Source organism: Bufo gargarizans, chromosome 1, assembly GCF_014858855.1.
Source record: "Bufo gargarizans isolate SCDJY-AF-19 chromosome 1, ASM1485885v1, whole genome shotgun sequence".
In the NCBI taxonomy this organism is placed as follows: domain Eukaryota; kingdom Metazoa; phylum Chordata; class Amphibia; order Anura; family Bufonidae; genus Bufo; species Bufo gargarizans.
Window position 1 is genome coordinate 754,641,824 of NC_058080.1, and position 72,089 is coordinate 754,713,912.

At 47.5% G+C, this 72,089-nt stretch overlaps 1 protein-coding gene and 1 long non-coding RNA gene across 2 annotated transcripts in view; both read left to right on the forward strand.

Moving 5' to 3' along the window:
- Nucleotides 1-26,715: 26,715 nt before the first annotated feature.
- Nucleotides 26,716-37,938, forward strand: LOC122938509. The gene is made up of 3 exons (XR_006390029.1): nt 26,716-26,777; nt 31,002-31,070; nt 37,895-37,938. It is a non-coding gene; the product is annotated as an uncharacterized LOC122938509 (long non-coding RNA).
- Nucleotides 37,939-64,444: 26,506 nt separating this feature from the next.
- The window catches only part of DDX4 (DEAD-box helicase 4), a 13,375-nt gene continuing 5,730 nt past the window's right edge, over nt 64,445-72,089 (forward strand). The window contains exons 1-8 of the mRNA XM_044293529.1: nt 64,445-64,457; nt 64,879-65,021; nt 65,745-65,897; nt 68,220-68,374; nt 68,622-68,751; nt 70,604-70,770; nt 71,087-71,232; nt 71,968-72,067. Of these exons, the coding sequence (XP_044149464.1) occupies nt 65,847-65,897; nt 68,220-68,374; nt 68,622-68,751; nt 70,604-70,770; nt 71,087-71,232; nt 71,968-72,067 (749 nt within the window). The 5' untranslated portion in view covers nt 64,445-64,457; nt 64,879-65,021; nt 65,745-65,846. The remainder of the gene's footprint in view (nt 64,458-64,878; nt 65,022-65,744; nt 65,898-68,219; nt 68,375-68,621; nt 68,752-70,603; nt 70,771-71,086; nt 71,233-71,967; nt 72,068-72,089) is intronic.

Sequence of the window (72,089 nt, forward strand, 5' to 3'; positions counted from 1 at the left end):
ACGCTGTTATGTGGGGGGATCTGTGGAGGACGCTGTTATGGGGGAATCTGTGGAGGACGCTGTTATGGGGAATCTGTGGAGAACGCTGTTATGGGGGAATCTGTGGAGGACGCTGTTATGGGGGAATCTGTGGAGGACGCTGTTATGGGGGAATCTGTGGAGGACGCTGTTATGGGGGAATCTGTGGAGGACGCTGTTATGGGGGAATCTGTGGAGGACGCTGTTATGGGGGAATCTGTGGAGGACGCTGTTATGGGGGAATCTGTGGAGGACGCTGTTATGGGGGAATCTGTGGAGGACGCTGTTATGGGGGAATCTGTGGAGGACGCTGTTATGGGGGAATCTGTGGAGGACGCTGTTATGGGGGAATCTGTGGAGGACGCTGTTATGGGGGAATCTGTGGAGGACGCTGTTATGGGGGAATCTGTGGAGGACGCTGTTATGGGGGAATCTGTGGAGGACGCTGTTATGGGGGAATCTGTGGAGGACGCTGTTATGGGGGAATCTGTGGAGGACGCTGTTATGGGGGAATCTGTGGAGGACGCTGTTATGGGGAATCTGTGGAGGACGCTGTTATGGGGAATCTGTGGAGGACGCTGTTATGGGGGAATCTGTGGAGGACGCTGTTATGGGGGAATCTGTGGAGGACGCTGTTATGGGGGAATCTGTGGAGGACGCTGTTATGGGGGAATCTGTGGAGGACGCTGTTATGGGGGAATCTGTGGAGGACGCTGTTATGGGGGAATCTGTGGAGGACGCTGTTATGGGGGAATCTGTGGAGGACGCTGTTATGGGGGAATCTGTGGAGGACACTTATGGGGGACTTGTGGATGGCACTGTTATAGGGGATGTGTGCTATGACACATAGGGCCATGAGGGGGGCCAGCATAAGACACACATATAGCATCTTATGCTGGTCCCCCTCATTGCCCTGTGTGTCCTAAACTGCAATAAACATAACTGGCTTTGTGTGTGAAGTATTTTACTACTGTGTGAAACAAGCTCTCTCCTATTGATAAAATGGCGAGCCTCTGTAGTCTGTATCTGTACTCACTGTCACAGTACTATGAATGCACTGCAGCGAGCGGCAGCGAGGTGGCCGGCGCGTGGCTGACGTCACTTAGTAACGCTCCTCCTACTTCAGGAAGCAGGAGCGTTACTAAGTGACGTCAGTCACGTGCCGGCCGGCCACCTCGCTGCCGTTCGCTGCAGTGCATTCATCGTAATAGTGAGTACAGAGGCTGGCTATTTTATCAGTAGGAGTCAGAGAGCTTGTTTCACACAGTAGTAAAATACTTTACACAAAAAGCCAGTTATGTGCGCGGGGCCCCTTCATATATAATCGCGGCATTTTCAGGTTGGCCAAATCGCCATATCGCATTTGGCGATTATCGCGATTCGATTATTTTTTCGATATATCGTGCAGCCCTACTTCACAGTAATAATTCCCAGACTTGTGCCCCCTTCACAGTAATAATTCCCAGACTTGTGCCTCCTTCACAGTAATAATTCCCAGACTTGTGCCCCCTTCACAGTAATAATTCCCAGACTTGTGCCCCCTTCACAGTAATAATTCCCAGACTTGTGCCCCCTTCACAGTAATAATTCCCAGACTTGTGCCCCCTTCACAGTAATAATTCCCAGACTTGTGCCCCTTCACAGTAATAATTCCCAGACTTGTGCCCCCTTCACAGTAATAATTCCCAGACTTGTGCCTCCTTCACAGTAATAATTCCCAGACTTGTGCCCCCTTCACAGTAATAATTCCCAGACTTGTGCCCCCTTCACAGTAATAATTCCCAGACTTGTGCCCCCTTCACAGTAATAATTCCCAGACTTGTGCCCCCTTCACAGTAATAATTCCCAGACTTGTGCCCCTTCACAGTAATAATTCCCAGACTTGTGCCTCCTTCACAGTAATAATTCCCAGACTTGTGCCTCCTTCACAGTAATAATTCCCAGACTTGTGCCCCTTCACAGTAATAATTCCCAGACTTGTGCCCCTTCACAGTAATAATTCCCAGACTTGTGCCCCTTCACAGTAATAATTCCCAGACTTGTGCCCCTTCACAGTAATAATTCCCAGACTTGTGCCCCTTCACAGTAATAATTCCCAGACTTGTGCCCCTTCACAGTAATAATTCCCAGACTTGTGCCCCTTCACAGTAATAATTCCCAGACTTGTGCCCCCTTCACAGTAATAATTCCCAGACTTGTGCCCCCTTCACAGTAATAATTCCCAGACTTGTGCCCCCTTCACAGTAATAATTCCCAGACTTGTGCCCCCTTCACAGTAATAATTCCCAGACTTGTGCCCCCTTCACAGTAATAATTCCCAGACTTGTGCCCCCTTCACAGTAATAATTCCCAGACTTGTGCCTCCTTCACAGTAATAATTCCCAGACTTGTGCCTCCTTCACAGTAATAATTCCCAGACTTGTGCCTCCTTCACAGTAATAATTCCCAGACTTGTGCCTCCTTCACAGTCTTAATGCCCAGACTTGTGCCTCCTTCACAGTCTTAATGCCCAGACTTGTGCCTCCTTCACAGTCTTAATGCCCAGACTTGTGCCTCCTTCACAGTCTTAATGCCCAGATATGTGGGAAGTGATTGGACCTGAGCCTCTTTGTTTTACTAAGTGTGGGCTGTCTGGGTTGCTCCTCAGGAACCGCTCCTCACCAGCTGAGCACTATTAATAAGGGAGCGAGAACTCATAATGCTGTACCCAAAGGAATTTGTGGAGAGTTTCCTGCATTCCACTCCTTAGTCTTGCTATGTGCAGACATGCGCCCCCTTTGCGGTAGTGATTGCCCACCCGCGCCCCCTTTGCGGTAGTGATTGCCCACCCGCGCCCCCTCAGTGTTTGCATTTCTTTTTGGCAAAGCTACCTGGTTCTGGCTGGCGAAATTTATACCATGTCTAGTGCGGCCCTAAGAAAAAAAATGGTTGGGCACCACTGGTATAGTGCAAATGAACACAATGGGCAATCTAATTGCCAGTTATTGTCACCTAAGGAGATTTAAAAAAAGTTAATCACCCCCCTTTCCTAAAAATAAAAATACTTAACCAATTATAAATAAACCTCATGGGCATTGCCGCGTGCGGGGGGGGGGGGGGGGGGCGGGCGGGCCTGCTAATTTGCCATTTTTTGTCACTTCTACTACTACCCATTTGTTTTTTTATAAAAAGTGATCAAAAAGTCACACACTTAAAATTGGTATTACTGAAAAGAACAGATCGTCCTGCAAAAAATGAGCCCTCACACAGCCCCGTACATATAACTACAAAAGTTATAGGGGTCAGAATATGGTTATAAAAACTTTTTCCAGTATACAAACGCAAGAAAAATTGTACAAGTGTGGTATCGTTGTAACTGTACTGACATGGAGAATGAAGATAACAGGTCAATTTTACTGCATAGTGTATAGTGTAAATTTTTTTTATAAAAACCTTTATCAGAATTGCGTTTTTCCCCAATTCTACCCAGTTTGGAATTTTTCCCGCTTCCTACTACATGGAATGCAACCGTAAATGGTGCCATTAGAAAGTACAACTTGTCCCGCAAAAAATAAGCACTCATAAGTTAGAACTATGGGAAGGTGGGGAGTAAAAAGCAAAAAACGCAAAAATTGAAAATCTGTGTCCTGAAGGGGTTAACATACAAATTAGGCCTTTGGTGCAACAATGGGATCACCGTTCCTCTTGTTGCAACCAAGCACCTCTCCTTTCTGTGGCCAGCCCTACTCTTGCTGTTTCGATTGACAGGATGTGGCAGTGGGGGAGGAGCTGACCATGGAAAGGAGCTTAGGTGCAACAAAAGCAATGATGGCACCCTCATTGCACCAAAGGCCTAATGCACACGGCTGTATGTATTTTGCGGTCCGCCAAAAATACTGATGAGATGTCCGTGTGCATTCTGTATTTTGCGGAACCGAACAGCTGGCCCCTAATAGTACAGTTCTATCCTTGTCCGTTATGCCGACAATAATAGGACATGTTCTATTTTTTTTTTTGCGGAACGGAAATGGAATGCGCACGGAGTGACTTCCATTTTGTTTTGCATTTGCGGACCCGTTGAAATGAATGGTTCTGTATACGGTTTTGCAGATCCATGACTGATCCGCCAAAAAACGCTAATGTGACAGTAGTCTCACATTTTATTGTTACATTTCAAGGTGTGCATAATACGACTTTCCAGTATTTCTGTATATTTAAAGGCTATTTACACCTTTTGGAGTACATTTTTTTTATGATTGCATTTAACTTTTTGGGCTAAAAATCATGCTTTCAATTGGCCTTTATTAAAAATATTGAATTGTTCAGTCACAAAGGGTTAGCAGTTTTTCTAACTGACTGGTACTGGTCCTACTGAGAGGTCATAAACACTTTAAGCCACATTCTTATCAGTAAGAGAAGGATTGAGCTTTGAGTGTTTGATGTGAGAGCAGAGATGAGAAGTAGCCACCTGGGTCTGCTCCTCAGGTGACTGAAAGGACAGAAAATCCACAGGCAGCTAGTAGAGCTTCTCAGCTCTGTGCAGAAAAAGGGATCCATATTAATAGACCAATGGAAAAAATAATTTTTAGCTCAAAATAAGTATAATGCAATTATAAAGAATTGCCCCCAAAGGTGTACATAGCCTTTAAGGGTTCTCCAAGGTAATCGGTTATTAGATAGAAGGTTGGAGGTGATGGTGGACAGTCCTGGAACGAGCAGGGCACATGTAGAACCAGAGGCAGATTGTTGTATCGATGTAAAGGAGTGCCGCCCAGTTTGAAACTGCAGGGTTTCAGGCCATCCAGAGCATTTTTTAAAGGTTTTCTGACATTTTAATACTGATGATCTAACCTCAGGATAACAGAAAAAAGGAGGTTACAGCAGCATCTCCGGTGTATCCTTTATTGAAGCCTTGAGTGCGTACAAAAAGCAGAAATACGACGTTTCGGCTACATAGTAGCCTTTATCAAGCATTGCTTCAATAAAGGATACACCAGAGATGCTGCTGTAACCTCCTTTTTTTCTGCTGTTCTGTGGATCTGCGGTCCTGTTGCGGCTGATGCATTCCAGTATTGGTCGGTGAGGTCTTTTGGTGGTGCTCTACATCTCTATCTGTGCTCTATCCCCAGGATAGGTCATCAGTATCTGATGGGTGGGGGTTCGATACCCAGGACCCTGCCGATCAGCTTTTTGAGAAGGCATTAGTGCTTCGGCTTACCATGCACAGCATTGTACATTGTACAGCGACTGCTTGGTATCAGCCTTAGCCCCATTCAGTTCTATGGAGCTGAGCTACAGCTAGGCCACATGACCAATGAACCTATCGTCACTGGCCTAGGTAAAGGTAAGGTAAAGCTGCGGCGCTTACAGGAGAAACTAGTACCTTCTCAAACAGCTGATCGGCAGGGGTCCCGGGTGTCAGACCCCCACAGATCAGATGACAGACCCATCCAAAGGATAGGTAATCACTATAAAAATCTTGGAAAACCCCTTTAACTGATCGAAATGTTTTTCCCTATAGGGTTTGGTGATGATCAGAGCAATGACCAATCTCGTTCTACAAGAGGAGGTAAGAAAATGTGTTCTTTACAGCATATTAATGTTTTTAAATGCATTAACGATTATGCAAATTGGGCTGATTGCCATGTTTTAAGTTGTGTTCAAGTTGACCGGCTCTTCAGTCACTCCTGGACATTTTATACTTAAAGGATTTCTACCACCAGAAATACTGTTATGTAGCTGACATTAGCGATGCGATTAGCTGACAGTATGTTTCTAACATTTGTCCCTGCAGCCGTTTTTGTAAAATAAGCACTTTTATAATATGCTAATGAGCCTCTAGGTGCTATGTGGGTGTAAAATCAGCTCCTAGAGGCTCTGTCCACTCATGCTTATATCCCGCGCAGGTCCCCTGTTCTGCCCGCCCAGCTTCTCTTGATTGACGCCACAGTCCACCGCATCGTTGGCTAAAACCTGTGCCGAAGACAGAAGTGAAGGCCGCTCTCCTGATGCCGGCTGCCTCACTGTGACGTAGTCGGCGCAGTGAGGAATCCGGCACCAGGAGCGCATCATTCACTCACTGCGCCGAAGACAGAAGTGAACGGCGCAGGCGCCTGATTTCGTCAACGATGCGGTGGACCGTGGCATCAATCAAGAGGAGCTGGGCGGGCAGAACAGGGGACCTGGGCGTGATAAAGCATGAGTGGACGGAGCCTCTAGGTGCTGATTTTACACCCACATAGCACCTAGAGGCTCATTAGCATATTATAAAAGTGCTTATTTTACAAAAACTGCTGCAGGGACAAATGTTAAAAACAGTTATGTAGAGCTGACATTAGCGCATCGCTAATCTCAGTCAGCTACATAACAGTATTTCTGGTGGCAGAAGCCCTTTAAAAATGTTAACTAATACAAGGGAACATTAAAGGATTTGCATCATAAATTCAGCTTATCCCCCATCATAGGACAGTGTGTAAGCAATGTGATGAGTGGGGGTCAAGTGAATGGTGATCCTGTGCACTGGTATGAACGGAGTGTCGGGGTGCGCATGCACCGCTCCATCTCCTCCGATATCTGTGGGACTGTCTGATATAGCAGAGTACAGCGGCTGCTCCAGCATTCAGTCAATCTGGTTTTACTAATTCTTCAATAACTTGTCTCTTGAACAGTTTCAGAATTAGTACAGTGTATATACATATATTTTCACTTTCTGCAGGGTTTAGCAATGAAAATTTTAGGTCAAGAGGAAGAAGAGGCGGTGGCAGTGGAGGGTCTTTTCAGTCAGGTAAGTTCTTAGTCTTTCATTTAGTAAAGCTATAGCAGTGAGTTGCCAGTCTTCCAGCAACATCTCCATTCTAGAGAATTTGCAGTAATTTAGTGACCTTTCTTCCCACCCAATTGCCATAGATGTTACTATGAAGGTAATGTCCCGTTACGGTAGTAACTAGTGCTTTGGGTCTAGTTCTGAGGATCTGTTGGAGCCTCAGGTTCCTGTAAATAAACAATTACATACTGCTGTGAGCACCAATATTTATCAGCAGTGTCTGGCACATTCTGCAATTCTGGTCTTTTGTTCTTATGCAGGAACAGAATACCTAAATATAAGTTTCAATCTGAATCCAGCTTTAGGCTAAAAGATGGGAGGAAGGATTCTCTGTTCATGGATGGATCAGGACCTGTACCCGTAACGGGGAATAGTCATGTTCTGAGCATAACGCACAGAGCTCGATAGTCCTTTGTTGCTGGCACGGTCTACCTAGTTGTCACTGGAATGATTTTACTTAGAAAGTGTCTGCACCTTTAGACAATTTGACATTTTATCTTTTTAAACTTTGTAGCTGACAGTGATGACATGAACAGGTAATTTTTGTCTCTAACCCCCAACCACCCAAAAAACTAATCCAGTCCATAACTACTTATTATGCTAATCTCCCCCCCCCCCCCCCCCCCACCATACGCTATTGTAACCAAGATAAATTCTTTGTATTTTTGTCTTTGTAATGATCATTATGCAATCCAGTGATGAAGTAGCTTGAATCCCACCTGCTCCTGACACCATTTTGCCACCATTTTTCATTTTCCATCTATGAGCTATTGTTTTTTGTGGGGCAAGCTTTAGTTTTTATTGATAACATTTTGGGGGGTGTACAACTTTGATCGTTTTAATTTTTTTGGGGAGAGATGACGAAAAACAATGTAATATTTCACTCATTTTTGTCACGGGGATGCTAATGTTTAATTATTATTTTTTGTATGATAAATTAAGTGTGCTGTTCGCATCTTTTGCGGCCTCATTGAAAATAAATGGGTCCGCACCCGTTCCTTAGAATTGCAGAACGGATGCGGACCCATTTTGCGGACATGTAAGTGAACCCTAATTCTGGATTTAGCAGCTGATGGGTAAATCCTGTCTCATCTGACTGATGAATCTGGTCATTTATTTCAAAAAGAATATTACTGTGAGGATTCCTGTCTGGGGCAATCGTTCTTCAGAAGTGGCAGCTTCCTCGGCCTCCTCCAACAGTGGTACACTAACCTGCGCCGCTCGGTTCTCCTACCCTTCCGGGGGCCGCAACTCTACTTAACCCCCGCTACGCAGTTTTTGGCGCCAGAGCGCCTTTTTTCATACTTCCAGAGCGGGTTTCGCGCAATCCTTGACGTGATTAGTGGGCGGAGCCCTATTCAGCTCCAGCGCTTCCATTCCGTCTCAGCGCTCTCCACCTGCTGCTGCTTCCAACTGCTCCTTACGGGTCGCGGTAGGATAGTTTGTTTAGCCCTCAGCTTGCTGCAGGAATGGTAAGAGACCATGACCTTTTTTCTTTGCTGGGATTGTCGCCATCATGCCGAAACCTGGGGCCCCCCAAAAATCCAAGGCTGCTCCTTAGGCCCCACTGGTAGCCACTGTCGGTCACTGGATCCTGTGAACCTTGCCTCTGGACAGGATAATCTTCCTCCTCTCACTCAGCCCAGTCCTCCCTCCGCCCCGTCAGAGCCTGCGGAACCCACATTGGCCTTTGCCATATCTGGGGCGGCTGCTGATTTAGCCCAAGTCTCTCGGGCCGCCATGGCCTTCATAGAACGCATGGTGACCACGGATCCTGTGGCTAACACCACTTCACCTCCCAGTGGTTCCCATAGAGGCCGCTTGGCCGCTAAGAGGCAGCGTACGCAGCAGCATCCCTCCTCGGATGACTCTGCTTCCCCTCCTCGCCTGGAGGCGTGTTCAGACACTTCCCCTCCTCACAGGGACCATAGATCAGAAGGGGAACGATCAAGCTTGGACGAGGACACAGAGCTGGAACCCTCGCCCAAGCTGTCCACCATGGTGGCTAACTTGGTGGCGGCGGTCCGGGACACTTTTCATATCCAGGGGGAATCTCCTTCCACTAGTAGCCAGGAATTCCCTCTTTTCCATTCTAGGAAACCATAAACGGTTGTATTCCCCATCCATGGGGAATTCGACAAGGTCCTCGCTAATGCCTGGAACTGCCCTAATCACTGATTTTCTGCCACGAAAAGCATGGATACTCTATCTATTTCCGGCAGAAAATGTGCAGCAGTGGTCTTCCCCTCCTAAGGTCGACCCGCCGGTGGCCAGATTGTCCAAGAATACGGCCATACCTGTCTTGGACAGTTCCTCTCTACGGGACTCGGTTGACAGGTGTTTGTATTCTCTTTCCAAAGCCATCTTCACTCTGGCAGGCACAGGCCTGCGGCCCGCTTTCGCATCGGCCTGGGTATCCAGAGCGCTTTTGGTATGGTTGCAGCGCCACCATCAGGACCTCGCGGAGCAAGATGCCTCTGCGGACACCTTGAACTTTGTCCTCCAGATGTCTCAGGCGACGAAGTTCCTCTGTGAAGCTTCCTTTGATGTTAGCATTCACTTTGCGTGGGTTTCGGCCCTTTCGGTCACTCAGCGCAGAGAAGTCTGGTTGAAGGTTTGGGACGCTGACGCTTCCTCCAAGCGTTCCCTCACTAACCTGCTCTTTGCGGGTTCCAGGCTTTTTGGTGCTAAGCTTGACGAGATCATCTCGGATGCGACGGGAGGCAAGAGCACCAACCTGCCTCAATCTAGATCCAAGCGCACCTTCGGAGCTCAGTCCTCCGGTTCTAGGAACCAGTCCTTTTGTTGCTTCTCCTCTTCCAGTTCTGCGGCGGCCTTCTTCCCGGGTGGCTCTCAGGACTCCCGCAAGAAGCCTGCCTTTAGGCCCCAACCTTTCTGGCGTCCGCGGCCACAATCTGCCTGCTCTGCCAAGCAGTCCTCGTCCTGAAGGGGCGACCCCACCTCTTGCTGTGGGGGGCCGACTGCTCTCCTTTCAACAGGTTTGGAGAGCTCACATCCAGGACGCCTGGGCCCTGGAAATTGTAACCTCCGGTCACAAAATAGAATTCGCTTTCAGGCCTCCGGAGCTTTTCTTCCCTTCTCGGGTTCCGGGGGATCCGGTCCGGACCTCGGCCCTTTTGCAAGCGGTCTCTTCCCTCTTGGACAGGGGGGTGTCCCAGTCTCCCTAGAGGAACAATGCGCAGGTTTCTTTTTTTGAATCAATTCGTTTTTATTAAACCATTATTTGCAGAATACCATAAAACAATACAGTACATTTTCCTCAGTACATCCACCAAGTGGAAACAGTATACAGCATTGCCGGCAGAAATACCAATACACATTAATAACAGGCGTCAGTACGTAGCTGGCACACATGTAGATTCAAGTATTGAGACAAATATTTTATGAGACCTAACAGACCCTAAACACCTCCCAACCTCCCATCCCCCCTCCACCCCACCCTTCCCTAACCCCTCCCCCCCAACAGACCAGTCCTGAACCCACAAGGGCCTATATAACCACGTGAGTATGCGATAACCAGTCACTCCATAGTTTATCAAACTTCTGAGGACACCCTCTCTTCACATACACCCCTTTTTCCAATATCAGCATGTCATGCACCTTCCTCTCAAACTCAATCCAATGTAGGCGGACTTCCCTGGATCCACCTCATCGCCACCAACTTCCTGGCCACATACAACAATCTTCCCACTGCTACCTTAACCGATTCAGTCCCTCCAAGCTCCGACACATACCCCAATACACACACCTTGGGATCATTTTGAATTTGTAAAGTCATTTTACTGTTAATCATATTCCTTACAGCATCCCAATAATTCCCAATTACTGGACAAGCCCACAGCATATGCAACAGATCTGCACCATCATCCATACACTTTGGACACTTGTCATCCATTCTTACTCCAACCTTTTTTAGGAACACCGGTGTTTTGTATACTCTGTGTATGATAAACAGTTGGGACAATTTACCTTGTTCACTCAAGGACACCCTGGGGACTCCTTCCAGTATATCCACCCACTCATCCTTAGATATACCTCCCAAGTCAGCCTCCCATTTCTTCATTCTCAAGAGCGGAAACCCCTCTAAGAATTTATCAAGTAAAAGAGCGTACACCTGAGATATCAGCCCTCTTTCCCCCCCCCCCCTGTCGGGAGAACAAGCTTATGAACCGTCTCCATTGGGGCTATCACACAACCTTTTCGCTGCGTGACTTCCAGGGCATGCCTCAATTGAAGATACTTATAAAACCATCCCCTAGGGAAATTAAATTCTTGCTGCAGGTTCTGAAACGACTTACATACCTTACCCTCCATCAATTGGCCAATTCTCATCACTCCATGAGATTCCCAGTTCCGAAGTCCTGACATGGCAAAAAATTCAGGCAACAGGTGATTGTTCCTAATAGGGGAAAGCTCACTGACTCCACCTACACCTCTCAGTTGTTTCACCCTTGCCCAAACTTTTTTCATAAGTTCAATAAGAGGGAGTTTTCCCCTCCCAGCATGCATACCTGCCCCCTCCAGAATACCCATGAGGTCTCGACTACCCAACCAATGCTGCAATATCTGCCCTGTCATATCCGACACTTGGAAGCTAATCCAACCCTTGAAGTGCTGACATTGGGAAGCTAAAAAGTAAATCCATGCATTAGGAACAGCCAGACCCCCTTCAGACTTAGGGTACTGCAATGTCTCTAGTTTAATCCTAGCCTGGCCATACTTCCAAATAAGGTCCCTAAATATAGAGTGAATTTTCTTAAATCTGTCCAGGGTTATCCACACGGGAGCATTGTTCAGCACATAGAGCAACTGAGGCATCATAACCATTTTCAAAAGGTTCACTCTACCCACCACTGAAAGAAAGAGCCTACACCATGACCTCACCTTTAGCCTAAAAGCAGCCAGCATCGGAGACAAATTAAGGTCCTCAAAATCCGACACTCTAGGTGTTATATACAGTCCCAAGTATTTAAATTTATCCACCCAAGGAACCAAACTATCTACCTGTCTACCCGACAGGGCCTGCCCATCAATTGGCATCAGAGAGGACTTTTGCCAATTTATCCGAAGCCCAGAGAAGCCCCCAAATCTGTCAATCAAAGCCATGGCCGCATCCAGGGATGTCCCAGTATCGCCCAAAAAAAGCAGAGTATCATCCGCGTACATAGCCACTTTATTGTGCACCCCACCATATCTAAACCCCTCTATCGTTGTTGATAAGCGGATATAAGCCGCAAGCGGCTCTATTGCAAGAGCAAACAACAAGGGCGACAATGGGCATCCCTGTCTGGTGCCCCTAGCCAGAGCGAAACAGTCCGTCAACCCTCCATTAGCTCCGATTCTCGCCTTGGGGTTAGAATACAGGACCTTCACCCACTGAATAAACCGCGGCCCAAATCCCATGATTCTCAAGACCCCCCACAAGTAGCTCCACTCCACACTATCGAACGCCTTGGCGGCGTCAAGAGCGAGCAAGGCCCTGTCCCCACAATTATCCGCCGGAATACTCAAGCTAGCAGTATAGCCTACGAAGATTAATAGCCGTCGACTTCCCAGGCATAAAACCCGTTTGATCCGGGTGCACAATGGTCAGAATCACCCTAGACAGCCTGTTCGCCAACACCTTCGCCAGGAGCTTAACATCAGCTGTGAGAAGCGATATTGGCCTGTAAGAATCCGGCATTTTAGGATCCTTCCCAGGTTTAGGTAGAACCACAATTATAGCTTCCTGCATTGAACGTGGTAGCGAACCCGCCTCCAAAGAGTGCTCAAGCACCTTGAGTAATTCCGGAAGCAATATCCCCTGCAGCTTTTTATACACCTCTACAGGTAGGCCATCCGCTCCAGGCGCCTTACCATTTGCCATACCCCCAAGCGCAGCTTCCAGCTCCTCAAGAGCAATCGGCTCCTCCAGCCTTTCTCTATCCTCCTCCGACAGCCCCGACAACTGTGCCCCCACCAGGAAGTCATTCAGCGCCTCCTCCGAACTAGAGCCGGTGGAAGCGTATAGAGAGGTATAAAAGCTTTTTAAAATTCCCAGTATTCCTTTTGTGTCCTGCCTACTATTCCCCATGTCATCTCTCAATTCCTGAATAAAAGAGGATCCTCTCTGGGCCCGAGAAACCACCGACAGCAGATGCCCCACCTTTTCACCCTCTTCAAAGGATCTCTGCCGATAGAAACTGCTCTTTCTTTCTGCGGCCTGCACTAAATGACACCTCAGCTGCTCCTGAGCTACCGCCAGCGCTTCACTATCAACTAGGGTGGGGAGTCTACCAAACTCTCTCTCAGCCTCAGCCACTAATACATGCGCCTTAACATCCGCTTCCCTAGATCTAGATTTATGCTTGCTAATTTCTTTCATCAAGACTCCCCTCAAGAATGCTTTCATGGCATCCCAGACCCCCGGTATCGAAGCCGTCCCAGTATTGATAGCAAAGAATTCCCTAAGCTCCAGAGAAACCCCAGGATAAGTCTCCCAACACATTCAGCCAATGCGAGTTACACTTCCACAGCCTAGGTCCCTGTCTGAGCACCCCCAGGCACAAGTCAATCTGCACCAGAGAGTGGTCAGACAACGACCGAGGATGATAGATAACATCCCTCACCAGTGGCAGCATAATATCATTAACAAGGGCCAGATCAATACGCGATAGCGAGTGATGCGCGGCTGACCTGCACGAGAATTCACGCTTATCCGGGTTACGCAATCTCCATACATCATGTACTCCTACTTCACCCATAATATTCCTGAGGGCCACACTCCCCGGTGATCCACCCGCTCCTTCCACCCTACATCTATCCAGGGAGTCATTCAGCGTGCAATTGAAGTCCCCAACCAGTAGCCACGGCAACCCAGGGAAGTCCGCCACAAAGTCCATAATCTCTCTCATCAATGGGGATGCAAATGGCGGGGGCACATACACAGACACCAGCACCACCTGTATTCCATCCACCTTACACACTACACAAACATACCTACCATCCGCATCCACACAGTCTCGCACATGCTCATACCTAATGCTACTGTGCACAATCATGCTCACACCTCTAGAGTGAGAGGAATGAGTGGAATGTAGCGCATAGGACACCCAATTTTTACTCATCCAATGTAGATTATCACCAATCAGATGCGTTTCCTGGAGACAACATATAGCCGGCTGAAACCGTCCTAAGTACTGAAAAACGCACTGCCTCTTTCTTGCATCCGCCATTCCTCTCACATTCCAACTCAAAACTCTAATCCCCTGTGACATGATAGAATTTCAAACCATACTTGAATCTCACATCCCACTCATACTCCTTCTGCTCATAATTCAGGACTGTAACCCTTCCCCCCAACTGTCCCCCTGCCCTCCCACCCCCCTCCCTCCCTCCCACAATCAGATCGCTGTAACCAGGGATCACTATCCCTTTTACCTCAACCTCACACTTTAAAACAGGGCAATCCGAGAGCGCCTTGTCCCCCATCATATAGTAGTCATAAATTATAACACAACTCCTCACGTAGAGAATCCTCCCCACATCTGAGAAAAACATTTTCTCCCTTCTCAGCCTCCTACTCCCTCCGCAGGATCAACCTATTGGTAGCATTGCAGAATACACTCCCTAACTGGTGCAACATTAAAACAACCCCAGAGTGCAAATGCATATATCAAGTAAACATAAAAGCCATATCTACGCCTCCTTCAAGTGTCCAAGGCCCCACTTCTCAATTGTCGCTCGTGGACGTCCAGCCACTGCGCGGCCTCCTCCGGATCTTCAAAAAATCTGGTGGATCCTAGGGCCACCACACGCAGCTTAGCAGGGAACAACATGGCGTACTGGACTTGTAATCCTCTCAGCCGTTTCGTTAACGTCCAGGAACCTACTTCTCCTCCGCTGCACTTCATTGGAATAATCCGGGAATATAGACACTTTAACCCCATTCAGGACCATCTCCTCATTGTCCCTTGATTGCCGCAGGATAGTATCCCGGTCTTTAAAATGCAGGATCTTCACCAGTATAGGACGGGGAGGCCTGCCAGGCGGAAGCGGCCGCATGGGGACTCTGTGCGCCCGCTCCACCGCATACAGGGAAGATAAACCTTTATCTTTAAATAGCTGACGCAACCAGTTTTCCACAAACTCAGTGGCATTATCCCCCTCCGTTTTCTCAGGCATTCCCACGATCCGCAGGTTATTCCTTCTGGACCTGTTCTCCAAATCATCCGTTTTGGCATATAGAGCAGCTATGTCTTTAGCAGTCGTTTTCGCCGCCATTTGCAAAGGCTGAATGTCATCCTCTATGGTGGACACCCTCTTCTCCAAATCAGAGGTGCGCTCAGAAATCTTGTGCAGGTCGTGCCTAATGATAGACACATCCGACCTCAGGCTGCCAACTTGCACTGTCAGCACCTTCAATGTGCTGTTACAGCTGGCCACAGCAGCCATGATATCTTTTAATGTAGGTTCCTCAGTGGCCGCAGCTTTAGGGCCTGCCGCGCTTTTAGCTGGACGTGCAGGGGTCAATGGCGGCCAGTCCACCGCATCCAGGGCCTCTCCATCAACTGATCCGTCCTCCTGTTCAGAGGAGGTATGCGTGTCTGCCTCCTTTCCCTCGGCTCCCTCGCCCACACCGCAGTCTGTGCGAGCGAACCTGCTCAGCTTTGCGGCCGCACTCTGGCTCAATTTCGTCTGTAAGGCCGGCCCCTCTTCTTCCTCGGCGCCATGCTGGCTCACCTCGGGCACGTCGGATCGCGGCCCCTTGCTGGACTTCCTCGGCATGTCTCTGCACACAGGATCGGCACCAGCACCCTCCGGTCACCTCTCACCCACCAGGTAGAGCAAAACGGCAATGCAGGGGCTGCTACCACGTTATTTATCAGGATGCTTGCAGGAGCTAGGAGCGGTGCGACTTACTCCATGCGCTCCGAAGCCACACCCATGCGCAGGTTTCTACTCCAACCTATTCGTTGTGCCAAAGTAGGAGGGATCGGTACGTCCGGTCCTAGACCTGAAGCTGTTAAACAGGTCCCTGTGGGTGCGGAGGTTCCGGATGGAATCCCTCCGCTCCGTTATTGCTTCTCTTCTTCCAGGGGAGTTCCTTGCGTCTGTGGACATCCAAGGCTCCTGTCTGCATGTCCCTATCGCAGAATCTCACCACAGGTTCCTGCGCTTTGCTATCGGCGGACAGCATTACCAGTTTGTCGCCATTCCCTTTGGGCTGGCGACAGCCCCTCGAGTATTCACGAAGATCTTGGCGCTTCTCCGTACCAGGGGCATATCTCTGTTGCCCTACCTGGACGACATACTGATAAGGGCTCCCTCCCTTCCCTAGTCCAAGGACAGTGTCCGAATCACTGTTCAGACTCTGGAACAGTTCGGCTGGCTGATCAATTTCCAGAAGTCCTCTCTTCACCTCTGAGTGACCTTCCTAGGGATGATTATGGACACCGCGGCAGCTGATATTCCTTCCGGATCCCAAGTCCTCTCGGAGTCTCGCCTCCTGCACTCCTGACGTCTCTCCATCCGGGAGTGCATGAAGGTTCTGGGGCTTATGGTGGCCTCCGTTGCCGTCCCCTTTGCCCAGTTTCACACTCTGCCTCTGCAGCAGGCGATCCTGTCCTTTTAGGACAGGACATTGCGCAGTCTGGACTCTCTCTGGTCCGCCTGCCTCCTTGGCTTTGTGTAGAACTCCATTGGTGGCTGTCCCCTCAGAACCTGACTTCAGGGAAGTCCTTTCTTCCGATCTCCTGGACGGTCCTCCCCCCCGTCGCCAGTCCCCGGACGGTTCAGGGGGTTTGGTCGATCAACGTGCTGGAGCTCAGAGCAATTTTACTCTCCCTTTCTCATTGGACTCCTCTCCTAGCAGGTCACCCGGTAAGGGTCCAGTCGGACAATGCCACAGCCATGGCTTACGTCAACCATCAGGGCGGGACCCGCAGCCGGACGGTGATGCAGGAGGCGGAAAGGATCCTCCAGTGGGCGGAGACTCATGTTCCAATATGGTCTGCAGTCTACATGCCAGGGGTCGACAATTGGAAGGCAGAATTTCTCAGTCGCAACACAGTGGACCTGGGAGAGTGGTCTTTAATCTGGAGTTATTCGAGGACGTCTGTTGCTGTTGGGTCCGCCCGGACGTGGACCTGATGGCGTCCAGGCTCAACAAGGTTCCCACGTTCCTGGCCCGTGCTCGGGATCCGGAGGTGTACGGGGTGGACGCGCTGGTGTCTCCGTGGCAAGACTTTCCCCTCCTCTCTTTCCACCACTGCCTCTACTCCCAAAGGTCCTTCGCAAGATCACAACGGAAGGGATTCCGACCATTCTCATCGCCCCCGATTGGCTTCACCGCGCCTGGTTCTCGGATGTTGGCAGACGTTCTGTGGCCTCTTCCTCTCAGGGAGGACCTACTGTCTCGAGTACTGCTCTTCCACCAGAATCTACGGTCACTTCGTTTAACGGCGTTGCTGTTAAGACCGCCATCCTAAAGAGGGGCTTCTCGGACTCAGTCGTGAAGACCATGATTAAGGCCAGAAAACCAGTTTCCTCTCAGATATACTATCGTACCTGAAAGGCCTTTCTTGCCTTTTGTGAGAAGCTAGGTGTCTTTCCTCTTCGTTTCTCCAGTCGGGCCTTGAGATGGGAATGTCCCTGAGCTCCCTGAAAGGCCCGGTCTCAGCTCTAGCCATTTTCTTCCAGCGATCCCTGGCTCTGCTCGGTTCTGTTAGGACCTTCCTACAGGGGGTGGCGCATTCAGTTCCTCCGTATGTTCCTCCCCTGCCCCCCTGGGATCTCAATTTGGTTCTGTCTTCCCTCCAGGCTGCTCCCTTTGAGCCTCTGAGGAAGGTTTCCTTGAGTTTTCTCACCTGGAAGGTGGTCTTTTTGGTGGCTGTCACCTCAATCAGGAGGGTGTCTGAGCTGGCCGCCCTTTCCTCCAAGGAACCCTTTATGGTTTTCCACAAGGATAAGGTGGTACTGCGCCCAGTCCCTTCTTTTTTGCCCAAGGTGGTCTCCGCCTTCCACCTTAACCACCTCATCTCCCCTAATTAAACCCCCTTAATGACCAGACCACTTTTTACAATTCTGCACTACACTACTTTCACGGTTTATTGCTCAGTCATACAACTTACCACCCAAATGAATTTTACCTCCTTTTCTTCTCACTAATAGAGCTTTAATTTGGTGGTATTTCATTGCTGCTGACATTTTAACTTTTTTTGATATTAATCGAAATGTAACTAAATTTTTGCAAAAAAATGACATTTTTCACTTTCGGTTGTTTTTTTTTTAAACTACATTTCTATATAAATTTTTCTCTAAATTTATTCTACATGTCTTTGATAAAAAAATGCAATAAGTGTATATTTATTAGTTTGGGTAAAAGTTATAGCGTTTACAAACTATGGTACAAAAATGAATTTCCGCATTTTAAAGCAACTCTGACTTTCTGCGCATGTTTCCTGAGTTTCTACAATGCCCAGACAGTAGAAACACCCCAAAAATAACCCCATTTCGGAAAGTAGACACCCTAAGATATTCGCTGATGGGCATAGTGAATTCATGGAAGTTTTTATTTTTTGTCACAAGTTAGCGGAAAATTATTTATTTATATATTTTTTTTCTTACAAACTTGTGAAAAAAAATTAAATTTAACATGAACTCACCATACCCCTCATGGAATACCTTGGGGTGTCTTCTTTCCAAAATGGGGTCACTTGTGGGGTAGTTATACTGCCCTGGCATGTTAGGGGACCTAAAGCGTGAGAAGTAGTTTGGAATCCAAATGCGTAAAAAATGCCCTGTGAAATCATAAAGATACTCTTTAGAATTTGGGCCCCTTTGTGCACCTAGGCTGCAAAAAAGTGTCACACATGTGGTATCGCCGTACTCAGAAGAAGTAGGGCAATGTGTTTTGAGGTGTATTTTTACATATACCCATGCTGGGTGAGAGAAATATCTGTCAAATGACAACTTTGAATAAAAAAAAAAGGGAAAAGTTGTCTTTTAAAAAGATTTCTCTCACCCAGCATGGGTATATGTAAAAATACACCCCAAAACACATTACCACATGTGTGACATTTTTTTTTGCAGCCTAGTTGCGCAAAGAAGCCCAAATTCCAATGAGTACCTTTTAGGAGGGCATTTTTAGGCATTTGGATTCCAGACTTCTCACGCTTTAGGGCCTCTAAAATGCCAGGGAAGTATAAATACCCCACATGTAACCCCCTTTTGGAAAGAAGACACCCCAAGGTATTCCGTGAGGGGCATGGCTAGTTCCTAGAATTTTTTATTTTTTGTCACAAGTTAGCGGAAAATAATTTTGTAAGAGAAAAAAATAATAATCATAGTCCGCTAACTTGTGCCCAAAAAATATATTTTAGGAACTCTCCATGCCCCTCACGGAATACCTTGGGGTGTCTTCTTTCCAAAATGGGGTCATTTGTGGGGTATTTATACTGCCCTGGCATTTTAGGGGCCCTAAAGCGTGAGAAGTCTGGAATATAAATGTCTAAAAAATTTTACGCATTTGGATTCCGTAAGGGGTATGGTGAGTTCATGTGAGATTTTATTTTTTGTCACAAGTTAGTGGAATGAGACTTTGTAAGAAAAAAATATAAATAAATTTTTTTTCGTTAACTTGTGCCAAGAAATAAAAAAAATACTTCTATGAACTCACCATGCCCCTCAAGTGATGTTTTTATAGCGCTGCAGCGATTTTACTGTGTTTTTGCAGTGATCAGAAAAAAATAATTCTGTCACTGCGGTGGGGCGGACTGAATGCAAGTGTGCGCACAAATCAGGCCTGATCGGGCGAACACTGCGTTTTTTGTAGAGCCTATAGAACAGAATATAGCCTATAGAAATTGCGGACAAGAAAAGGCATTTTCTATATAATTCTGGCAATGTGCGGATCCGCAAAATGCAGAAAGCACATTGCCGGTGTCCGTGTTTTGTGGATCTGCAAAACACATACGGACGTCTGAATGGAGCCTTACAGGGGGGTGATCAGGGGTTAATAAGTGACTGGGGGGTGTAGTCTAGTGGTGTTTGGTGCTACTTACAGAGCTGCCTGTGTCCTCTGGTGGTCAATCCAAGCAAAAGGGACCACCAGAGGACCAGGTATCTCAGACGCTGTTAACAAAACAGTGTCTGATATACCTTTAGAGGGTTAAAAAAAAATCGCATCTACAGCCAGCCAGCGAATGATCGCCGCTGGCAGGCTGTAGATGCACTCGTTTACCTCCCGATCCTGTGAACATGCGCTCCTGTGTGCGCGCGTTCACAGAAAAACCTTGCGTCTCGCGAGATGACGCGCTGGCTCGTCAAGGAGGAACAAATCGACCGCCTCCGGAATGCAATCCTGCGTTAGGCGGTCCGGAGGCGGTTAATGAGGACATAACCCTGTCCTTTTTCCCTGCTCCGGCAAACCCCAAGGAGCGCGCTCTCCATTTTCTGGATGTTGTCAGTGTTTTGCGGGTGTACCTGTTGGTTACTGCCCCATTTCGCCTCTCGGACCCCCTTTTTGTGGTTCCCGAGCGACCTCGTGAGGGTCTGGCGGCCTCCAAGGTCACTGTGGCTCAGTGGATTCGGTCGACTATTGCCATGACCTATCGGTCCCGGGGTAGGGTTCCCCCCAGCGGGGGCCTCCTGGGCTAAGCGTAATCGAGCCTCTACATTACAACTTTGTAAGGCGGCCACCTGGTCGTCCTTACATACCTTTACCAAGTTCTACCAGCTGCACTTTCTGGCGTCGGCTGATGCTGCCCTAGGGCGCAAGGTATTGCAGGCTGTGGTTCCCGTTTACCCGTTGGACGTTTTCCCTCTGGAGGTGTTGGTCTCCCACCCCATGGACTGCTCTAGGACGTCCCATGGTCTGTGTCCCCCCAATGGAATGGGCGAGAAAAGGAGATTTTTTTTGTGAAACTCACCTGTAAAATCTTTCTAGTCTTTTTCCATTCAGCTCCCACCCATTATTGTCTGTTGCAGGAGGGGTTGGTTCTATCTATTGGGACCTTATGGTTAACGGCCTGATGGTGGTATTCCTCGGTTCTGTTTTCTTTATTAATAGTTGGTCTTTGGTCTCCTTCTCCTACTGCTTTTGCATGCACTGAGGTCCTCCTGTTGGAGCATGGGGGTATAGCCAGTGGAGGAGGAGCTGTTTTTTCTTATTTGCATAGTGTTTCCTCCTAGTGGTAGCCTAAGCTATACCCATGGTCTGTGTCCCCCAATGGAAAAGACGAGAAAAAGATTTTACAGGTGAGTTTCACAAAAAAATCTTCTTTCTCGCCCATATTCCTTGGGGGACACAAGACCTTGGGTATAGCTCATCTCCCTAGGAGGCGTGACACTAAGTGAAAACTCCACAGCTATACCCTCAGCCTGGAGAGAGAGACTGCCAGTTTTTGCTTAGTGTCCAAGGAGGCAAGACACTGTTTTCTCCTTGTTTAATTTTTGATTTTTACTTTTTTCTTTTTCTTCCAGACCATCAGGGACAACAGACGCAATAGACCTCTGTTTCTCCCGGGGTTGAGCTGCGCCAGTGCTCTAACAGGCCCCGGCCGACAGTCGTTGCATTCCGGTCGGAATCAAATTTGACCCCGGCTTCGCGCCCTGCTGGGCCGCAATTCCGGCGCTCCATCCGGGCCCTTGACTCTTCCGGCCTGCGGGGTGGGCACCCGCGGCCGGTATGTACATGCGCCACTCTGGCTCAGGTCCCGGCTGGTAAATCGAATACTGTGTGGCCTCGGTCGGGCACCGCAAAAATTTAGCCCCCGGCTTCACGGCCTACTAGGCCGCAAAATTCCGGCCTCTATTGGAGGGGGCGGGATCTTCTCCAGGCACAAATTCTTCCCGCCTGGAGGTTCCACTGCCCCCAGGGGATCGCAACGCGCCCCCCCAGGCCGTATCCCTGTTAACCCTTTGGCTACTGGCCGGCTCCCAATGGGCCTGTATGGCTGGCCCTCTTTTCCCGCCCCTCAGAGAGGCTGTGCCCCTGTATGGTGTCCCCCTGCCTCAGAGAGGCTGTGTTATCATTAAAAGATTAAATATATTAATGGATAAATAACGGATTTCTTGTGGGCTGCGCAGGACGCGGCAGCCTCATCTCAGTAGTGCTGCCTGTATGCATACCCCCCCTTGCTGCGGCTCTGGCTAGGTGCATGTTCTCCTTATAGGCAGAATTTGTCACCCTCTCCAGTTATGGTGCCTGCCATGTGCATGACCCTCCTTCCTAGGCAGGATACGGCACTCTCCCTGGCTGCGGGCTGGCCTTGTGCATGACCCCCTTCTATAGGCGGAATACTGCACCCTCACCGGATACGGTGCAAGCCATGTGCACGACCCCCTTCCATAGGCGGAACGCTGCACTCTTACTGGATGGATTCGCTGCCGGGCATGTGCATGACCCCCTTCGATAGGCGGAATACTGCACTCTCACCGTATGTGGCGCTGGCCAGGTACACGACCACCTTTCATAGGCGGAACACTGCACTATCAATGGATTCGCTGCTGGCCATAGGCATGGAATTCTACCCTCACTGGATTCACTGCCGGCCATGTGCATGACTCCCTTCCATTGGCGGTATGCTGCACTCATTGGATTCACTCACTGGATCCGCTGCCAGCCTTGTGACTGACCCCCCCCCCCCCCTTCCATGGGCGGTGTTCTGCGCACTCACTGGATTCGCTGCCGACCATGGGCATGCTGGCAGCATGCATACTCTCACTGACTGTGGTTGTTCTCTCGCCAGTACATTGCTGGCCTTGTGCATGACCCCCATCCATGGCGGTGTGCTCGCACTCTCCCTGGATGCGATGCTGACCATGTGCATGTCCCCCTTTTCTGGGCGGCATCCTGCACTCTCACCGGATACGTTGCTGGCCATGAGCATGGCCTCTAACAGGGGTGGAATGCTTGCACTCCCATTGGATACGGTGCTGGCCTTGTGCATGACCACCCCTCATTCCATGGGCGGAATTTTGCACGCTCATGAGATTCACGGCTGTCCTTGTATGTGCTGTGCTGGACTGGTACATGTCCCCATTCATTGACTGAGTAGTTGCACTCTCACGAAATTTGGTTTTGGGTGGATTATTGCACAATCACTTAATGCTAGGATAACCCTGTGCATGTCCCCCTTTTCACTAGGTGGACCTCCTGCGTTCCTGTTGGATACTGTGCGGCCATGTGCATGGCCCCCTTCTGGGTGGAATATGGTATGTCCTGCTTCTCTGAAGTAGGTACTGGCCTTGGGCATCACCCCCTTTTGGGGCGGGCCTTTGCACTCTTACCGACTGCAGTGTTTGCCAGGTACATTTTCCCCCTTTCTGGGCGGACTGCTTGCGTTCTATCGCATGCCGTACTAGTCTTGTGCGTAACTCCCTTTTAGGTTGCACTTTGCTCTTCCGTAGATACTGGGACTCTGTGGCTGGCCCTCTTCGCTGAGTGACTATTTTTGCAGTGAGCGGACGTTCTGTGCGTTGTTTGGGCCGTGTATGCCTTCTCCTCCCGTAGGTGGTTGGCCTTCTCACTGCTTACGGTGCTGCTCGAAGGTGTGCCTCTCTTCCTTGCCGTAAGCCTTGCACTCTTCTCTGAAGAGATCATTCTGTCCACCTGTCCCGGATGGGCTCTACTTGCCCTCTACTGCACTGAGCTGGGTGGTACTCTTTCTCTAGTTTGGATTGTATATTGCAGTCCCGTTGTGACGGTATCCACCATGTTCGTTGGCCCTTCCACCTGGGGAGTGTTCGTGGTTCCTAGATGCGTACCCATTTTTCCTCCCGCGGCATTGCTTCCCTGCGCAAGCGGTCACATGGTCGAGAGTGCTGTCTGCAGCGCCCCTCCAATTCTACGTTTGCTCTGGCAGGACTACGGTTCCCTCGCCTACTACCATTTCCTCCTCTTCGGATGCAGTGTGGTATGAGTCCTTCCTATTGGCGCCCTCTGCGCTTCAGTCTGATCTGCTACCAGGTTCGGGACGCTCTTCTGAGGAAGGTCACCCAGCTTGTCTTGGGTGCTCGATGATCCGGAGGACCCCTCCACTTTGGGTTCTTCAGGGTGTTTGCCTTCTGCGAGGCGGTGAGTCGGGCGTTTCACAGAGTAGCGGGGGTTCTGCTCTTGAGCTGTCCTATGGCTTCCCTGTTGCCCACTCCTCCTCCTTTCGGTTGGATGGTGTTTTGCCAGCCTCTGTCTCGATTGCTTTTTCTCGCCGGCTCTGTTTTGTCTCCCGCTCAGGGCATATCACTCCGATGTGGCTTCTTCCTCTTGGGAGAGCATGGTTGTTCACTTGGATGGTTCCGGTGTTCCTTGTGGTCTTGTACAGTCTCCCTCGTTCTTACTGGCAGTACTAGCTGTGTGCATGTTTACCGGGTCTACCGCGTTCTGTCCTCCCGCTAGGTGCAGATTGCGTTTTTCCATTCTGGGTAATGGTCCTGCTGTGGACTTACCTTCTCTAACTGGGAGGACTACCCTTCGGTCGAGATTGTCCTTAAATCTCCCACGCCGGGACTGTAGAACACCTTCCTGTGGTGGCTGCGTCGACATGGACTTTAGCCTGTCTTGTCCTGGTATCTGTCTGATGCTGGGCGGACCTTTTCAGTTCCTTCCGTCTGTGCTTCTGCTACCCCACTCCGGGTGGATGCGGGACGATGTTGCTCGGGGGCGACGGGACCAGTTTTGCCGACCCTTCTGCCAGTGTTACTGGTCTGCGCCTGATCACATTGGGTTTTCTCCCGCTCGCCCAGGCGGTTACAGCGGGCACGCTAGTTGTCGTTCCCGGCCGTGCTTCGTCCAGGATCTGTTGTAGGACTTAGGGTTTTTTGCCTGGGGTTCTGTGGGGGGCTGGGTGTTCCCCCCACTCTGCCTTTCTCTCTCCATGGTTCGGTCTTTCTCCAATCCGGCCTGGGACTGGGACTCTGTTGCTTGAAGGTGTCAAGTGTCGGCGCTGTTCTACCTCTTTTGGCGTTCCCCGGCCCTCTGGGCCTGTCAAGACCTTCTTCCGTGGAGCGGCTCTTGGGTTCCTTTGTACTGCCCTCCGGTACAGCCCTGGGAACTACATACTGGGCTCTTGGCGCTCCAATCTTTCCCTTGGAGCCGTTACAGAAGTTCTCTCTACTCCTTCTGTCCTGTACGGTTGTGTTTCCGTAGCCATCGTGTCTGACGGGTGCCTGAGTGGCGGCCCTTCTTGTTCCGAGCCTTCTGTCTTTCCCCAGGACAGGACTGTTCTCCATCCCGTCTCTTCCTTTCTTCTGAAGGTGGTGTTTGTCTTTCATTTCAACGAGGCATTCGTCCTCCCCTCCCCACCCCCGGGAACGGACACTTCACCGATTTGGACGTTTGGGCCTTGCAGTTTTACTTGAAGATCTCCGACTCTGTCTCTTGTGTTTCCAGGAGGTCCGCGCAAAGGGTTGACGGCCTCCAGGGTGGCTTTCCTCCGCTTCTCAGAGTGGCTATTGCTGTGGTTACCGCACCAAGGGCAGGGTTCTGCTTTTGGTGTCACCGTTCATTTCACCAGAGCGGTCGTGCCTCCTGTGCTGGAGGAATTAGGCTTCAGCCATGCATTTGTGCAAGGCGGTCACTGGTCTTCCTTGCACACCTTACCGAGTTCTACAGGGTGCAAACTCAGGCTTTGGCGGATGCTGCCTGGTCTGCAGGCGGTGGTTTCTTGATGCCTTCGGGTGCTTCGCCTTGGTGCTGTGGTCCCTCCCCTCTTGGACTGCTATTGAACGTCCCAAGGTCTTGTGTCCCCCAAGGAAAATGGGCGAGAAAACTAGATTTTTGTATAACTTACCAATAAAATCTTTCTCGCTCTTTCCTTGGGGGGACACAGCACCCACCTATTCTTTTTTTTTTTTCTACACGGTTTCCGAGTTTTTTACCCATTGGGTAGTTGGCGAGTTGGTTCCACTTGTTGGACTTTGCCTTTTCTCACTACTTGGACACGCAACTGGCAGTCTCTCTCTCTAGGCTTAGGGTATAGCTGTGGAGGAGGGGCTCAACAGTTTTCACTTAGTGTCACGCCTCCTAGGGAGATGAGCTATACCCAAGTTCTTCTGTGTCCCCCAAGGAAAGAGCACCTCTGACATCTGGAGGCCTTGTCTTAGAGCCGAGGGATAAACTTTGATACATGAATGTATACTTTTAGGAACATCTAGACAATTCTAACAATGTGGAATTCATGTTCAGATAAGAAATACAATGAAGCCTCTGCAGGTGTCGTGTATCTTCTGTCTAAATGTATAATATATTTCAATAACACTAGCTTTTTGAACGGCACAGTAATCTTCCCATGGACTGACTTCGACCTACATGAAAATCCATACAAAATAGTGAATATAAATCAACATTGCTCTTAAAGGCAATAAATACCCATTATAAGTAGATATAACTGTTTACACTTATGAAAAAGCACAACAATGTAAAGGAGTGCCGCCTAGTATATTACCTGAGGGTTTCAGGCTATCCAGAGCATTTTAAAAAGGTCTTCTGATATTTTAATACTGATCTAACCTCAGGATAGGTCATCAGTATCTGATAGGTGGGGGTTCGATACCCAGGACCCCGCCGATCAGCTTTTTGAGAAAGCACCGGTGCTCTAGCTTACCATGCACAGCTTTGTACATTGTACGACTGCTTGGTATCAGCCTTAGCCCCATTCAGTTCTATGGAGCTGAGCTACAGCTAGGCCACATGACCAATGAACCTATCGTCACTGGCCTAGGTAAAGGTAAGGTAAGGCTGTGGCGCTTACAGGAGAACTAGTACCTTCTCAAACAGCTGATCGGCAGGGGTACCGGATGTCAGACCCCCACAGATCAGATACTGATGACAGACCCATCCAAAGGATAGGTCATCCCTATAAAAATCTTGGAAAACCCCTTTAACTGATCGAAATGTTTTTCCCTATAGGGTTTGGTGATGATCAGAACAATGACCAATCTCGTTCTACAAGAGGAGGTAAGAAAATGTGCTCTTTACAGCATATTAAAGGGTTTCTGTCATGAGAAATAACATGTAGCTGACATTAGTGATGTGCTAATGTCAGCATTACCTAAGTGTGCTTTATAACTCCCTGCCTGCCGCTATTCTCTTAAAATAAACTTAAAATATGCTAATGAGCCTCAAGGTGCGCATGCACCGCTCCATCTCCGATCTCTGTGGGACTGTCCGATATAGCAGAGTACAGCGGCTGCTCCAGCATCAATCTTGTTTTACTAATTCTTCAGTAACTCGTCTTCATTGTCTCTTGAACAGTTTCAGAATTAGTAGTGTATATACTATATACTAGCTGACACTAGAAAGGAAAAGTGTTGGCTTCACCCTGATTTGGCTATACCCTCTGCACAGACTAAACTAACCAGTTTTAGTCTAGTGTCTGTAGGAGGCAGACATGACCTGCTCTGTTTTTATTGCAGGTCTTGATTTTGTTTCTCCCCCCCCGAGCGTCTTCATCTCAGGAGCTCCCCCCACCAGTTTTTTTTCCTTCCCAGAGGGCCTCCTTTTTTCCATGGTTCCTACCTACCCACCAACAGCACACCTTTTCCGGCCGCTTCATTAATTATGGCCCCAGCTTTTACCTCGCATAGGCCGCATCCTCTCCCGCCCCTTCCTTGTCTGATCAGTTAGACAAGATAGACTCCCTTGTTTGTGGCAGTGGGTTCTGCTATATGTCCCGCCTTTGCTGTGTCATGGGTGGCAAAGGCCTGCGTGGTCTAGGCCAAACAGCTTCAGTCCTTGCCACCGGATTCTACTCAGGGGGAGCTCAATCTCCTTGCCCCTCATCTTCTCCAGGCATCCCGGTATCTGTGTGATGTTTCCCTCCAATTGCCGCCTCCAAAAAGGCACTCATCTCTCCCCTTCCTGGGTGGTAGGTTTTTTGGGAAGCGCTTGGAAAAGCTTATTTCTGTGGGAAAAGTTCTCTCCTGCCCCAGAACTGTCCCCGCCGCCTCCCTATGCTACCTCATGATCACAGCGTTTTCGCTCCTTTCGGGACTCCTCCTTTCGTCAGGACAAAGACTGGTTGTCCTTCCTTCCTGGCACGCCCACCCTAAAACTTTCAAACCCCAGTCTGCAAAGCCATAATCTGCATGATGGTTTTCTTCCGCTCGAGTCATCTCCTTGAGTGGGGGGGTCGTTTGCTCTCCTTTCAGGATCACTGGAGCGCAAGCGTGGATGACTCCTGGGGTCTTGAGGTAGTTTCCTCCAGATACAAAATATAATTTTTCGTTCTTCCCACAGGCCGGCTCTTCCAATCATCGCTGCCCAGATCCTGCCGCACCACCTGGGTGGCCACTTTTTTCAAGCCATTCATTCCCTTCACGCGCAGGGAGTAATTGTTCCTGTCCCGACTTCGGAATGTTTTCAGGGGTTTTACTCCAATCTCTTTACTGTTCCTGAGAAGGATGGTTATCTTCTCCCCCTTTTGGATCTAAAGGCGCTCAATCATTTCGTCTGAGTTCGTCATTTTCACATGGATTCCCTCAGGTTGGTGATTGCTTCCCTCGAGGTGGGTGAGTTTGTTGTCAATCGACATCCAAGATGCTTATCTGCATGTCCCCATAGCTCTGTTTATCAAAGGTACCTTCGCTTTGTGGTAGGTTCCTTGCCTTTTCAATTTTTGGCTTTGCCTTTCGGCATAGCGTCTGCCCCAAAGGTCTTTACAAAGGTGTTGGCTCCCCTCGTCACACTTCTGTGCCAGGGGAGTTGCAGTAATACCCTACCCTGATGATCTTCTGGTGAAAGCTTCATCCCGGGAGGACAACCTGTCCAGCCTCCACATTACCCTGTCTGTTGTCCTAGTTCGGGTGGCTGGTGAACCACTCAGTCATCCCTTGTTCCCAGCCAGAGGATGGAATTCCTGGGCATGGTCTTCGACTCTCGCCTCGGACGAGTGTTCTTTTCCCAGGACATGGTAGTGGCTCTTCAGTCTGGAGTGGCTTGCCTTCGTGAGTAGTCTCCTCTTTCCATCAGGGCGTGCATGCGTGTTCTGGGCCGGATGGTTGCCGCCTTCGAGGCAATTCCTTATGCCCAATTTCACACCCGGTACCTTCAGCTTTCTATTCTGGCTAGGTGGAACAAGTCTCCGCCAGGCCTTGATCGGCCGATTCGCCTTTCCCCTCACGGGTCCGCCGGTATTTCAGTTGGCAGATTCCTCCCTCCCCCCCCTTGTTGGCAGGTGATCTCCACCGATGCCTGGGGTGCTGTCTTCGGGTCTCTCACAGCCCATGGTCAGTGGTTTATACTGGAGAGCTCCCTGCAGATCAATATCCTGGTGCTTGGGGCCATTTACCTAGCGCTCCGCTGTCATCCTGTCCAGATTCAGACTGACAACTCCACTGCGGTGGCTTATTTAAACCTCCAGGGGGCACCAGAAGCGTGGTGGTCCTGAAGGAACCCTCTCACATCCTGCAGAGGGACATGTTCCCACTGTCCACATCCCTGGAGTCGACATATGGGCAGCGGACTTCCTCAGTTGCCAACGTCTAGACCCAGGCGAGTGGTCTCTCCATCCAGAGGTTTTTCAACAATCACAAACTTCTGCTTTTCATCGCCAGGTCTCGGGATCTTCAGACTCTTGCGGTAGACGCCCAATTCAGTCTCCTGTATCTCTACTCTGCCCTTCCCCTCTTTCCTAGAGTACTCAAATGCTTCAAATTGGCTTGGGTCCCAGCAATTTTGGTGGCTCAGACTGGCCATGTAGAGCGTGGTACGCAGATCTCGTCTTCCTACTCGCCGACTCTCCATTGCGGCTACCGCTGCGTCCCGACCTCCTTTCGCAAGGTCTGCTGTTCCACCCGAGTTTACCTCCGCTTCATTTAACTGCGTGGATGTTGAAGCCACGGAACCTCCCAGTCAGTCATTGAACTATGCTTCATGCACGTAAACCCAGTCTGGCAGGATTTACCATCTTACCTGGAGGGCTTATTTTGCCTGATGTGTATCTGGCAAGCTTCACCCTCTCCTTTTTTCCGTCCCTAGGATTATTCCCTTCTGGCAGGCCTTGAGAAAGGTCTCCGGCTGGCCTCCCTCAAAGGCCAGATCTCAGCCTTGTCTGTTTTCCAAAGTGAAAACCTTCCTTCAGGGGGTGGCTCATCACGTCCTTCCATTCTGTTCTCCAGTGGAACCATGGGATTTGAATCTGGTCAGATGCACTTCAGTCCTTGTCTTGCGTCTCTTTTTAAGGTTGCCTTTCTAGTTGCGATTACCTCCATTTGCAGAGTCTCTGAGCTGGCGGCGCTCTTGCCGGTCTCCCTTTTTGGTTTTTCACCAGGACAAGGTTGTCCTGCGACCAGTTCCCTCCTTCCCAAGGTGGTTTCCTCCTTCCATGTTAATGAGATCGTCCTACCTTTATTCTGTCCTAACTCCTCTCATCCCAGAGAGCGGTCTGTCTGGATGTGGTTCAGGCCCTCCGGCTGTATCTCCAGTTAACGGAGTCCTTCCGTTGTGCTGATTCTCTGTTGTCCCTGAGGGCTCACGTAAGGGTTTACAAGCCTCCAAAGCTACCATCTCTGGTTGAATTTGGTCGGCTGTCAAGGAAGCCTATGTGGCGAAGGGTCGTGATCCCCCCCCTTTCCGGTTGACCTCTCACTCCACTAGGGCGGTCGGGGCATCCTGGGCGGTCCGGCATCTGGCCTCTGCCTCCCAGGTCTGCAAGGCCGCCACCTTGGCCTCAGTTCACATCTTCAAGTTCTCCGATGCCAGTTTGGGTTGTAAGGTTCTGCAAGCAGCTGTGCGCTAGGTCTTTCGCATGGCTGTTTCTTCCCACCCTCAGGGACTGCTTTGGTGACGTCCCATGGTGCTGTGTCCCCCAATGCCATTCACGAGAAAATGGATTTTTGTACTTTCCATAAAATCCTTTTCTCGTTGGATGCATTGGGAGACACAGCTCCCACCCTTGTTTTTTCTCTTCAGGTTACCAGGTTTCACTGAACTCTTCGATATTGGTCCTCTTTCTGGTTTAGGACATGTTGGCTTCACTTTTCACTCTAGATTTTGGGGCTCCTACTGCTTTAGTACCATCTGGTTAGTTTAGTGCCTGTGCAGAGGGTATGTCCTATCTGGGTGGAGCCAACACTTTTCCTTTCTAGTGGCAGCCGGGCATATACCTATGGAACTGTGTCCATAATGCATCAAACAAAAAAGGATTTTAAGTACAAAAATCTATATTTTCACTTTCTGCAGGGTTTAACAATGAAAATTTTAGCTCAAGAGGAAGAAGAGGCGGTGGCAGGGGAGGGTCTTTTCAGTCAGGTAAGTTCTTAGTCTTTCGTTTAGTAAAGCTATAGAAGTGAGATGCCAGTCTTCCAGCAACAGCTCCATTCTAGAGAATTTGCAGTATTTTAGTGACCTTTCTTCCGACCCAATTGCCATAGATGTTACTATAAAAGTAAAGTCCCGTTACGGTAGTAACTAGTGCTTTGGGTCTAGTTTTGTGGTTTTTGGTTCTGAGGATCTGCCGGAGCCTCGGGTTCCTGTAAATTCCAAATAAAATATTGGTGCTCACAGCGGTATGCATCAGCAGTGTCTGGCACATTCTGTCCGTACCCGGGGAATAGTCATGTTCTGAGCATAACGCACAGAGCTCAGATAGTCCTTTGTTGCTGGCACGGTCTACCTAGTTGTAACTGGAATGGTTTTACTTAGAAAGTGTCTGCACCTTTAGACAATTTGACATTTTATCTTTTTAAACTTTGTAGCTGACAGTGATGACATGAACAGGTAATTTTTGTCTCTAACCCCCAACCACCCAAAAAACTAATCCAGTCCATAACTACTTAATTTTTATTTGGTCTTTGTACTGATCAGTATACCATCCTGTGATGAAGTAGCTTGAATCCCACCTGGTACTGACACCATTTTGCCACCATTTTTCATTTTCCATCTTCTATGAGCCATTGTTTTTTGTAGGGCAAGCTTTAGTTTTTATTGATAAAATTTGGGGGTGCATACAACTTTGATCGTTTTCATTTTTTGGGGAGAGATGACTAAAAACGGCAATTCTGCCAGCTTTCACAATGTGTGATAACGTCACAATGTAATATTTCAGACTTAATCTCTTACATGGTGATGCTAATGTAAAAAAATGTTTGTATGATAAATTAAAAAGTGTAGGGTATTCGTTTTTGATAGTTTGGGTTTTTCTTGATCTCAGCCCTCTTATAATTCTGTATTTAGCAGCTTATGGGTCAATCCTGTCTCTGATTTTGATGAATCTGGTCATTCATTTTAAAGAGAATATTACTGTAAGAATTGTTGCAGGGGCAGGAATAGAAACATAGAATGTGTCGGCAGATAAGAACCATTTGGCCCATCTAGTCTGCCCAATATACTGAATACTATGTATAGCCCCTGGCCCTATCTTATATGAAGGATGGCCTTATGCCTATCCCATGCATGCTTAACCACTTCAGCCCCGCTAGGTGAAACCCCCTTCATGACCAGAGCACTTTTTACACTTCTGCACTACACTACTTTCACCGTTTATCGCTCGGTCATGCAACTTACCATACAAATGAATTTTACCTCCTTTTCTTCCCACTAATAGAGCTTTCATTTGGTGGTATTTCATTGCTGCTGGCATTTTTACTTTTTTTGTTATTAATCAAAATGTAACGATTTTTTTGCAAAAAAAGACATTTTTCACTTTCAGCTGTAAAATTTTGCAAAAAAAACGACATCCATATATAAATTTTTCACCAAATTTATTGTTCTACATGTCTTTGATAAAAAAAAAAATGTTTGGGCAAAAATAAAATGGTTTGGGTAAAAGTTATAGCGTTTACAAACTATGGTACAAAATGTGAATTTCCGCTTTTTGAAACAGCTCTGACTTTCTGAGCACCTGTCATGATTCCTGAGGTTCTACAATGCCCAAACAGTAGAAAACCCCCACAAATGACCCCATTTCGGAAAGTAGACACCCTAAGGTATTCGCTGATGGGCATAGTGAGTTCATAGAACTTTTTATTTTTTGTCACAAGTTAGCGGAAAATGATGATGATTTTTATTTATTTATTTTTTCTTACAAAGTCTCATATTCCACTAACTTGCGACAAAAAAAAAAAAAATTCTAGGAACTCGCCATGCCCCTCACGGAATACCTTGGGGTGTCTTCTTTCCAAAATGGGGTCACTTGTGGCGTAGTTATACTGCCCTGGCAATTTAGGGGCCCAAATGTGTGAGAAGAACTTTGCAATCAAAATCTGTAAAAAATGACCGGTGAAATCCAAAAGGTGCACTTTGGAATATGTGCCCCTTTGCCCACCTTGGCAGCAAAAAAGTGTCACACATCTGGTATCGCCGTACTCAGGAGAAGTTGGGGAATGTGTTTTGGGGTGTCATTTTACATATACCCATGCTGGGTGAGAAAAATATCTTGGTCAAATGCCAACTTTGTATAAAAAAATGGGAAAAGTTGTCTTTTGCCAAGATATTTCTCTCATCCAGCATGGTTATATGTAAAATGACACCCCAAAACACATTCCCCAACTTCTCCTGAGATCCGTAAAAATCATGCGGACGTCTGAATGGAGCCTTACAGGGGGGTGATCAATGACAGGGGGGTGATCAATGACAGGGGGGTGATCAATGACAGGGGGGTGATCAATGACAGGGGGTGATCAGGGAGTTTATATGGGGTGATCATGGGTGATCAGGGGTTTATAAGGGGTTAATAAGTGACCGGGGGGGGGGGGGGGGGGGGGTGAGGGGGTGATCAATGACAGGGGGGTGATCACCCATATAGACTCCCTGATCACCCCCTGTCATTGATCACCCCCCCTGTAAGGCTCCATTCAGACATCCGCATGATTTTTTACGGATCCATGGATACATGTATCGGATCCACAGAACGCATGCGGACGTCTGAATGGAGCCTTACAGGGGGGTTATCAATGACAGGGGGTGATCAGGGTAATCAGGGTGATCACCCCCCTGTCACTGATCACCCCCCCTGTAAGGCTCCATTCAGACATCCGCATGATTTTTTACGGATCCATGGATACATGTATCGGATCCACAGAACGCATGCGGACGTCTGAATGGAGCCTTACAGGGGGGTTATCAATGACAGGGGGTGATCAGGGTGATCACCCCCCTGTCACTGATCACCCCCCCTGTAAGGCTCCATTCAGACATCCGCATGATTTTTTACGGATCCATGGATACATGTATCGGATCCACAGAACGCATGCGGACGTCTGAATGGAGCCTTACAGGGGGGTTATCAATGACAGGGGGGTGATCAGGGTAATCAGGGTGATCACCCCCCTGTCACTGATCACCCCCCCTGTAAGGCTCCATTCAGACATCCGCATGATTTTTTACGGATCCATGGATACATGTATCGGATCCACAGAACGCATGCGGACGTCTGAATGGAGCCTTACAGGGGGGTTATCAGTGACAGGGGGGTGATTACCCTGATTACCCTGATCACCCTGATCACCACCCCCTGTCATTGATAACCCCCCTGTAAGGCTCCATTCAGACATCCGCATGATTTTTTACGGATCCATGGATACATGTATCGGATCCACAGAACGCATGCAGACGTCTGAATGGAGCCTTACAGGGGGGTTATCAATGACAGCGGGGTAATCAGGGTGATCACCCCCCTGTCACTGATCACCCCCCCTGTAAGGCTCCATTCAGACATCCGCATGATTTTTTACGGATCCATGGATACATGTATCGGATCCACAGAACGCATGCGGACGTCTGAATGGAGCCTTACAGGGGGGTGATCAATGACAGGCGGGTGATCACCCATATACACTCCCTGATCACCCCCTGTCATTGATCACCCCCTGTAAGGCTCCATTCAGACGTCCGCATGTGTTTTGCGGATCCGATCCATGTATCCATGGATCCGTAAAAATCATGCGGACGTCTGAATGGAGCCTTACAGGGGGGTGATCAATGACAGGGGGTGATCAGGGAGTGTATATGGGTGATCACCCGCCTGTCATTGATCACCCCCCTGTAAGGCTCCATTCAGACGTCCGTATGCTTTTTGCGGATCCGATCCATGTATCCGTGGATCCGTAAAAATCATACGGACGTCTGAACGGAGCCTGACAGGGGGGTGATCAATGACAGGGGGGTGATCAATGACAGGGGGGTGATCAATGACAGGGGGGTGATCAATGACAGGGGGGTGATCAATGACAGGGGGGTGATCAATGACAGGGGGGTGATCAATGACAGGGGGGTGATCAATGACAGGGGGGTGATCAATGACAGGGGGGTGATCAATGACAGGGGGGTGATCAATGACAGGGGGGTGATCAATGACAGGGGGGTGATCAGGGAGTTTATATGGGGTGATCATGGGTGATCAGGGGTTTATAAGGGGTTAATAAGTGACCGGGGGGGGGGGGGGGGGGGGGGGGGGGGTGTAGTGTAGTGTGGTGGTTGGTGCGACTTTACTGACCTACCTGAGTCCTCTGGTGGTCGATCCTAACAAAAGGGACCACCAGAGGACCAGGTAGGAGGTATATTAGACGCTGTTATGAAAACAGCGTCTAATATACCTGTTAGGGGTTAAAAAATTCGGATCTCCAGCCTGCCAGCGAACGATCGCCGCTGGCATGCTGGAGATCCACTCGCTTACCTTCCGTTCCTGTGAGCGCGCGCGCCTGTGTGCGCGCGTTCACAGGAAATCTCGCGTCTCGCGAGATGACGCATATATGCGTGACTGTGCGCCAGCCTGCCACCTCCGGAACGCACATGTGCGTTAGGCGGTCCGGAGGTGGTTAAACTCCTTCATCCTTCACTGTATTTGCAGCTACCACTTCTGCAGGAAGGCTATTCCATGCATCCACTACTCTCTCAGTAAAGTAATACTTCCTGATCTTTTAACCCTTTGCCCCTCTAATTTAAAACTGTCCTCTTGTAGCAGTTTTTCTAATAAATATTCTCTCCTCTTTTACCTTTTTGATTCCCTTTATGTATTTAAAAGTTAGTAGCTCTTCTCTGAACTCTCTCCAAAGTATCAATATCCTTCTGGAGATATGGTCTCCAGTACTGAGCACAATACTCCAAATGAGGTCTCACTAGTGCTCTGTAGAGCGGCATGAGCGCCTCCCTCTTTCTACTGGTAATTCCTCTCCCTATACACCCAAGCATTCTGCTAGCATTTCCTGCTGCTCTATGACATTGTCTGCCTACCTTGAAGTCTTCTGAAATAATGACCCCTAAATCCCTTTCCTCAGATAGGAACATATTAACCCTGTTACAAATCTTTGTGTTATCAGCAAAAAGACACACCTTACCATCGAGGCGTTCTGCAATTTTGCTGATAAAGATATTAAACCATATGGGTCCCAGAACAGATCCCTGAGGTACCCCACTGGTAACAAGACCATGGTCTGAATATAGTCCATTGACTACAACCCTCTGTTGTCTGTCCCTCAGCCACTGCCTAATCCATTCAACAATATGGGAGTCTAAGCACTGCAATTTATTGATAAGCCTTGTATGTGGGACAGTATCAAAAGCCTTACTAATGTATACTGCACCTCCGCCATCTATTATTTTAGTCAACCAATAAAAAAAAATCAAAGATTAGTTTGACATGATCTCCATGAAGTAAACCCATGCGGTTCTTCATCTTTCAATCCATGTGATTTTAGATGTTCCACAATCCTCTCCTTAAGTATGGTTTCCATTAATTTCCCCACTATTGAGGTCAGGCTTACTGGCCTATAGTTGCCCGATTCCTCCCTACTACCTTTTTTGTGAATGGGCACAACATTTGCTAATTTCCAATCTTCTAGGACGACTCCTGTTATCAGTGATTGGTTAAATAAATCTGTTAATGGTTTTGCTAGTTCACCGCTAAGCTCTTTTAATAGCTTTGGGTGTATCCCATCAGGCCCCTGTGACTTATTTGTATTGATTTTAGTCAGCTGTCCTCTGTAAAGACACATGAATCAAAAGATTCATTAGTCTTCCTCCCTTAACTGATGTCCTTTTCCTTAATTTTCCTTTGTAAAAACTGAACAGAAGTATTCATTGAGGCAGTCAGCTAGTTCTTTATCTTCCATATACCTTCCTTCTTTAGTTTTTAATTTAATTCCTTGTTTTAGTTTCCTTTTTTCATTTATGTATCTGAAGAATGTCTTATCGCCTTTTTTCCCTGACTGAGCTAATTTCTCTTCTGCCTGTGCTTTAGAAGCTCTTAACATGTTTGGCCTCTCTGCCTAATCTTATAAATGTGCCTGCAGATCCCAAGCTTTCCCCTACAGTAATATCAGATACCAAATTCCCATTTGTGAATACTAAATCTAAAATGGCCTCCTTCCGGTTGGCTCCTCAACTACTTGCTGTAGAGATAATCCCAGTAGGGAATTTAGAATATCTGTACTCCTGGCAGAACTAGCTATTTTGGTTTTCCAGTTTACATCTGGAAGATTGAAGTCTCCAATAATGATAACTTCCCCCTTCAATGTCATTTTAGCTATTTACTCAACTAGTAGATCGAATTCTTTGACTTGGCTAGGTGGTCTATATATCACACCTACACGAGTTACCTTATGATTATAAAGCTGCAAGGTAACCCAAACTGACTCTAATTTGGTATTAAATTAGATTTTATGCTATGGAATATAAATAGATTGGGCTAGAATCAGTTTTACAGCATGTGATATAGTCATGAATATGAATGTCTGAATACCATGCCTGTGAAGACCAGGACCCCTCCATGAATGGAGAGCATGCGTGCAGCTTTATCCTTTCACAACTTCTTTAAAAAAAAAAAAACACCCAGAGGTGGACTGTCACCTATTAAACACTTTGGGTACGGCCACACGGGTTTTGGGACAAGGAGTTTAGGCAGATCTACCTGCATGACTGAGCCAAAGCCAGAAGTGGATCCACGAGGAAAGAAGTATAAATCCTTTGGGAAAAAAAATCCTCACCCGAAAACTGTCTGTACCCTCATGGCATCTCATTGATATGCTGTAAGTGTTTAGATGGAACATCCCCTTTAAGTGACAGTAAAGTCTTTTAATTAAGAATAAGGGTCGTTTTTTTTATACTGTTCGATGTAACATTTCTTTGTATGTTTTTAGGGGGCAATGATGATTCTGGCGGCAATGGATTTGGAAGATCAGGTAATGTGGTTGTAAATGTAGCTTAAAGGCTATGTTCACACATCTCACCTTGCTGCATTTTTTGGCGTTTTTTTTTTTTTTTTTTTTACAAGCTTAACAGGGAATACAATAGACTGACTGCCAGGAGCACCACTGATTATAGGAAAGTAGTGTTTAAGGCATCCTCCCCCTCTAGTCCTCCTCACATTCGCTGCAGATGCAGTGTATTTGGTCTCTCTGACGGGGCCTCAGCAGTCTAAAAACACCGTCCCTTTCCTCTTGTGGTCTTTGGTTTTATGGAAGCCCCTTTGCTTTGGTTATTTTAAATCTAAAGACACTGGATTATCAAATGGGTGGAAAAAATAAAATACTTTTGCATAGTTTTTTTTTATTTTTTTTTTATTTTCAGTTATAATACAGATAAAAGGTATAACAAATACAAGTCATAAAACAAAAGAACAAAAAACTATATAAATATATAATTTAACATTAATATTAGGACACAGGTGTAACATACGCACATATTTTATAAATGTTTAGTTTCCCTATTGTTTTTTTATTTTTCTACTATTCTGTGTTGGAATGGAGTCATCAGATTTTCTATTTTGTGAGTTTGCAAGTGTTTCAATAAGTTTTCCATTTTTTTAAGAAATTGTGTTCTCGTGAATGGCATTGGGGGACACAGCACCATGGGTATATGCCCAGGCGACACTAGATAACAGAAATGTTGGCTACACCCAGGTGGGCTATACCCTCTCCACAGCCACTAGGCTATTCAGTTTTAGTCTAGTGTCCGTAGGAGGCAGACCTGACCTGCTTTTTTCCTCCAGGTCTTGCTGCTATTTTATTTTTTCATCTACATTTTTTTTTCTCCTCTGCAGGTTTTCACCTGCTGCAGGCAGGTGCTCCATCGTGGTCTGCCACTTTAGTTGCACCCCCTGCGGGCGCATACTTCAGTACCTCGCCAGTTACCCAGTCCCCATTACTGCGTCTGCACAGGCCCCGTGTTGTCTGCTGATGGGGTAACCCTGTGGCACCTGAAGACAGCAGAGGGCAATTGTACCTGCCTCAGCCACTTTGCTTCCTTCATAGGTAGAGCACCGGCACCATCTCCAGATGCTGTAGCCATTACTCCTGTCTGGCTCTATGGAGTACCATGTGGCCCTATTTCTCCCTTACCTGGTGAGATATAGAGGCCAACTTCGTTTAACATGACCATTGTACCTATCTGATTATGATTTGCACCAAGCAGCCACTTTGCTTCCTTCATAGGTAGAGTACCTGTACCATCTCCAGGTGATGTATCTGTTACTCTTGTCTGGCTCCATGGTGTTCCATGCGGTCCTATCTCTCCCTTTCCTGGTGAGATATAGAAGTCACTTTAATTGCCGTAGCGATGGCGCCTTCCTGGTTCTAGTGTGCACCAAGCAGCCATCTTGATCCCCATAGGTAGAGTACCTGCACCATCTCCAGGTGATGTATCTTACTCCTGTCTGGCTCTGGTGTTCCATGTGGCCCCCTTTCCAGGCAAGATATGGAGGCCCTTCACTTGCCGTGACCATTGCCCCTACCTGATTATAGTGTGCACCATGTTGCCCTGTTTTCCCCCTTCCTGGGTGCACTTTATGTCCCTTTCTGATGCGGTTGCCGTTGCACCTCTCAGATTCTAGGGTGCACCATGCAGCCACATTGCTCCCCTCAAGTGGAGTGCTTCTTCCACCTCCAGGTGCTGTACCTATTTCACCTGTCTGGTTTTACCTCTGCACTACACAGCCGTATTTCTTCCTTACAGGTACAGTGTTTGTACCATCGCCAGATACTGCAGCATTCCCGGATGCTGTCTGTTTCCATTTTCATAGTGTAACATGCAGCCTCTTTACCCCTATTATAGGCAGGTATTTGCAGTGTCCCAGGTGCTGGGCCCTATGCTGCAGTCTCTGGCTCATACAGTTTCTGTATTACTGGGTGCTTCCTTCCCCCAGGCTCTTGTCTGTCCTACGGAGTGATGTTTCCATCCCTAGTCGCTGTATTCATTACTCTTATCTGGTTATAACATGCATCTAGCACCCAGTTACTGTCGTGCTCTAGGGTCTACTCGTACCTTCTCAAGCCACGGTCTACAACTTACCATCCTGGTTACAGCATGTACCTGGTAACCATGTCTCCGGGGTGGTCCAGTTTTCCCCCTTCTTGATCGGACCAGTGTTGCGACTGTTAAATCCAGTGTATAGCTGGCTTTTTCAGATCCGACCAGGGTGGTCCATAACCAACCACACTTCCTTCACCATGGGCAGGTGGTTGTTGGTTTTGTTAGGTTTGCTCCTTGTCAACCTTGTAAAGTACTACTGTATGCTGCACAGACGTGTTACCCCATGTTATGGAGTACTCGCCTTGTCTCTCTCTGCTTTCTTTCTCTGGAGTGACCTCTATTCCTGGTAGTTTACAGTAATCACCACTGGATCTTCTATCGTGCAGAGGTACAAAGTATTGTCGGCACCACCCGCGACTGCCGTTTTTGGCTCATCGCTGGAGGTTCTTCACCATACAGAATCTCTGGGTGGTTAAGGACAACTGTCATTGTTGGACGTCCTCTCTGATATGGCTGTGACAGGGCTACTGAGTGCCACTGACCGGCCGGTGGGTGGAATTTTTCAGCTGCTTGCCCAAGTATTGGACATGGCCCCGTAGTTCACTCATCGTCCGGGTGTTCCTTGTACCCCCTTATGTTCTCTGATTAGTTGTGCTACAGGACACAAGGGCAGTTCCTTTGGGCCTTGCAATCGTCTGCACCTGTCGGTTTCCTTTCTCTTCCCTGGTGGTTTCAGTGTGCTGGTTGGAAGTTGGTTTCTACATGTCTGTGTAGTCCTGCCAGGTTTTCTCTCACCTTGGGTGGAGCTGGGTGTTTTCCTTGTTCCTTCTGGCAGCCCTTGTTCCTGTGCACTTGCCCTTGGGATCCTTACGGTCTCCCATTTTTTTCTTGGGACAATTTCATGCTGGCTCTCTCCTGGTCCTGTCGTGTCACATGGTTCTCCTGAACCTATGCACCTGACTTTTTGCATGACTTTTCAATCACACCCTCAGGAACTGATTCGGGACGTACCATGATGCTGTGTCCCCCAATGCCATTCACGAGAAAATTGGATTTTTGTACTCGCTGTAAAATCCTTTTCTCGTAGGATGCATTGGGGGTCACAGATCCTACCCTCTGTTTTCTTGGCTCTTCCGGTCACCGTGTTGCTGTTCTCTTTTCATTCCCCGGTCTAGGACATGTTGGTTCTTCGCCTTTGTTTCTCTCTCCTACTGATATTGGTACAAACTGAATAGCCTAGTGGCTGTGGAGAGGGTATAGCCCACCTGGGCAGAGCCAACTTTTCTGTTATCTAGTAGCAGCTGGGCATATACCCATGGTGCTGTGTCCCCAATGCATCCTGCGAGAAAAGGATTTTTTTTTCTTCTGTTATTTAATGTATCGATTCTCTCCGTACACATCAACTACTTCTGCAGTTGTGCGTGTTGTCTTGTGTATCCAAGAGTTCATGATACATCCTTTAGCTACTAATAGTACAGCATGGATTATTTGTGGTATTTGTGATGTTTGATTTTTGCTGTCTTGTTGTTTGAAATGAAAAATATCAGGTTTAGTGTTAGATTTACAAGGTAAAGAGAGGCTAGGCGGCACAACCTGAATCCCCTGATCGATCCCAGCAGCCTTTGCGAGCAACACAGGTGCGGAGGTACAAACGTAATCCAATGGAGCTGCCAAACAGGTGGTGCAACGCCAAAAAAGCAAATAGCCACAAGTGTGTTAGATTTATTTTCCAGTGTGCTTCTATATATTGGATGTTATGCCAGAAGTTTTGAATGTTACACGTCCATAATCCACCACAACCCTAATATTCACTTTGTGCACATTTGCTTGTCCTGCAGCCCCGACCCTCTCCTTGATTAACGGCTCCGGGTGAGGTGACCGGGCTGGCAGCTCGATCAGTTAAGAGGAGGGAGGGGCTTGTAGTGGAAGCAGGAGGAGCAAGGGTGCACATAGTGGTCAGGGCCCTCCCCCAGGGCATTTGACTGCTCATTTGCATATGGATTAATGGTGCCTTTCTCCAGCATGAAGCAATGGATCACTAAGTGAAAGGTATGAGTTCATTCTAGTCCTACAAGTGCCTAGTGTATCAGTGAATTTCCTACGGACACTCCCTTTAAGATCCTAAAGATACAACCATCCAGAAATGAATGTAGCTGCTACTGGAGGTTCTCAGAGCTGGTCATAGGAGATACAGCAGCAAACAGTTGTCCTGTTGTCTCCTGTCATCACTTGCTGTGCTGTCTGACCTCTCCTGTGGTCTATAACATCTGTCATAAAATAAATTCTCAATTTCTTTTATTGTAGGTGGCAGAGGTGGTTTTGGCAGAAGAGGTAGGTTCTCTCAAATTTATTTTGCCCCTGTATGAATCCCAGCGAATGCTTGTCTGGGTCACATGTTCCCCATTATATTTCCTACTGCTTTATCTGTGCTGATAACTTTCTATAAAGATCACTTACATTATAACGAATCTGTATTTTTTTTAGGCGATGATGATGATTCAGATAACAAGCGGGATTTCGGAAAAACAGGTTGGTTGTGAGTGTGATGTGTCCACTCTTAGTCTCTGTTCACACCTTGGGTGTAAATTAAAAAGATTTTCCGAAATTTTAATGCTGATGACTAGAGATCAACGAATTTCATATTTTGAAATTCGTTTTCGTTTACTGGTAAAAGGTGAATTGCGTAATGGATTCCGTTACCACGGGCCATAACGCAATTCTATAACTGAATCCCTTTAGAGGCATTCATTCATTTATTCATTCCGTCATAATAGAAGTATATGGGCTGCAAAACGGATCCGTCTCGTTTCCGTTATGCAGGAGGACTCCCCTGTATAAGTACTTGATCAGTGGCGTGCTGACACCCGGGACCAGCTCTCCTGTGAGCACCGCGGCCGCCTTCCTCCCTCACTGTTCATTGTGCTTGGTATCACACTCAGCCCTATTTTCTTCTATGGGGCTTTGCTTCGCCCAGGTCATGTGACCAATGAATGTTGGTGGCCTAGGAAAAGCTGCTGCTGCCTTCTCTACCAGCTGATCGGCGGAGGTCCAGGGTGTCGGACCCTCACGATCACATACTGATTACCTATCCTGAGGATAAGTGATTAGTATTAAAATCTCGGAAACCCCTTATTTTACGAATTCATGCAATTTTTTTTAGCTGTACATTGGCTTTTGGTCATTATGCTAAAAAAAGTGCACTTTGATGTAAAGTACATTGTGTGGTTGTCCAGTGTCTAGGACAACAAGCTGTCGCCTATACAATACCATCCTGACAGAGGCCGAAGGGAGACTGCCCTGGTACCTATAAACTCTGGCATGAGTACAATAACTATTTTATTATACTATTGTATTTTTTTTATTTATTTTTTAGGTGGTTTTGGAAGAAGAGGTAAGGGCCCAAACACCTCTTGTTTTTTCATGATCTGTGCTGATAACTGTTTTTATGAAGCTCATTTACATTATAACACCTCTTTCTGTAGGTGACAGTGAGGATTCAGATAACAGGAGGGACTTTGGACGATCAGGTTAGTGTGAGCGATGTCCACATACACATCCAGTCTTCAAACATATGTCACGAAGGCCATTTAATGCTGCTGTGCAGCCGTACAGGGGCATAAGTCGGCCACAATATGAACAAAATGTACTTAGTGTTGGGCACAGTGGCACCATGCATAAATCGCTTTTGGCAATGACTAGAAACCAAAGATGGTTGACCTTTTCTTTACCATTCTTATTCATACACATCTTAATATTGTAGAGATATTTTATTCAAAGGGAACTTAAAGGGAACCTGTCACCGGGATTTTGTGTATAGAGCTGAGGACATGGGTTGCTATATGGCCACCAGCACATCCGCAATACCCAGTCCCCATAGCTCCGTGTGCTTTTATTGTGTAAAAAAAACTGATTTGATACATATGCAAATTAACCTGAGATGAGTCCTGTCCCTGACTCATCTCACATACAGGACTCATCTCAGGTTAATTTGCATATGTATCAAATCAGTTTTTTTATACAATAAAAGCACACAGAGCTATGGGGACTGGGTATTGCGGACGTGCTAGCGGCCATCTAGCAGCCCATGTCCTCAGCTCTATACACAAAATCCCGGTGACAGGTTCCCTTTAAGCCATACATTCAATTTCTTAATGAACTGGGGTATTTTATTTATGGAAGAAGCTATTAGTTTCTCTGAGCCGTTCTCATTAATCATGCTTATGATTTTGTTGAATGGAGAGGAATTAGATTTCCCAGTAGTTGGCCATTTTTAATCTGACAACAATTACATGAGTGATCACTGTTCTGATCTCGTATGGAAGGGAATCCAGGGCTCCAGACTAAAAAAAATATCAAGGAGCCATTGGCTCCTAACCTGAAAAATTTAGGAGCCAAATTACATTTTTAGTCGCCAAATTTAAAATACATGTAATTACGGTATAACAGATACTGGAGATCCTGACAGACCGATGAACATGAACAGATCCCTAACGTCAGAACCTGATCAGAAAGGGAATAATTAGAGTATTCGGCTACTTTCACACTTGCGGCAGTGTGATCCGGCAGGCAGTTCGGTCGTCGGAACTGCCTGCCGGATCCGCCGCTGACTGAAAGCATTTGTGAGACGGATCCGGATCACAAATGCATTGCAAGGATGGGTCCGTCTCTCCGCATGTCATGCGGACAGACGGATCGGTCTTGTATTTTTACCGGTCTGCGCATGCCGGAAGGACAGATCCGGCATTCCGGTATTTTGAATGCCGAATCCGGCACTAATACATTCCTATGGGAAAAAAATGCTAAGTCTTCAGTTTTTTTGGCCGGAGATAAAACCGTAGCATGCTACGGTTTTATCTTTTGCCTGATCAGTCAAAATGACTGAACTGAAGACATCCTGATGCATCCTGAACGGATTGCTCTCCATTCAGAATGCATGGGGATATGCCTGATCAGTTCTTTTCCGGTATAGAGCCCTTGTGACGGAACTCTATGCCGGAAAAGAAAAACGCTAATGTGAAAGTACCCTATGTGAGGCTGGTCACCCTGATGCCTCAGATACAGCCCTCCATTCACAGCAGCCTGTATTCTGCTGCATCAGGGGGCACTTCTGATACCACCCGAGAAGGACCTGAGGGCCCAGAGCAGAGCTCCTGCAGTCAGCCTGCTTTGTCCTCAGGTGGCTCCCGCTGGCCGCAGGTAAGTCGTCCTCAGTGAGCCCACAGCAGGCAGCTCCCCCTCACCCGCCGGGCACAGAAGGCACCACTGACCGTGTTTTTCTTCTGCACCATCCGCTCCATCTTCTTAGCAATACGGATGATCTCCCGATCGGCTGCGCTCATTTTGGCTCTGCCCTGCTCCCCGAACACCAGTGCCACTCACACAGCAGCCCCGAGAACAACAGCGTTTCCCGCTAAGAGCGCCTACCTCACACACCCCGGCTGAAAGCTGCTCCCGACACTGCCAAAAAGCGAGGCCGCCGCTAAGTTGTCATGACTGTGGGCTCTGCCTCTTCCTGTTACAGCACCATGGACACTTACTTCAGCTCCGCTCCATTCCTGTCGGTTTCTCTAGGAGTCTGAGATGACAGCGCGTCACATATGCCCGTGCCCCGCCACAATATCCAGCTACAGCGCGGCAGCCTGGTCGCAAATGGCGACAAGGCTAAAAAGTCTTGTCGCCATCTGCAAATTTTAAGGCGCATTGGCGACCATTTTAGTCGCCATCTGGAGCGCTGGAATCGGTCTACTGACAAAAGGGCTTGTGCTGAGAGATTTCTGTTCAAACATAAGACAATTTTATTGATTTTGTTTTATCAAAACCATTTAACAATGTTCAAAAAAAAGACAAGAAACCAAGGACTCTTTTGGCCTCAGTCAGAAATTGGGGCCTATGGCTGCAATATATACCTGTACTACAGAGAGGTAGGTTTTCTTAGTTTTTTAAAGGATAATGGCGCTTTGTGTGATTTCACAAGAACTGGGCTTCTGTATTTGTTGCAGGGGTTTCTATCTGTAGTAGTCTCCTTTTGCTATTTAACCAACTAGATGCCATGGTCACTATTGACTGCAACATCTGAGAAGTTTAAATGATCCAGGATTGGCGTCATGTCCAATCCCAATCATTATGTGCTGGTGTCGGCTGTATTATCCAGCCAGTACTTGCTACATATGAAGCAGGATCGGTTTGTGAGCTCATTCATACGTCTCTTGGGTAAACCACTACAGTTACGTCAAGAGTCATGAAGAGGTAATGGGTATCCTGGTGTAGTGAATTGGGGATTCATGAGGACTGAGTTTAGAGACCTCTACAATCTAATTCCTTTTTTTGGTCTTTAATATGTCTTATATTTTCCATCTTTTTAGGTGACAGTGGTGGTTTTGGAAGCTTTGGGAGAAGGGGTGAGTTGTTAGTAAGCGGTTAGTCTGTTTTCCTGATGTATTTCACTTGTGTTAAAGGGATTGTGTGTAACAGGGCGGATATTCCTGGAGGGTTTAGTAACGTGGAAAAAAAAAATTCTCTGGCCAAATGATTAAAATGTGAAGTAATGCGCTTGAGGAGAAGGAACCCTCAGTTTGAGTATCGTATAAGCAGCTCTGTGTTAGCGAGGACTTCAGAAGAGAAGGATCCAGGGGTCCTGGTATCAGACAGCTTCAAAATAAGTGCACAGTGTGGGAAGTAAATAAGTGAAATTGCCCAACCAGCGAGAGTAAATAACGCTTTCCAGCTACCATGGTACTGAATATGTATAGAAGGAGGAGGTAGCGTATTTTAAGACTTAACGTTTATTAGATATGTGGTTAAAAAACACGGACATAACACATGATATCAAAAAAATGTGCACACCACAAACGTGTCACAAACACAAATCACATAATCACAATAGGAGACCACATTGATATGGTAAAGCCCATGTGGAAAAAGTAACACTATACTCCAAAGCAGGTATATGTTCCACCGAAAAATACATATATAAACGGGAACAGTCTTACCAGTGGGTGACGGTCATCTGGGTATGGTGGCGCAGTCCCAGAAGCCATTGTTACCTGTGGAACAGGGTCCCAGATAAGACGAACTGTCCCTAGACAGACAGTGTGGGAAGGCAGGTGGGATGCTTGGCTGATAGCTAGAGGTAAAACCAGTAGGAAGAGATTGTGATCCTGATGTATAGAGAGCTAGTGAGACCACATCTGAAGACCCCATCTAGAAAGATATGGCTAACATGGAGTGGGTGAAAAAGTGGGCTGCAAAAATGGAGGTTCTTGATCATAAAACATACCTTTTTAAATATGTTACAGGCATAAATACATCTCAAGGTTTTTATAGGGAAAAAAACTTGAACGCAATAACAGGGTGTGCAATGGGGGGTGTTTGGAGCTGAACCAATGTCAGGTCTAAGGATGAGCAAATCTTTGTAATACAGTATGGAGCAAGTGATCCGTACAGTATTAGAATGTATTTGCTTCGATGAGCCGAAGTTATTACTTTGCGACTCCTTGCAAAACTTCGTGTAATAACTTTGTGAATTACTGTACAAAAACCTTGATACCGAACTCTGGTCCCTAGTGGTACCTTGGAACCGAACCAGAGTTCGGTATTAATTTTTTTTTTTTTTAAAGGCTTCGTTCACATCACCGTTCAGCCTTTCCGTTCTCCTGTTCTGTTTAGGAGCAGTAGAACAGAAGGGACGGATTTGGCACATAACTGAGCTGAACGGAACCTAAGGACCTCATAGGTTTCCACTCAGAGGAAGATTTTTGAAGCAGAGACAAAAGTCCTGCATGCACTACTTTTGTCTCAGCTCCAAAATCATCTTCTGAGCGGACTTAACTGACCCGATTATAGTCTATGGGGTTCTTGGGTTCCGTTCGGCTCAGTTATGTGCCGAATCCGTCTTTTCCGTTCTGCTCCTAAACGGAACAGGAGAACGGAAAGGCTAAAAACGGTGATGTGAACAAAGCGCCTTACAGTAATAATGAATTCACAAAGTTATTACATGAAGTCTTGCAAGGCTTTGCAAAGTAATAGCTTCGGCTCATCGGAGCCCATACATTCTAATACTGTAAGGAGCTCCGGTACAGTATTACAATAACGTTTTATGCAAATCGAAGTCTATTCGCTCATCCCGTGTCAGGACATATTACACCAAAAGAGTATTTCAGTGTAGTTAGGAAATTAACAGCGAGTGAGTTTACCCATGTCTGACTTATACCTGCCCCCTGTCCTAAGATATAAAGGCAGATTAGATGGACCAGGAGGTCTTTCTGCTGTCGAGCCTTTCTCCAGGACTAAAAAAAAGATTCTTAATTCCAAAGAACAGCAGCATGCTTGGCAATGGGTTGTGCCCGGTATTGCAGCACAGTGCTATTGAAATGAATGGGACCAGGTTGCAGTACCCATCTTTTTTTTATAGTTCTATTGAAACATAGAAGATTGACCTTTTTTTTTTTTTTCAAACATTACATTTTTATTAGTTTATAATATTTTAACTTTACATTTCCTTTTATGTGGTTAATAGACATCAATAAAACTTTTACATGGTTTTGTCATTTTTAAATTTTAATAATTTGTAGTATATTACTGTAAATGTGAAGAATAATTTGTCGTTATAATTACATTTGATTTGGAATTAATTTATATCTACAATGAACATAAATATAAACAACACTTTCAGTTTTGCTCCCATTTTGCATGAGCTGAACTCAAAGATCTGAAACATTTTCTACAGACACAAGACCCATTACACTCAGATGATATTCACAAATCTGTCTAAATCTGTGTTCGTGAGCACTTCTCCTTTGCCGAAATAATCCATCCCACCTCACAGGTGTGGCATATCAAGGTGCTGATTAGAGCAAAACCAAAAGTGGTGTTTGTTTTTGTTCAGTGTGTGTATAGTATTTAGTTTAATAAAGGGGGTGGGATTGACATGCTGATATGAGCTATTAAGTAGCTAAATTCATATAAATATAAAATAATAATAAAGGGCTAGTTATTATACAGATATATAATTTAGATAAAATATCGGCATTATATTAGAGAATATCTATAATTAAGGGAAAGTTCAGTTTGGTATATATATCTGGCCTTATAAAGTGTGGATTCCGGGAGGACCAATATTTTGTGGTTTTCTTTAGGGTTAATGATTATGAGGCAAATTTAATTTCCATGTTGCATGTGTCAGACCAATGTCCATACTTCTGAGACTGTGGGGATTACTGGACTTTTCCATTTCTTTGCTATAAGGCTTCTTGCGGCTAATGTGTGATCCAACAGTTTTGATTTCTTGTGAGATATGATGGTTTAGGAGAAAAATAAGGCAAGATCTGGAAATGGTTGAATGTCTCTATGAAGCATCTTGTTTAATTTTTCAAATACAGTTTTCCGAAACAGTTGAATTTTTGGGCATAGATGTAGAGAAGTTTCTTGGGCTCCATAGTTTTCCATCATAAGTCTGGGTAATTGGGGTTAATATGGTTTAGCTTTACTGGTGTTAAATTGACCTTTTCTAATCGCTGAAGTATTAGGCCCCGCTCACATCTCGGGCAGAGAGCAGCCTGGCAGATCCAGCATTGCTGGATTCTGTAGTTCACCACTGGATCTCTAGTGAATGTAATGAGTTCTGACGATGATATGGCTGCTTTGCGGCATAAATATCACTTTTTGGATGGACAAAAAATGTTGCATGCAGTAGTTTTTGGTCCAGCCGACAGCCAGCATTTCTGCTGGATCAGCTTACCACAGATGTGAGCGTGGCCTTAATCTTTAAAGGGATTCTGTCAGCCCGATTTTTCCATACAGAGATATTGGTGTCATATAAGTCACCATTATGTCATAAAAAAATATATACTAGTTTTTCCCCACCTGTAGTTTTATTTGTGATAAAAAAAGGTTTTCTCGCTGGTATCATTAATGGACACAAAACCGTGGGTATAGCTTGCTGCTGCCACTAGGAGGTGACACTAGGCTGAAAAAAGACTTAGCTCCTCCCCTGCAGGCTATACCCCCTCCAGCCTGGAGAGAGCATGTCAGTTTTTAGCTTAGTGTCATAGGAGGCAGACCTCCCTGCCTTATGCAGGGAGGCTTTCTTAATTGCTTTTTTTTTTTTTTTTTTTGGGAAACAGTTGCTCAACCTCAGTTATCCCAGGGAGCAAGACCGGTGAGAAAATCCACCGCTTACCTCCCCACAGAAGAAAGAGGACCAGGGCAGCATCGCTTCCCGCCAGCCAAGGGGTCACCTAGGTCCACCAGAGAAGACCCTCCCGCCATGCCAGACTCCTGCCACTCTGGTGCCAGCAGCTGGAAAAGCTGACCTGCCGATCCACTAGGGAGGGTGAAGAGAAGATGGAGTGAGTACACGGGACTAGGTACGTAGGTTTAACCCTCTCCCTTCCTCCCTCCCTCTATGGACCCCTCTCTCTCTTTGGCCAGGCACCGGACTCCACTCTTCACGCCCACTCCTACTTTTTCTTTGGCAGACGCCGGGTTCCAACTTTTGTGCCCAGGATTTCTGAGGGCATCCCTCCACTACCCCTCACGGCGCATAGGGGGTTAATGGCCACGTCCCACGGACACAGTGGGCGGCCGTCCGCGCTGCCGCGGCCCAGACCTTACTGCCAGCGTCATGCAGGGAGGAGAGCGGAGGAGGCTTCCGGCTCCCCAGCGCTATTATCCACCCCTCTAGGCAGGAGGCGACGTACGCGCCGCTCCAGAAGGGTTAAAGCCCGCACAGGAAGACCGGACCCTGGCTTCACTTGACCCTACCTCCCTTCTGTTTCCGATCCCAGCAGCTCCGAATCGGCCGTGCTCCACAACTTTAGCCTCTGGGTCCTCCAGGAGGTTTACCCTTCCTGGCCAGCCACAGCTTTGAGGCTGGCACAGGATTACACTATCTGCGGTGCAAGGTGTTTTATTGCTGCGCATTTCAACCCTTCCCTGCCACTTGCCCACTTGAGGCTGGGCATCCATTTTAAAATTAATAAATATGAAAACTAAAGTGCATCTCGGATAGAGGAGGACCTCTGTGTTTTCCCAATCCACCATGAGTTGTTTGATGAGCACCGACTGCGCAGGACCTTCCCACTCGCCCTCCGAGGTCGTGTGGTTGATGACCTCCGTCTGCGCACTCCAGTGGAGCATCGCCAGTCCTTCCCAATCACCCTCCGGGGTCGCTTGGTTGATGGCTCTGCCTGCGCAATCCAATGGTGGACCCCCAGACCTTCCCAATCACCCTCCGGGGTCACTTGGTTGATAGCTCTGCCTGCGCAATACAATGGAGGACCTCCGGACCTTCCCAATCACTCTCTGGGGTTGCTTGGTTTATAAGCACTGCCTGCTCAGTCCAATGGAGGATCTCCGTACCTTCCCAATCCACCCTCCGGGGTCATTTAGTTGATAAGACACCACCTACGTAGTCTGGTGAGTGAACCTCTGGAAGTTCCCATTCCACCCCTCGGGTAGCTTGGTCGATAAATCCCACCAGGACAGTCTGCGGCTGCCATGGACAAGACTGAGTCAAGATTGCACACAAGCAGACCAGAGCAGGATGTATTTCCTCCTCTGTCACTCCCGCACCCCCAACCTTCCTCCCCAGGGTCACGCTCAGACGCACCCTTCCTCCCTGGAGAGGTTCTGTCCTAGGGGGTGGGGGGATCACTGATTCGGACTTTGTCTTTACCCAGCGCAATCTTCCCAGTTTGTGTTCACGGTAGGCAGCAGTATTTGTCGTATGCATTACTCCCTTCCTTAGGCGGAGTATTTGCACTATTACTGGATATGGTACTTGCCTTAGAAAATACCTCCTTCCATAGGTGGACTAACGGCACTAGCACTGGCTTCAGCGCCGGCGGTAGGCATTCCCCCTTTTGTAGGTGGCGGAATTGCATTTCCACGGGTACGGTACTTACCGTATGCATTACCCCTCTCTAGGTGGAGTAATTGCACTCTTGCGGGGCACTGGACTCACGATATGCATACCCTTTTCCTTAAGTGGCATAATCTCTCAGCCATTTGAATTCAGTTCCTGCAGTATGCATCACCCCTTTCCTTAGGATGGGTGCTTACACTTCCTCGGGATACAGTTCTTTCCATATGCGTTTTTCCCTCTGTGGGGGAAGAATTGTTGCACTACCACTGAGGCAATGCTTGACGTAGCCATTGTCAAACTCCATTGATGAGGTACTTCCAGTACCGTTGGATACGGTTCTGACTGTTGCGCTACCCCCTTCCTTAAGCGGAATGTTGCACTTCCACTGGAGGTTTTCTTCAGTCACATCGACGTCTCCATGCTTACTGTTATTTTACCTTTTCGTTAGTGATCGCTAACGGCTGGATAACTGAGCATCTTAAGATGCTGCACCTCCACTGTGCCAGGACTCTAGATGCCCTAGCTTCTTTTGGTCTCCTGGACTCTTCATCTGGTAACTATGGATACCGTGGCTATTTCCCCGTTGTGGCCTTTTTTCCTGCCGATACTGGTTTGGGGCTTGAATATATCGCCCTCTGTCCTCAGGGTGTTACCCGGCAACACTTCAGTATCCTAGAGACCACATCTCATTTCGCCATTGCACATAATATTGTGATCCCACTCCGACCAGTCGAGGGTCACACTGACTCTGTATTCTCTAGCTCCACTCCTCCTTTATCTGGGAAAGTGGTTATGCTGACTCTGGTTTTTAAGTTTTACAGTGTTCTCCGCATGTGCATCTTTTACGCTGGTGCTAAGGGTCGTAGCTGTTGCAGTGGGCGTCCCCCCTCAGGTAGGGGTTCTTCCCTGACACTAGCTTGGCGGTTGCTCCTGTTCAGCACCCTTGTCTGGTGGGGTGTTTTAGGCTAGTTCTATTTACCTGGGGCAGTAGGGTTGGTTCCAAGTCCTCAGACCTTCCTCTCAGCATTGACAGGATATGCTGTGACTACAATGATACAAGGGGGTCTTTGCGTTGTCATGACATACTAGGGTTCTTCCTCCACAGCTCCTTTATTTGGTGGCAGATTTTTCTAGCGCCGCATTCGGTGGCCCCCTCCTCAGCTGGAATATGATGCTAGCCATAGACTTGTGGTTCCCCTTGCATGGGTTCCTTCTTAGGCGGAGGATGGCGCCGCCACTATCATCCTATGGCTTCTTCTGTATAGTGCCAGTCCCAGATGGTGAATGAGCTTTACCCTGACTCCTACGTTACTGCTTTCCCCCTTACCTGCATTGGCACAGGCTAATGTTTGTGGTCCCGGCTGGTGGACTGTGACGCCTCCACACCCTCCTTCTACAGGTGAATCCTTCCTATTGATCCTGGGTGTGCTACCCGTATCTACAATTCTTTCGACATGAGTAATGTCTGTCAGATCAGTCCGATGGTTATCATACCTTTTTTCGACCAATTCCGTGGGTAGACTGAGACTCGCCACGCGGAGCGGGAGTCCTGTCATACATTACCACCGCTGATGGACGTTTCGTTCTGGGAACAGAACACTTTTTCTATTTCTTCTTACTCCTCGAACCGCTGGTTGCTTGTCTCTTCCTGTTTATCTACCTGACCAGTCGCCATGCGTGGCACTGCTCTGGACTCTCCTCGTCATTTTTTTCCCATCTGACCAGTGTTCTCTGGTACAGGTGGGGCGTTGGACGTTGTCTTCGCACTCCATCCAGCAGGGGTATTTCCCTTATCTTGGTCTGGTTGAAATATTCGTTGAGCGGCGTTGCCACGCTGTCAATATATGGTCATTGACTGAGCTCCTTGTTGTCGGTTCTCGCACCAGCTTTACTCTACCTATCTCACATGTATTGGTTCCTTGGCCTGCGGTGGGGCGTGTCTGATTCAGGCGTTTTTCTCTGTGGGTTATCAACCAGCTTTTCAGTCTCCCTGCAAGCCTCTTCGGCTCTGGGGCATCGGTCTGCCAATCGACCGCTTCTGTGGAGCGTCTCTCTTTAGCAGGGGGTATCCTGTGGCCTGGGTTTTTGGTTCTGCATCTAGATTTAAAGCCAGCTACCTGGTTTCGTCCAGACGACTGATGGGTCGTTTGGTGGCCTTTCGGTGAGGAACATGACCCCTCTCTGCAAATCTTCTTCCCCTCTTTTTATTTCTGAAAAGGTGGCATTCCTGGGTGCAGGTTTTTCCATCCAACGAATTTAGGAGTGCCTTTTCTTATACTTACATTTATTCTTGTCAAGTACTCGCATAAAGCAGTGCTCCGCCCATTACCTTCTTTTTTGCTAACTAGTCGCTGCCTTCCATGTTGACAGGACATTGTTTTCCCTTTTTCCTTATCCCTCGCACTCAAGAGTGAGCTTTCCATCAGAATGTATTCAAGCTCGGAGGTTTGCTTGTCCATGACTAGCTCTTTCAGTCGTGCGGATTTTTACCTGGTCATTCCTGGAGGTCCTTGGAAGGGCTTGATGGTCTCCAAGGGGTGTTCCAGGTGGATCCTTTGGCGGCTGCTTAGGCATTCCGCTCCCGGGGCAAGGCACTGCCCGGTGGAGTTTGGCACGTCTGACCAGTGGTCAGCTCTTTGTGAGATACATGTTTCACCCTGTATTAGCTTCGTGGTTGTATAAGGCAGCGCCTTTGTCTTCCTGGCGCACGTTCACCAGGTTTTTTGCCAGGTGCTATCTAGTCATTGCCAGTGATGCTCCGGCCCGCCGGTTCTCACAGGCAGTAGTGCATTAAGCATTCTTAAGTGCTATTCCATGGGCGTGGATTTTTTTCCCCTCTGCGTGGACTGCTTTAGGACGTCCCACAGTCCTGTGTCCCCCAATGATACCAGCGAGAAAACGAGATTTTGTGAAACTCACCTGTAAAATCTTTCTCGCGTGGTTCATTGGGGGACACAGCACCCATCCAGTATTGTTGATTGGGATGTCTGGTTGCCGTTCGGGTGTTTAGCGGGTACGCTTCAGCCGGCGTTTGTTGCATTCTCCTTTACTTGGCACATGTTTTCTACTGCTTGAGCACAGACTGACATGCTCTCTAGGCTGGAGGGGGGTATAGCCTGCAGGGGAGGAGCGAAGTCTTTTTTCAGCCTAGTGTCGCCTTCTAGTGGCAGCAGCAAGCTATACCCATGGTACTGTGTCCCCCCAATGAACTATGCGAGAAAGCGATTTTACAGGTGAGTTTCACAAAAATCTTGTTTTATGTATATTGTAATTGCCTTCCTAACGTGCCCAAGGGGCTGCCCACCAGCCGTTTGTGCCCAGCGCGCCCCTGATCTCTGAGCCCAGCGCCGCCCCGCTGTTAATTTATTCACTCCTCTCCGGAAAAAAAAGCCCGGAGAGGAGTGAGTAAATGGGCTCAGAGATCAGGGGCACGCTGGGCGCAAACAGCCGGAGGGACAGCCCCTTGGGCACGTTAGGAAGGCAATTACCATATACATAAAACCTATTTTTATCAGAAATAAAACTACAGGTGGGGTTAAACTAGTATATTTTTAATATTATGGAATGTGATATGATACCAATATCTCTATTTGGAAAACCAGGTGACAGAATCCCTTTAATGCTTAGTGAGTGCATTTTCTTGTAGTTATAATCTTTTGTATTAACCAGTCCTTCATAACATTTAAGGTAACAGTGAGGAGTCTGATGACACCGGGGACTTTGGAAGATCAGGTAATATTGTCTGTTTTCTTGCAGCCTTTGTGTAACCCTATGCATTTATTTTATGTAAGCTAAGTGAGTCAGACTTTAGGTGTAAACCATAGTGCATGAAGGGGGCTGCCAGAGGCTTGGCAAGATATTGAGAGGAAGGGCGCAGTATGGTCAATACAGACGACTCCATTACCATCAATCCTAGGTGCTTACAGGACATTTTCTGACGTCTGTACTGCATAAAATTCTAGATCTCTAGTCAGAGATATGAGCAGGCCATACGCTTTAGATGGTCGTTGGCAATTCTCCCCACCCCCTGATACACAGTATGTCCTTGTGTTCTCGCTAGGGTAAGTGGAGTTAGTAGCTGCTAGGTACCAGTCAGCAGCATTTTAACTAGAAAACAAAAAAATGATGTTGAAATTCAACAGTTCTACTTGGGGCATTTCCAGAACTTGGGCTACTTTCTGTGTTAAGTGTATTCGGCAGAGAACATCATGCCAAATTTTTGACCGACCATTGGTATTGGAGTCTGAGTAGATGAAGTGTAAACAAACTTGAGAATGAGAGCCCCATGTCCCATATAACTTCATACCTCACTACCAGGCTTCTAATGTCCGTAGTAGGGTTAGTTTCCAATTAACTTTTTTGTTTGAGTTGAATGGGACAATTGTTTTGCATATTCAACTTTGTCGTAGCCCATGGATTTTTAATGTCGTTTCTCACTATAGTTCATCCAGCATAGACCTCCTTTTTATGCTTATTTCAGGTGGTTCCGAGAACCGAAGAGGGTTTGGCCGAAGAGGTGAGGTTCTGTTACTCTGTCAGAATTCTGTATTGTCATGTATATTATTGGTATATTTCTTTGTCTGTCCAGCACGGATGGGATTACCAGGTAACTGTAATAAAAGGGGAGCCACACTAAGGAAATGCTGAGCCACTTTGTCATGGTGGCTCCTGTTTCTTCTGAGCAGCTGCATGGACGTTCACTGACGAGAACAGTCCACCGGGGAAATGAAGCGTTACACGGAGCCCTCTATGGAGTTTTTGTGTAGTGCAGGACAGTTTCTTCAGTGTGAGATGCATTTTATATCCTGTTTACACCATGGTTGAAGGATGAAGGTTTTGGACAGAGGTTCCCCCCTCCCCCCATAGTCAGAATCCCATAATGCGCTAATGAAAATGTTTTTTTCTCGTACTTTTTTCCATTGGGGGACACAGACCATGGGTATAGCTTAGAGGTATTAGTAGGAGGGACACTATGCAAATGAAAGAGCTCCTCCTCCTCGGGCTATACCCCCCCGACGCCACCAGGAGGAACTCAGTCTTTGCTTAGTGTCTGGTGAAGGAGGTTGACACTCTCTGATTCTACTCCTTTTTGTTATTTTTATTCTAGATGGGGACACAGGTCGGCATGGCGCCTCCCTGGTCCCCCGTGGAGTGCCCACCGCCGTCTTTGGGACGTTGCCTGGCTGCCTCCATTTCCCCCCAAGAAGATAAGTGGATCCGGGCTCGACCTGTTAGCTCCGGCATCCCACCAGCTGCTGGGACGCCTGCTGCCTACCCTCCTCCAGAGCACTGTTCTCCTGGATTGGAGTCAGAAGTCTGAAGAGGCGCATCCCTGCTGGTCTGGACATCGAGGGAGCATGCTGAGCAGATAAGTATTGCCCAGTCCCTCCCCCTCCCTCTGTGTCTGTTTGTCTGTGGCTACCTGGGTGAGCTTGAAGAAGGATCCTGATGGGGCACTTTCTTCATTTTGGCACTGGAGTACTGGCATCTCTTCCCCCTTAAACTGTGGGCTTCAGCGCTTCTCTCGTCGGGCCTTGGCTGCTGCGCTCTCTCAGCGCCCGCCGGCAGGCCGCTCCTCCATGGCCTCGTTAACCCCTGCTGCACCACGTGAGGGGAGTCGTGGTGTTTGTTTAAATCGCGCGCGTGCTTATTTTCGCGCATATTTTTCGCGCATATTTTTCGCGCGCGCTTATTTTCGTGCGCGCTTTTTTCGCGCCATAATGACGCGTTCGGGAGGGGGCGGAGCCTCGGCATGCCGCTCTGACTCTCCTAACACCGGAGACTCTGTTTGCTCACGGCCGTGCAGCTCCTCATCACTCTACTCCGTTTTGTGCCAGGCAAGCTGGTAGCTCAGTGGTAATGCTGCTGCTGCCCCATGTCCAGGCTTTCTGAGTTCAAAGCCCCTTTCAGCCTTCAAAAATTGTTTACATTATTCTAGATGGGGACACAGGTCGGCATGGCGCCTTCCTGGTCCCCCGTGGAATGCCCGCCGCCGTCCTTGGACGCTGCCTGGCTGCCTCCATTGCCCCCCAAAGAAGACAAGTGGATCCGGGCTCGACCTGCAGCTCCGGTATCCCACCAGCTACTGGGTCTCCTGCTGCCACCCTCCACCAGAACACTGCACTCCTGGACAAGGAGTCAGAAGCCTGAAGAGGTGCATCCCTGCTGGTCCTGGAGTCGAGGGAGAAGATCTGCAGGAGCAGATAAGTATTACCTGCATCCCTGCCTTACCCCCCTCCTCCACGTCCCTGGGAGCCTGCGGTCCCCGCTTGGGCATCTGCCATGTCCAGCGCAGCCGCTAAATTGGTCTTAGTCGCCAAGGCAACCATGTCCTTTAATCCTGTGGCGCTAACTACTCCATCTCTCTCAGTGGTCCCCACAGTGGGTGACTGACTACGAAGAGGCAGCGTGAGCGGCAGCATCCCACCTCGGATGTCTCCGTCTCTCCACCCCCCTCACCTCGCCTGTGGCGCTTTCGGACTGCCCTAGGGAGAGTAACCGGAAAAGGAATTATCCGGCTCGGACGAGCCAGGTCCTTTTTGGACTATAGGGCATTTTCAAATCCTGTGACGCCAACCACCTCTCTAAGTGGTTTTCCACAGAAGACGCCCGACTACTAACAGGGAGCGTGAGCAGCAGCATCCCTCCTCGGATGGCTCCGGCTCCCCCCCCCCCTCGTCTAGAGGCGCGTTCGGGCGACTCTCCCCTCCCTTAGGGAGCGCAAGTCTGAAGGAGAATTTCCGGCTCTGATTAGGTCATGGAGCGGGACCCCTCGCCTAAGCTCTCCACCAGGGTGGCTGACTTAGTGGCGACTGTCCGAGACACCTTTATTCTCCAAGGGGATTCTCCTCCTTCCACTGGTCAGGAGTTCCCCCTTTTTCCGTCCAGGCAGTCGGAGACTACCATGTTCCCGGTCCATGAGGGATTTTTCCACGGTCATGTCCAGGGCCTGGGGTAGTCTTAATAAGGTTCTCGACCACCCAGCGCATGAATATACTTTCCTTTCCCTGCTGACGGCGAGGAGAGGTGTCTCCTCCCCCTAAGGTGGATCCTCCGGTGGCCGGATTAGCCAATTATATGGCCCTTCCTGTCTTAGTCAGTTCCTCTTTCCAGGATGCTGTAGACAGACGCATAGACTCTCTTCCAGGTCCTTTTTTTCGCTGGCAGCGCGTCCGTGTGACCTACCTTTCACTCAGCAGGGGTAGCCAGTGCTCTCTCGGTGTGGTTACAGCACCACCACCAGGAACTGGCGGTACGAGATGCGGCTACTAACACACTGGAGTTGGTTCTCCAGATGTCTCAGGCTTCTAAGATTCTTTGCGAAGCTTCTAGGGACATTGTTTCCCTCTTTGCCTGCAGGTTGGCCATCTGTCACTCAGCGCGAAGAGATCTGATTGAAGGTGTGGGACGCTGACGCCTCCACCAAGCGTTCCCTTGCTAATCTCCCCTTTGGGGTTTCCAGACCTTATGGGGATCAGCTGGACGAGTTCATCTCTGCATGCCTTTTGCCGTTTCTCATCTGGTAGGCCGTCGCCTGCTTCCTCCGCCGGGGGTCTCAGGTCGCCCGCAAAGAGGCCTTCCTTTACACCAGCCTTCCCGGCACTAGAGGGCCCAGTCAGCCCGCCCTGCTGCTCCTAGGCCTATCACATGTCCCGATTGCGGAATCCCACCATCGATTCCTGCGCTTCGCCATTAAGGGTCGACACTGTCAGTTTGTCGCCCTTCCTTCGGGTTGGCGACCACCCCGCGGGTCCTTGCCACGGTCCTGGACCGCTCATGGCGCTTCTTCGTACCAGGGGCATTCCTTTGCTGCCCTATCGGGACGATATCCGGATAGAGGCCCCCCTCTCTACCGCAGACCAAGGACAGCGTCCGGATCACTGTTCAGACTCTGGAACGGTTCGGCTGGCTGGTAACTTTCCCAAACTCCTGCCTCTTCCCGTCCCAGAGGCTCTCCCGGAGGATGATTTTGGACACCTCGGCTGCCAAAGTATTCTGCCAGCCTTCAAGTCCTCCCAGATCCAGGGGGCAGTGTCGCATCTGCTGCGCTCCCCGTGCCTCTCCATTCGGGAATACTTGCAGGTCCTGGGTCTTATGGTAGCCTCTTTCGAGGCCTTCCATATGCCCAGTTTCACACTCGCCTGGCGCAACAGGAGATCCTTTACCTTTCAGCGGGTTCGGGCAGCTCTCCCTTGGTGGCTGTTCCCGATGAACCTGAGGTCGGGGAGTTCCTTTCTCGCATTCTCCTGGACGATCGTCACCACCGATGCCAGCATCCTGGGTTGGGGGTCGTTTTCCAGTCTCGCACGGTTCAAGGGATTTGGTCTGCGGCAGAGTCTCGCCTTCCAATCAACTTTCTGGAACTGAGGGCGATTTTTTCCCGCTCTCTCTCTCTCTCCTATTGGACCTCTCTCCTTGCGGGCCTCCCAGTGCGGGTTCAAACGGGCAATGCCGCGGCCGTGGCCTATATCGACCATCAGGGCGGGACCCGCAGCCGGATGGTGATGCAGGAGGTGAAGAGAATTCTGACGTGGGCGGAGACGCACGTTCCGGTGTTGTCAGCAGTTTACATTCCAGGAGTGGACAACTGGACAGCGGACTTTCTAAGCCACAACAAGGAGGATCCAAGCGAGTGGTCTCTGCATCCAGAAGGGTTCGAAGAAATCTGCCACAGATGGGACCGTCCGGATGTGGACTTAATTGGGTCCGGGTTCAACAACAAGATCCCAGTGGTCCTGGCTCGCGCCCGAGATCCGAAGGCGTACGGATGGATGCGCAGGTGTCTCCGTGGCAGGACTTCAGCCTCCTCTGTTTTCCTCTCCTACCAAAGGGTCTACGCCAGTTCGAGGCGGAAGGGAATCCGACCGTTATCACCCCAGAGTGGCCTCGCCGCGCGTGGTTTTTCGGATGTGGCTCGGTTGCTGGCGGACGCCCCATGGCCTCTTCCCGACAGACAGGACCTACTGTCTCAGGGCCCGTTCTTCCACCGGAATTTACGGTCTCTTCGTTTACCGGCGTGACTGTTGAAACCGCCATCCTGATGAAGATGGGGTTCTCGGATTCAGTGGTTAGGACCATGATCAGTCCGGGGAAGTCTTCCTCCCGGATTTACTATCGTACCTGGATGGCCTTCCTGTCCTTTTGTGAGGGTTCGGGGTTCCCTCCCCTTCGTTTTTCCATCTTGATGGTACTGTCTTTTCTTCAGTCTGGGCTTGTGCAGGGACTGTCGCTTAGTTCCCTGTAAGGTCAGGTTTCGGCGCGGGCCGTCAGAGGTCCCTTGCTCTTAAGGGTCCGGTGGTGACCTTTCTTCAGGGGGTGGCGCATTCGGTTCCCCGTATGTTCCCCCTTTGTCTCCTTGGGATCTCAATTTGGTTCTGCGCGCTCTGCTGTCGGCCCCCTTCGAGCCTTTGAGGAGGGTCTCTCTGACTGTTCTCATCTGGACTTCCTTGTGACCATAGCTTCTGATACAGCTACATAGCGTAGTGATTAAAGTTCTGGGCTATTATGCAGTGGCTGTGAGTTCACATCCCATCACGAGCTTTTAAGTCAGACTGGTGTCGAAGCTGGCCGCTCTTTCCTGTCAGGAGCCTTTCTGGTTTTCCACCAGGATTAAGTTGTGCTCCGTCCAGTCCCCTTCTTTTTGCCCAGGGTGGTCTCTCCCTTCCACCTTGATGAGGATCTTGTCCTGCCTTCCTTTTGTCCTTCTCCGGCTAACCCCAAGGAACGCACTCTGCATTCCCTGGATGTTGTACGGGTCCTGAAGGTGTATCTCGCGGCTACTGCTTCCGTCCGCCGTTCTTGGCGCTCTGGATCTGCTTGGCTATTTCCGCGGCTTGTCGCGCTTGTGGTGGAGTTCCCCCGGCTAGGATTGCCGCTCACTCCACTAGGGCGGTGGGGGCTTCCTGGGCAAGACTCAATCGTGCCTCTGCGTCTCAGCTGTGTACGGCGGCCACCTGGTCGTCCTTGCATACCTTTGCAAATTTTTGTCAGTTGCATTCACTGGCTTCGGCTGATGCGGCTTTGGCCGCAGGGTTTTGCAGGCTGTGGTTCCTGTTTGACCGTTGGGCGTTCCTCCTGGCGGTGCTGATATTTTTTCCCACCCCATGGACTGCTTTTGGACGTCCTATGGTCTGTGTCCCCCAATGGAAAAAAGTACGAGAAAAGGAGATTTTTGTGAAACTCACCTGTAAAATCTTTTTCTCGTCTTTTCCATTGGGGGACACAGCTCCCACCCATTATTCCTGTTGCAGGAGGGGTCTTTAGTTCAGTTTTTCTGTTTCTGGTTGGACCTTATGGCTTGGTCCGATGGTTTCCATGATTTTTTTCTTGCTCCTTCTCCTACTGCTTGTGCAACGCCTGAGTTCCTCCTGGTGGAGTCGGGGGGGTATAGCCCGAGGAGGAGGAGCTCTTTCATTTGCATAGTGTCCCTCCTACTAATACCTCTAAGCTATACCCATGGTCTGTGTCCCCCAATGGAAAAGACGAGAAAAAGATTTTACAGGTGAGTTTCACAAAAATCTTCTTTTTGTACTCTAAATAACCCTTTGTGGATTTTAATTATTCAGTCCATCTGCCTGTGACGTTTAGGCTCTATTCACACATCCATATGTGTTTTGCGGATCCGCAAAACACGGACACCGGCAATGTGCGTTCCGCATTTCGCAGACCGCACATCGCCAGCACGATCATAGAAAATGCCTTTTCTTGTCCACAATTGCAGACAAGAATAGGAAATTTTCTATTTTTTGGCGGAACGGAAGTGCAGATGCGGACAGCACATTACGGCCCTATTGAAAATAAATGGGTCCACACCTGTTCCTCATAATTGTGGAACGGATGCGGACCCATTTTGCCGACTTGTGAATGGACCCTTAGTTATAGAGCAGCGACTCCGCGACTTACAGGACAGCGTGACTTCTGACCTACGCTGTTTGCCTAGATCCCATTATCTACAATGGGAGCTAGTGAACAAGCAGAGTGCTGGCCCAGGCTGGTTCCATACGCCTGGCCATCTGGGCCCAACGCTTATGACAAGAATGGACAACCTGTTTAACCCCTCGATGACCCTCCTGTTTAGGGCCTTAGTAACCAAGCATTATTTTTTAATCATCGCCTTCCAAGAGCTATAACTTTATTTTTCCATCCATGTAGTCATATAAGGGCTTGTTTTTTAGCAGACAAGTTAAAGTTTTTAATGGCACCATTTGGGGTACATTGATTACCTGTTAAAGGGGTTTTGTCACTACAAATGATGTTTATCATGTACAGAAAGTTAATACAAGGCACTCCCTAGTGCAGTGATGGCGAACCTATGGCACGGGTGCCAGAGGCGGCACTCGGAGCCATCTCTGTGGGCACCCGCACCCTGGAAAAAGTCTATGGTGTACCAAATTGCCTTAGATGTTTCCTGCCATCATCAGCGCAGGGCGCACTATGGACAGCACAGGCAGCGCATTGAATGCAGGCAGGCTATTATAGCTAAATGATAAAGTACATGGAAGATGGACTACATTAGACTGTAGTATTCAGGTTACATTGCCGTGTTGCCACTTTGCGATAAATAAGTGGGTTTTAGGTTGCAGTTTGGGCACTCGGTCTCTAAAAGGTTCGCCATCACTGCCCTAGTGTATTGTGATCATTCATATTGCTTCCTTTGCTGGCTGGATTCATTTTCAATCACATTACATGGTGCTGTTTCCTGGGGTTACTGCCACTGCTCTCCATATTGTGTGAAATTCTACATCTTACCCTTTTCTCTTAGGTGGTTTCAGAGGGAAAAATGAAGAAGTTGGCTTTGAGTCTGGAAAAGGTAATACTTAATGTTGAGGCTGCATGATTGTCATCCATGCTTTATCGGTGCAATTTTGCCGACCTTGCTCTTCAGTTTCCTGTGTTTTGGTGCAGTGTCACAGGAACCCACATTGTTTATTTTAATGAGAATGTATCTTTTTAGTCAAATCAGGTCCACCTAGAAGGTCCTAACTACTTGTTCCCTGACGTTTGACCTCTGTCCCCTGTATCTATGAAGGGTAAGACACGTGCGTGACCACTGCTCTAGTCTGTGGAATAGCCTGAGTTATCCTCACTTCGCAGTCCCATCGGCATTGACTAGAGCAGTGGTTTCACATCTGCGCACAGGGAATTCAGGGGCACAGCCATCCTCCCCCACTCCCTGGATGACACACCCGGACCCACAGCCTTCTTACATTTGTTACTTATCCTGTGGAAATATTTGTGGGTCGGTCAACAACTTTAAATGCTTTTCTTGCTGGAAAAATTGTGCTGTAAAGTTCTTGTGCAGGGCCCATATATCCGGCCATCTTTGCATTTTGCCTCTGGTGTCCTGTTGGTACAAAGGAGGGAAAATAATGCAGGAAGCAATCCCAGTTGTAACACTGGATGTCTCATTGCGTCGGCCAGTACAATGTGTCTGCCTATAGATGCTGGACCAGTCAGTCTGTCTCAGGCATGAAAAAACTGATGGATGTGATCCCAGCTTACCAAAAGAGGATCTTTTTTTTTTCTCCTTACTTCTGATTTAATTGTTTTTGTTTCTATAGGTCAAGACGAGCTTGGTAAAGCAGATACCGGTATGTATTTAGTGGTGGCTTTCCGATATGTTGGTGTTTGTTACAAGACTTTGAAGAAATTGTACTTCCTTGTAAACTCCCTCTGCCCATTCAAAAAGCCATCATAATGGCTTCACATCAAACTTGGGGAATTCAAATCTAATGTCGAGTACAAAGAAAGGCGCAATATTGGTCAGTGTGTTCTCCTTTGGAAATGTTTCCCTTCCCCCTAGTACTTGGGTCTTTTATTTTTGCCTAAAGAGCGGGAGAGCAGTAAAAATGTTCAGTGGGCTATAGGAGGGTGAATGAAAAGGCGGAATACTGAATATGCAGGTTGTTTCTTGGACCATCTGTCTGCACATGGTCGCATTATGTGGTTATGGTGTGCTTTGGTGGTGCATGACTATCCCCTCTCATCCTAATTGGTAATGTCTGTGTTTAGGACCTAAAGTGACGTATGTTCCCCCTCCGCCACCTGATGGTGAAGACGATATCTTCAAGCATTACCAAACTGGTATTAACTTTGATAAATATGATGAAATCCTGGTTGATGTTTCTGGAGTCAATGCGCCGCCTGCAATACTGGTTAGTACATTTACTTGATTGTTTCTGTGCTACATTTTAAGAGTGTCTGGACGTTCAGGCAACGTAAAATACAAGCAGGCTTCCCTGGTTACAGGCAATTGCCTTTTAATATGAAACTCTGCAATATTTCTAAAAACAATTTATTAACAGGGGGATTTGTTATGACTTAGTGGCACCTTGGAACCGAACCTGAGTTTGGTATCAAGGTTTTATAGGCTCCATTTAGACGTCCGTAGAATGGGTCCGCATCCGTTCCGCAATTATGCGGAACGGGTGCGAACACATTCATTCTCTATGGAGCCGGAAGAGATGCCGACATCAGTGTGCTGTCTGCATCCGATCTTCCGGTCCGCAGCTCCGGAAAAAAATAGAGCATGTCCTATTCTTGACCGCAATTGTGGACAAGAATAGGCATTTCTATGGGGGTGCTGGCCGGGTGTATTGCGGATCCACTTCTGACGTCTGAATGGAGCCTTAAAGTAATAATTCAGTTATTACACAAAGTCTCGGAGACTGTAATAACTTAGGCTCATCTGAGCCAATACATTCTTATACTGTATGGAGCTCCTGTGTATGAAGCATCCAAAGTCTATTCGCTCATCCCTGGTTATGGCCAATGTTTCTTACTACATCATTAATCCATAGTAAAGTGGACCAAACGTTGATGCTGCTTATAAAAAATAAATAAAAATTTACAGTGTTTTCCCTTTTGGCTTTTTTTAGTCGTTTGAAGATGCTGATCTCAGTGAAACTTTAACCAGGAATGTTTATAAGGCGGGTTATGTGAAGCTGACGCCGATACAGAAGCACAGTATTCCTATTGTAATGGCAGGTCGTGACTTAATGGCTTGTGCCCAGACAGGATCTGGAAAAACTGTAAGTCCACAATTGGTTGTATACATGTTGCAGGGCAGGGGGCAGAGAGTTCAGTGTTAATAGCATTAGAAAATTGGTTTATTGCTCTCATTAAAGGAGTTGTCACTTTGGCAGTATTCGGTACTCATATCCAGGGGTTATGACCACCCTGCAGTTCAGCAGCGGTGGCTGTGCTTGCACACTATAGAATAATGGGGCAAGCCTATACACACTTCCATGGTCCTGGCCAAATGACAGGAGAGCACTTTTTCCTCCATAAGGAGATATATTACCAGAGAAGAATCCTAGACTCACGCACATAATAAAGATTTAGAGAAGCTGTCTCAATACATTTTACTGCTGGTTTGTGGGCGCACAGTGTGGAATGCAAGTGATTATGAAGATAAAAATGACATATTCTGACTCTGTACACCCCTTACTCTAGTTTGGGGGTGTTTTGGAGCTGACAGATTCCCTTTAATCTCTCACTTGATGCAGTATTTGAAAAGCCCATGCCGTCTCATCCACCAGACAGCTGCAAGATGGAGTAACTGAACTTCTGATCAGATTGTTTGTCAGGCCTTCTACAACTTTTTTGTTTTGCCGGCACCAGTATCGACACTTTGTCTACTTGCGGTATCTGACAGACCAATACTGTTCTGTGATGCACTTCGTGGCCACATTCCTGTGTACCAAACAGCCATATTTCCCATCTTGAGAGGAGCTTTTTGGTGCTATCACTAGTGTTATGTGGCTGTCTAATGGCTCTAACACTGCTAAACCCTGTTTCCACGGTCCTGTGGCCTAGTCGTGCAGTTAAGAGGCCATATTCATCAAGCCGAGGCACTTTGGATTTATATCTGCCGAAGGCGTTACCCACTTCCATAGTCTGTGTCTAGGCAGTCAGTCGCTTGTCAGCCATTGAGTATCCTCGGAATATTGATGTAGCACTTTAAACAACTATACATCCGCCAACAGCTTGGCGTTTGGGAATATCAGGCTGATTAATTTATATCAATACTACACAAAATAAAGTTATACATTACCGAGAATGCAGATGTGGAGAGACTAAGGGAAGTCAGCTCTAAGGTACGAACTGGTCATTAGGATCTTTCTCCTGGGTTTTCTTTGTTTCTCAGTGTTTTCTCTTAGTCAGACACATCTTCCTAGGAACATATTGGAGTTTTCCAATCGTTGTCGGCTAGGCGTGTACATATGATAAGGACTGATGTATTACCCAAAATGCACTTCTGCTGTTAATGTAATGTTACTCATTTACCCCTAGGTGACACTATTATCTAAGTTATTAGTATTATTTTATTAAGGGTTAAATAAGTATAACTTTCTCACATTCTATACACATGACCTTTGGGTCCTAAATCAAAGCTAGAGGGATTAATTCTGACACTTCTACCAATTAAGCACAGACATTTAGGCACCCTTTGAATGTTTCCCACATTGTTTCATTATGGGACCGATAACAATATGATGAGCCTCCTCTGCTACACCAACGGGTGATTGATGGTTACTAAGTCACCTTTGTTTCTTCAAAACAATAAAAAATGATTTCTTCTAAAATACCACATCTTTACAAATACTCATTAGCAAAGTCGATATTTAAACAGTTATCATATAATAGGAATATATGTATTCCTATTGAGAAATATATGTAATGACAGATACATAAACGTCCTTAAGAATACGTAACAATATAAAACAATACATGTCTCATTGATTTTCCTATACAAAAATAAAGTTTATTATAAGCGTATGAAGATATCAGATTTTCTGCTTCAGAAAAAAAAACTGAGAGGTAATTAGCACCAGCTGCTTCTAGAGAACATCCTTATTTACTGTCATAAATCCATAAGGAGACTAGAAGGCCTCTTTTCAGACTGGTACATCCGAGAAGAAATCTTATTAACAGCGTCCTTCCCATGACCCTCTCTCAGCCATCTTTAAAATACATACATATAGCATTATGGCCTCTTGTAGGTATAATCAAATCCGCTATAATTATGATATTTAGATAAATTATTTATACACTTATGAAACAGCACCAGGCAGCTTATTGGCCTAATCATTAGACAGAGCAGTTGCCTTGTCCGCTTCTTTTGTTCTGATTTCTTCTCCAGCCTTCCAATTTTTTTTGAAGGTTGGACGATCTGTCTGCAATTATTGCACGTTATCCATTAGATTCATGGCATATCGGGATGACCGCTAGCTGTTGTCTGTCTTGGCTTTCTAGTTGTCTTAGTAATCATTGCTGCAGATTTCTCTATTCTATAGAAGTATTTAAGAAACTGTATTGAATTGCGTGCTGTCGTCTTTCCCTTATTACAGGCTGCTTTTCTGTTGCCCATCTTGGCTCATATGATGAAAAGTGGGGTTGCAGCGAGTCAGTTTAAAGATATTCAGGAACCAGAAGCCATTATTGTTGCTCCTACCAGAGAGCTGATCAATCAGATTTACCTAGATGCTCGGAAATTTGCATACGGGTACGTCTAATGAATGTGATCTGAAATGTGACTACCTTGCTCCACAAGGCTGGAGGATCTTGAGATGACAGTAGCGGATTAGCATTTGTGGCGCTTTTGTCTTCTCTATTTATATGAAATGGTTTCTGCTGGTTACTTAGTCCGCAGCTTACCGATATGGGATAAGCACAGTGCAGCATATACCAGATAGTGGTGTTCAGTTGACAGCTCGTTGTAAATTTTAATGTAATTTTCCTCCCTAACACAGAACTGTCGTTCGTCCAGTTGTAATATATGGAGGAACACAAACATCTCATTCACTGCGGCAGATATTTCAAGGCTGCAATATCCTTTGTGCGACACCTGGGAGGTTACTGGACATTATTAACAAGGAGAAGGTATTTCTTTTAGTCTTAAATTTGGATCAATCAACTGCTATTGTAAAAATTCAGTTTCAGCTTACCCATGAATAGTTTCCCCCTTTAAAGGGATCTTTCAGCTTTTAGATATTGATGACTTTTTTTCTCTGGATATCATATCATTGGGTTCTAAGCAGTTGTGTTGCTCCATTGCCAGAAGTATGCAATGGAATCCTGCAGTAATCGCTGGCACCTGCAGTGCTCTCCCATTTAAGTGAACTGGAGCAGCACTGCAGTGATGAGCATAGTCTGCTACAATGTTGACGGAGCTAAACAGAACAGCTGATTACTGGGGGTAGTTGGACACATCGATAAGCTAGTGATGGTCTAACCTGAGGAAAGCCATTCACTTAAAGGCTAGGACAACCGCTTAGAGACCAGGTGATTTTTCATTTTTTGCTCCCAGCCTTCACATAGCCTTATGAAGACTTGTTTTGCAGTTGTATACAATGTAATGGGAAGCTGGGGGAAAAAATACCATATGAGGTGGAATAAAAATTCTGCCAGTTTTGTTTTTACGTGTTCTCTATACGGTAAAACTGACCTGATACTTTCATTCTCCGGGCCAGTACGTCACGACGCACGTACCATATACATAGTTTTTCTTGTGTTCTAATACTGAAAAAAATATTTAGATGAAATTTTGCTTTACCATATTCTAATGGAAGATAACGTTATCTTTGAGCTATGGAGCTGTGTAACCCTGGGTTCACACTTGAGCGTTTTACAGCGCGTTCCTACGCGCTGTAAAACGCACAACAAGGAGAAACCAATGCTTCCCTATCGGCATGGTTCTCATCTGGGCGTTTTTACAGCGCGTACGATTGCGCTGTAAAACGCCCGACGCTCAAACAAGTACCTGACCCTTTTTTTGAGCGTTTGTCGCGCGTTCCCGTACATAGACTTTCGGGAACGCGCGACAATGTGTGTTCGTCTGTCTCTGTATGCGCGCTTGTAAACGCCCGTACAAGTGCGCATACAGAGCGCTCCTTTCGGAACGCTCATGTGTGAAACCAGGGTAAGGGCTCATTTTTTGTGGTGTAGCCTGTACTTGATACCATTTTGGGGTGTGTGACTGATCACTTTTTTTGCCATATGGAATAAATATTTTAATAGTACAGGCATTTTTTCACAAGGCAGTTCCCTTTGTGATATTTTTTAATTTGTTGTATGCATTTTATTTTGGGGAAGGGCGATTTGTATTTATTTATTTATTTTTACTTTTTTTATAGAGCACCTTTAATCACAATAAAAAAATTAAACTAAGTATACAGACATGGAGAGCGGCGCCCAGGGATCTCCCTGCACTTACTATTATCCCTGGGCGCCGCTCCGTTCTCCCAGTATAGGCTTCGATATCTTCAGATTTTTGGCTCAACTGGGAGGAGCTTGCTCTTGTTCTCCTGGGCGTCTCCTTCTCCCAGGTTGGAGTGCTGGCCAATCGCAGCACTCGGCTCATAACTTGAGTTTTTTTTCTCTCAGGTTTTGAGCCAAGTGCTGCGATTGGCCAGCACTCCAGCCTGGGAGAAGGAGACGCCCAGGAGAACCAGAGCAGGCTCCTCCTAGTTGAGCCAAAAATCTGAAGATAACGAAGCCTATACCGGGAGAACGGAGCGGCGCCCAGGGATAATAGTAAGTGCAGGGAGATCCCTCGGCGCCGCTCGCCATGTCTGTATAGTATACTTAGTTTAGATTTTTTTTTATTGCTGTGAAAGGTCCTCTTTAAATGTTCCCTATGGGAACTATAACAAGCAATCAAGATCTGTGGAAACTATCTGTAAATCTTGGATGATGCTTTTTTCCACATCTAATTCTCTGATTTATCATTTAGATTGGGTTGAGCCAAGTGAAATACCTTGTTCTGGATGAAGCTGATCGTATGCTGGACATGGGTTTTATGGAAGATGTAAGAAAATTGTTGTCAAGTCAAGGAATGCCAAAAAAAGAAGAAAGGCAAACCTTAATGTTCAGTGCCACGTTCCCTACGCCCATACAAAAGTAAGAGCTGCTTTTGAGGCCGTGTTCATATCAGCATTGGAGGCTCTTGGCAGGGATGTTCTGTAATAAAAATGCTGTGCTCCCTGCGAGAAAACAGACTAACTCCATTGTAGTCGGGTGTGTCATTCGTGTTTGTCAAATGACCGATTCCACTATTTCTGTTCTGCACCTTTTAATGACACAGAACAGAAACATTTGCATACGTGAACAAAGCCTTACCATGTAATGCGCTGCTGAAGTTTAGTGTTTATCCTGTTCTATTTCTATTATCCTGTTCTGATTTATGAAATCTTCCCCCCCTCCTTGTTTGCTGCAGTCTTGCTAGAGAGATTTTGAAGCCAGATTATCTGTTCGTGGTTGTCGGACAAGTTGGTGGCGCGTGCAGTGATGTCGAACAGCAGATAATTGAAGTGGAAGAGTTTGGAAAGAGGGCTAAACTGCTGGAACTTTTGCAACTCATAGGTATTAATCCTAACCAGTATTACATGTATGTTCCACTGCTCTGCTGAGTCTCCCCACCCTAAGTAAATTTCTGCTGATTCAAGACAGAAACGTGGCTCTAGCAGCTTGTTATAAAATGTGCAGACTTTAGCCTGCGAGCTAATAAGTGTGTCCTCATAATGCAGAAACTTTCTATCTTACCCTGTGGGTTAGGCCTGATTCACACTGCTGTTACAAGTTCTGGCAGGCTGTTTCCAGTCAGTGGGGCCTTGCTGGCATTCCGGTAATTCCAGATCCGGAAAGCTCCAGCCGGCTGTTCACTGCCGGAGTTCATGACTGCAGTGTGAAACAGGTCTTGGTGAAGATTCCAGTGCTACTTTATTCTCTGGAATGTATATGAATTTTTATCTATTTTAAAGGACTTGGGATTTTCAGAATTTGGGTTTTTAAGACCGTTGGGTCACCACCGGCAAATGGCAAACTTTGCCAGGGAAAGCGGTGACTGGCCAAGCAGCCACTGCAGGCGGAGAAGAATTAATGGTGGCCTTTCAAATGATCAGTTGACTGTGTTAATACATGGTCACCTTGAGCAGTTCAGCCATTTTGATTTTTTCCCATTAAGGTGTTCAACGTGCAGGAAAAATGTTTGTTTTTTTTAACAGATGAGACTTTTCTGGGTGTACCAATGGCAAGTTATCTTGTTGCCATGTAGTTTGAGTATTTACCATTTATTAACATTTGTGCTGATCTCTGTAGGCCATGAGCGCACAATGGTTTTTGTGAAAACCAAAAAGATGGCGGATTTCATTGCAACTTTTCTTTGTCAAGAAAATATCCCCTGCACAAGCATTCACGGGTAAGTGTGTGGATGTGTTTTT